Source organism: Pelmatolapia mariae, linkage group LG10_11 (assembly GCF_036321145.2).
Source record: "Pelmatolapia mariae isolate MD_Pm_ZW linkage group LG10_11, Pm_UMD_F_2, whole genome shotgun sequence".
Lineage (NCBI taxonomy): Eukaryota > Metazoa > Chordata > Actinopteri > Cichliformes > Cichlidae > Pelmatolapia > Pelmatolapia mariae.
In genome coordinates this window covers 25,316,617-25,388,705 of record NC_086236.1, presented here as the reverse complement: position 1 = coordinate 25,388,705, position 72,089 = coordinate 25,316,617, and the positions used below count along the sequence as shown (strand labels likewise).

Below are 72,089 nucleotides of genomic sequence, written 5' to 3'. Positions count from 1 at the left end.
AAGGACCTGAGACGGACTTGTACCTGGCTATGAGAAACTACTATAGCTATATGATTAATAATAAATATAACCTTTCAGGTTCCAAACCATGATAAGAGCCATCCCTCACTCTTTCATGAACAACAATCCCACTTTTTAAATATACCTTACAAGCTGCATCACATAGATGATGAATTTTAATGGTGGATACTTCATGATTTCCTCCTCATGTAAAATTTGTAATGTGTTTTATTGTGTTATGGCTGCTGAAAAGTTATGATTGTACGATTGTGTTTTATAATGCTATACAAAGATTGCCTTCTTATTGTTGTGCATCTTGTCTTCTTGCAGTAAGCTGTTGTCCTACTGATGATAAGTTGCATTTAACAAATGGATATTTCATATGAGAAAGATCTGAGTGATAGTGTATACTGTACTGTAACATTTCTTTATATGTGCTCTGTGTTGTATTACAAAATGACTATCCCGCAACATAACTATGATATGTGGTTGATGTATTAATAATAGATGTTTACATCGATGTGAGTTATCACTCTTTGTTTGAAAAGGAGACAACAGAAAGGCAGGGAGTAAAAGTGAGCTAACCCCCCTTACCGGCTTTAACACCGATGTCTCTGTTGTAGTGTCCAATCAGGGTAAGTGCTTTATATCGATTCAGCAGTCTGTTTCAGCCCTTGCTTTTGATTTCCCTTATTAGGTCAACAAAGACGGTGAGCCTATTATCAGCATGCTTCATCTTGATAACTACAATTGGTTTCTTCTTTGGTTTTGATGCAGGTTGCTCTTAAAATGGACCATCGTGTGTGTTTGCAAGAAAAAGAAGCAGCGATTGCCTCTGCCTCTCCAAATGTGACATTTAGATCTGCACTTGATGTACGAAAGTATGCTTTTTACTCATTCATCATTGATATTTAGTTTAAAGTCCCCAAGTGCTGAAAACAGGATGAAATAAGAGTGAGTAATGTGGAATGAGAACTGCTACGGAGAAGTTGAATTATAATCTCATCAAGAGCCTGTAGATAATCCTCTATACGTCAGTTCATGAAAAATCGAACGCGCTGGGTTTCTAGTTTCTGTCACATCACAGAAACTTTTTTTTTCTTTTTCACAACTTAAGATGTGTAATAGTTCCAGCATATAGCCATGACATATGAAGTGGTATTTTATAAACAACACATTCATTATGCACCAGTATGAATAACAGCAGATGCCACCATCAAACAAGTCTGTAAATGGGCGTACAGCCAGTAAATGCCATATAGTGCTTTCAGTAAGCCTGGATAAGCTAATATTGCAAATATAAATCTACATATAAATACAATAATGGGCATTATTGTTTCCAGAAAACATATTTATGCCCAGTACATCTACTGGTTGAAAAAATACTTACTTATGCTTGGGTGGTATTTGGGTGGTATGTGCAAGCAGTATATTCAAAAACATGTATGTGTGCTTCTGTTTTTATTAACTACACAGAGATTTACTGTATTAATATAATGTGGAATCCAATGATACATCATTTCAGCTGGCCAAAACAAATAATGCTACATAGCTTTCGTCTGCTACAAGATGTTTACTGTTATTTAAATCAAATATGGCATGCAAAATACTGTGAACCTTCACTTAAACAACAGCATTTGAAATATTAATTTAACATTCATATAGCACATATAATTCTGCCTCTTATAGTCTAGTTTGTTATACATTTATAAATTACAGCTATTGATCTTTTCAAGTACATTTCCTATTAGATTTAGCAAAGCATAGGCTGGTGTCTCTAGAATATAGTCTTCTAACTGTCCATGAAGTATGTAGTTCACATGTTAGTGTTATTTTTTTTTTCAACTGTGACAGAACAAAACCAAGCAGGCCTTGTTCAGCTCATTGTAAGATCTACATGGTGGCTGCTCAACAAACTCCTACAGTGTGCAGGGAAGTCACAGATTCCCACCTAGAACTTTTGCTCTAAAAGCTCATAAATTTGGACTGTAACTGTTTGGCTCTCAGGGCATATCCAGCCAGCAAATTCTTACGCCAAAATGCATTCAAAATAATTATGGATGAATAAATGTGCTATTCTGTGAACAGTATTTATGATAACCTGCTAATAAGAAAATGACAGTAGCTACGCAAAACCTGAAAATCAAAGACTGCATATTTTAATATTTGTCACACTTCAATGTTTCAAACAAATTTCACTATTAAACAAAGATAACCCGAGTAAATAGAAAATGCAGTTCTTAAATGATGCATGATCATTTCATTTGTTATCCAAAAAGTAATTCACCCCTATTAACATGAAATAACAGTAATTAACCACATATTTTTGGAAAACTCGGTTCACTTTCATTAGACACACCCAGGCCTGATTACTCCCAGACCTGTTGAATCAAGAAATCACTTAAACAGAATCTGTCTGGCAAAGTGAAGTAGGTGAAAGGATCTGAAAAGACATCATGCCACAATCTAAGTAACTGACAGCTATGGGTCTATAAAAAGCTACAAAGCCATTGCTAAGGCCTTGGTACTCCAGTGAACCACGGTGAGAGCTATTATCCACAAATGGAGAAAACTTTAAAGAGTGGCGACCCTTCCCAGGAGTGGCTAGGCAACCCAGATTAATCTAATAACACATTAATGACTCATTCAGGTGGTCACAAACAAACCCAGAAAAATGTCTAAAAAACTGCAGGCCTGACTTGTCACAGTTAAGGTCAGAGTCCATAATTCAACAATAAAAAACAGGCTGGGCAAAAATGGCATCCAAGGGAGAGTTCCAAGAAGAAAATCCTGCTGACCAAAAAGAACACAAAGATTCTCACACATACTAAAGAACATTTTGATGATCTCCAAGACTTTCGAAGTTATTCTGAGGACTGACAAGAGAAAAGATGATCTGGTGCATTGCTGCTTCATGACCTGGACTATTTGCCATGTTTCATGGAACCATGAATTCTGCTCTCTACCAGAAAATCTAGAGACCGTCTGGCCATCATTTCATGACCTGGAGCTTAAGTGCACATTTAAAACCTTTAATCAAAAGGTTTAACCTTTAATTAAACTTGAATATGTGGAATGGAATTCAAACTTCCTTTTCAGTAAGCCTAACCAAGCTGTTTTTAGTGTCAACAACTAACAAGTCAAAGCGAAAATAAAAAACAAAAAATTAAATGAATCAGTGAGACTTGTAAAATGAAAAACATACAGATGCTGGGATGCTGAAACAAAAATAGCGTATTACTGTTTTTTGGTTTTTTGGGGGTTTTTTTTAAGTGAAATCAAGCAATGCATTAGGAACTATGTAAAGATGTAAAGCCTTTTCTATGGCCAAAGCATTCAGCGAGTTATGCTACAAGACACACAGACTTCATGGGTCTTTAAAATGGGATCATTTCCCTCTGTAGCCAATATTTCATTTGCCTTTGTCACAGCTAAAGGTCAGCTAAAGGTTCAGTATCCCAAAAAGTTGATTCTGTTCATCTGGATGTTGCATTTTCAGTGGGAGCAATGTTTCATCACTAATCCAAGTGACTTCTTCAGTCTCAGCTGACAGCAGGTTCCCCCACTCTTATAAACAGTACATTTGCACAATGAGTGACACTAGCACCACTGACTAACAATGGGGCTGTGAGGTCAGTTTCATGATCATTAATATGCTAATTGTCATAACAGTGGCCATGAGTATTATTCACAGAGGTTTATTCAGTATATTCAGTTTTGAATATGATGAAACAGTGACTAAATTTCTTCATCAGTAGTACAACACTAGTGACTAGTATTAGTTTGGACAATATATGCATTCCATAGTGCTCTGTATTTTTTACTTGGGAATGCTCCTTCCCTGCTGGCTTATTCATAATTCCACTTCACAAAGCTACATCATATGCTATATTATTACAAATCTAAGACACAAGATGACACCAGAGCCTCTGTAACATCAGTTTTCATTCAATATATTCAGATGCACTCTGAAAAAACAAAAACAAAACAAAAAATGGCCATATAGCAGCCTTGCCTGCTTTGTAAGAAACCTCATAAAATACATTACTGTTAATATTAAAATAGTATACACACTAGATAGTGATCTAATTTTCTACATTAGAAAGGTGCCTTACCTCAAGAATCACCGAGTTACCTTTATTAACTTTGCTTGCTTATGCAATTATTATTGCCTTGGTAATTCCATGCTTTTACTTTAATATTACACCACTATTTCCAGATTTTTAACTAGGTGCAATACAAAGCGTGATTGAAAACTTGTGAGTTTTGCAGATTTAGACACTCACTGTCTTTCTGTACTCCCAGGCCAATCCCATGACAGTGCACAATTCTGCTTTTCATTTGAATAAACAATTTTTCATCACCAACATGGGACCAATCAGACACCTCCAGTATTGATGACAATACTGAGGAATGTTGCAAATTACAGAACAATGAAAGAACAGGAAACAGTTACACATTAATGTATATTTGGGTCATTACTTTTTGGGGTATAATCAAGCATAGATTTTAATTGTGTAGTTCTGTTTTTCTATCTTTTTCTGCCAAGAGTCCCACAAGATTAACTCTAACTGAATATGATATACACCTGCCCAAAGAGGAATACCTATTACCATTTTTATTTCATTCATTCCACTTAGAACAGACTATTTTAAAACAGAAAATGTTATAATCCCAGGCTAATTCCATGACAATGCAGGACTCTGCTCTTCGTGTGAATAAACAGATTTTTCATCACCAACATGGGGCCAATAAGACACCTGTATGACATTACTGAGGAATGACGAGAATCACAGAACAATGAAAGATCAGAACATCAGAAGATTGTGTATTTGCCAAACAAAAAGATTTCCACTACTTTTTGGATGTAATTAAGGTTATTTTTTAATTGTATAGTTCTATTTTTCTCTCATAGTCTGCCATGAGTACCACAAGATGAACTAACTGACCACAGGGGAATACCTAATACCATACATTCCAAATACAACAGATTATTTTGGAACAGAAAAAATGCTGGTCATTTCATGCTCTGAATTACTTTCATTGTTCATTTTATTTACAGTGCTTCAGTGTAGTAGCCAGCAAGCTTTATTCAAGCAAAAGCTATTAGATGCTATAACAGGCAGCACCAGTGTTATACATGTCATAGCATCAAATTCTATTTCTAAAATGAATTTAATTCATGGTATAATGTTAGGATGGAATAGAGAAGTGTAAAAAGATCAACGAAGCCTCTTCCCGTCTTATTTGCCTGTAGCATTATTGCCTTAGAAATGTTCAATGAAAAACAATTCTGCTACTATCGTTCAAGCTTGCACCAAAATCTGAGCAGCTTTCCATTAAAAAAAGAAAGGCATATTTTTCTTTGTGACAAATAATGAGGATAAACATATCAGAACATATCCTGTCTTCGGATAAAGATCGGCAATCAAGACTGTCCTGATATCCTCTGCAGTCTGCCACAGCTCCATTTCTTCTTGCTCTAGGGGAAAAGCTGCAGTGTGTCATCCAGCTGAGAGGGTCATTGCTTGCCAGTTGCTCTCCACTGAGCAGTCGCCTAATGCCAGAGCAAAGAGGAGGGCAGGGAGGATTGCCTCCGACACTGCCCACCCAGGCAATCAACTGTTGGAGGATTTGTGGGAGGTGGAATTAGTCCATCTCCACTGACTCTGCCTGCCGCTTCTACAGGCTCTTCCCAATACCTGTCCGCCTACTCAGCTAGCCTTCCAACCTGAACTACATCTCTCATCTGACTGCCTCCATGCAAACCCTACATTGTAAATGATCTTTTGCTGTTTATCCACCTAAAGCAGTCACCCTAGCACAATTGCCTCATATGATTGTCACCTTTTGAGAAGTTTTCTCTGCTGAATGTTTAGGGATCAAATTCAACATGCTCCGTTTCTAATGTCAGCAGTATTACATATTAAACTCTTTTTTTTTTTGTATTTTTGTGGCCCTGTGGGTGTTTTTATCATCTTGTCTGATATACTCCCACCCACAGCTCTGTCAGATGAGCTCGAGTATCCCTTCAGTGACACCACCTGTCAAGTTCCAGTGTGTTCATTTCATTCGGTTTTAAATTGTGTGCTGGAGTATTTAGAGAGTGACATTACAAGAGTGACGTTAGTGATATTATGCTGACTTTACACAGAATATAGTCCTTTATAATATAGTCCTTGAGATGATGCAGTAGTCAGAAGTGATATTACATTCCATATGCAATCCTGTTGACAGTTTTGCTCCGTGACATTTCCAATTAAGTGTACACATGAAATAGATTATTAGGGTATGTATCTATGAGGGATGTTCTTATTAATGTGAGTAGAGTAGAAAATGTAATGTTCATCAAGGCTATAATGCAAAAAACATACTAGCCTGACATTCAGAAAGGGGTTGTGCCAAGTGTGCTGTGCAAATTAAATAGCAAAGTGGTGTAATTGAGTTATAGATTACAGGCTACACCTTAGGCAGTCACCATCTAAAAATTTAGATATTAATTTATTCTACCATATTTTGACACTAAGTAATTCCAGTTCATCAAATTTTCTTAGAAGAAACAGAAGAGGAAATAGAAATGTTTGAGTGAGTGAAGTTATATTTGAAATGTGATAAGAATTTATGACACTGTGTCTCTCAAAAGTAAAAACCACTGATTTAAGTTTGACCTCTATTAAGGTATAAGGTAATCTCTTAGGACATTTACCCCTACTTGTGATCCTATTACCCCGAGATGGCTCCCTGAACATCCTGTTTTCAACAAGTCCCTTGTACTCTTGCCCAACATGGAATTCAAGTTTAAGGGTCAACATTTTGACAAAGTGGATGAAATGTAGAGTTTGTTACAAATACTGTATATGCCTGCAAGTGGTAAGAACAGGACTACCAAGGAATGATCCAAATGAGTGGTGAGTGAGTGGTGAAAAGCTGCCAAGGAGACTAACTTGAAGAGTGCAATCTTTTGTTTTTTACAGGTGTGATCCCTCTTGCGTTTTGATTACATCCCATATATATACTTTGTACATATACTGTGTTTCAAACTGTGTTTTAAATAGGTAAATGGCACACATAATTATGGTTCATCATTATTAAAGAATTGTATATTGACAAATGTCTGTTGCTAGAGGGCTTCTATTTTTTTTTTTTTTTTTTGCCTTGTAACTTTCAGGCTTTTCACTCTGCTGAGAAATGACAAATAGAATGACATGAGCACTAACAGGAACTGATGCAATTAATTATTATTTGTCTCGAAACAAAAATGTGTTTGGCTTGTTTGAGAATTGTGATCGTCTGTTCAACAGTTGTCTAAATTGCCTATATTAAACGAGTCATCTTATGCCTATTAAAAAAAGAGAATTTAAATAGTTGCATGTCAACTTTATTATTTTGCGCCAAATAAACAGTTCATTTTCATAAACAATTACTCAAAACAAGATTGCTGAATTATAAGTCCATCTGTTTGACAAGATACCAAATTATTATTTCCTGAAATGATTACTATGCATCAAATTCTACTGTTACAGCTTACTTATTTATTTTACCAGATAGGTTTTAAGGTATATTGCAAGCAGAAAAGTCTACACTTGTTTTTGAATTTAAAGACAAAAGAAGAAGGAAATTGTTTGTTTTAATTTTTTTTCTCTAAAACTATGAATATGACTAGACCACATCCGATTGTTATTGTGGTCGAAAGTACTGGTTTAGAAATTTAAGGAAAAGGCTGTTAAAACTGAATACAATATCCATATTCCATGGGAAAAAGATTAGACAGATGCTGACCTCTACAGGTGTGTTGCTGCCTTGCATTGTTGATGGATATCGCTTCATATTGTGAGACTCGTAATGTTGCTTTCATCAAAACAAACTAGGATGCACTGACATTGCTTGCAAAGTGCATATCTCCTGTTACTAAGCAAAGTTTATAGGCATACATGGCTGTATGATCTGTATAGTTGTAGAAAAGGTAACATATCTCATTAAAGGGAACAAAATGATGAGCATGAGGTACTGTAAGAAATGCGGTCTTGCTGAGGCACTGATAGATAATGAAATGTCTCACTGGAGACAAAATGTAGTGGCAGAGCAACAGGGAGGCAGACAGCTAAGCCAAATAACTGGGCAATCAGCCTCTACTGACAAACAGCCACAAGCCTGACTGAACTGGGAAAAATAGAGCAGTGGAGAAGACATGGCGGCAATGGAGCACAAAGTGGAGATGACAGCCTTTAGGACACAAGTGACAGCAATTGAGGGTAGACTGAGTACAACTGAGTGTCAGGCAGAAGGAAAAGCCATGCTGGTGCAACAAGCATTAATGGTGACTGGCACATGGTTTAAAGACAGACACAGGGGTCTCATTCAGAAGGTTCACTTGGGCTGTAACTTGCTGCTTACCGGTCAGCTGGTCAGCTGTTTATAATGATTTTTCACACCACTGACCTTTAAGTCTTATTTAGAATGGTAAAGTTAGCAGAGTTTCTTTGTACTGTTGCCAGTCCTCTACAGTGAGGAGAAGCCAAGTAAAGGAAATCATATGTGATTGCAAGAGTAGCACTCACCAGTTTTAATTTTAGAGACTAACATGTGACATTCTACAAGACCTAAATCAAATGGTGAATCTTCTGAGCAGAAAAAGCAATCAATCAAAGATTTATAATAGTACTGCATAACCTCTACATGTTACAATTCAGAATTTTTAATACATCTCATCAACCATCATCAAGCTTTTTATTTATTTTTTTATTCTGTATGTTGGTGTTTTGATGGGACTTAACTGCTTTCCCAAACAACACCTTTTGTTTTTCACCCCACAAGTTTGCTAAAATTACTTTTGTTGTTTTATCCACATGCCTGTCTGCCTCCTGGGGCCTCCACTACAGTACAAAGCAAGTTCAAATTACCCAATATCGTTCCCTTATCTGGCTGCGCTTACACCAACATTGGCAATCCTGCTAAGCAGTCACAGACATAGACAGGCCTACTAACAGCAGAGCAGAGCACTATATTTTAAAAATAAAGATCAAAATATTGGCTAAAGAAAAGTAGAAGCTGAAAGCAACAGTATTGATAAAAGAAAAAGAGAAAAGCTTTGACGGGATTGTAGTATGATTATAGCTATACACTTAAATGTCCATAGAAAGATTTCACTTTAGTTACAGTGTTCATAAATTGCTTTCATAGGCCTGAAAACTTAAGGTTAAGGTTACCTCACTAAGCCCCTAATCCTGCGTCATAGGACAAACCTCTGGTGTCTGCACTCAGGCTCGGTTTTGAAATAATAATGACAGCTCTTCCAGCATATCAGCAGCTTTTCTCACCAAATCCCCACACAACATCTCACTTTCCCAAATCTTAAAGTAAAAGCTACTATCTATTTGAACCAATTCATTAGTTAATGGGGACGGACCATTTGGTATTTGATCACACTGATTTTCCTTACTTGAGTGACAATATCGGGACAAAATAGTAACAAAATAATCACTTGGTATAAACATTAAAATGAGTGTCTGTTGTGTGTGTGTGTGTGTGTGTGTGTGTGTGTGTGTGTGTGTGTGTGTGTGTGTGTGTGTGTGTGTGTGTGTGTGTGTGTGTGCATCATTCCTAAGCACAACTCTGTTCAGTCTAAAAGAGGATATTTGTGAAAGACGAACAAAAAGTAAGAAAAAAACTAATGAAAAAATAGATATAAAGCTAAGTAAATAGCTAAGCGTGATTGTGTACTTACAGAGATATAAGGAGATGTATTGGGAGTACTGGGGAAGGCACTGGCAAATTATCGATCAGTCATGAGCTATGGACAGGGGGGTGACTCAGGATGAAGTCCTCATCGAGACCTGCTTTGGTGGTTCAATAGGACAGTGTCTGCCAGCTTTTTATGATGTTCAATAAATTGTACTTTTATCTGTTATTAAATTATGCAGTTTTAAATTGCCCCCAGACCCAACAGAAGGGAGCCTACTAAACGCTTTTCTCTTCTTCAAAGAAAAAAGAGTAAAAAAAAAAGCATGTTTACTTTTGTTATGTATTGTATTTAAATTGTGCCACTTTGCAGCTGAGGTTCGCTACAAATGTGAACTTGAACTGTTCTTCTTGTAATGCTTTAAGATATGGTTTATCAGCTTGTTTTTTCCTGTGGTATGAATATAGTTTTTTTTTTTTTATCAGAGCTAGAGTGCTCACAGAAAGCAATTTTCTTCAAAGCTTACAGATGTTTGCCCCTCTTATCATAAGTGCTAACTGGATCATTGATGAAATCAAGTGTCAAAACCACATTGTTTTGCTGATTGTCTGAGGTTGGCTGCCCAAGGCCTTGTTTAACATAAAAACACAAACAGAATACAAAAGAAGATTTTTGGCTCTTTCTTTATTCCATAGAGTTTAGCAGGATAGAGGAGAGTGCTTACAGTGCAGGGTATAGAAGTAGCATTACGCTTGCAAATGCTATGAACATGCTGTGTTAAGACATGATCAAAACTGATACTGAACGAACACGTGCAGCTTTAGCTATCTGGAAACAAAAGCATGCCATTAGTTTGAGATCTTTAATAAAATACGTCCTCTGATCACTACTATAGCGATGATTCTAATCATATAAAGTTCATTTCAGTTATTGCAGTTATATTGCATAAGAATTAAGGCTTTATTGTAAATTTGTGTGTATTTTTGTCTGAGCAGTCCAAGCTGCAACCCTGTATTGACTATGAGTATGCTTATGTACTTTGAAGCACTGTCATGAATGAGCATAAGTGGCAAATCATATTCAGAGACATGAAAGATGTATTGCCGAAGAAATGATAACACTCAGCAAAACCAAAAGTAAGCTACGGAGAGAAAGAATTAAAAATAGGCATGCTCAGTAATTGTCAGATATATATAGATTATCTGCCATGAGAGGTGTGCATATTGCAGAGGGATAGCATAATAGGTTTGAGTTGATAAGAGGATGACAGAGATGTGGTGTCAGTGAAACACAGACAGTTGCTAAAATTAGCTAAATTAATATTTATGTGTGGTGTACAAGCTATACTGGTACACCAAAATGGTGCATTTCCACTCAGGAATTAAATTAAATATATAAAATTTTTTGTATTCATTTTTGACTAAAGTGCACTCTTCAATCAAGACTACTGTGATGAAACTAAACTTAAAAAAAATTATATTGTAGTGTAGAATGAAAAGCATAATTTTCCATTTCCATTTTCATTTATTTTCCTGAAAATAAATAATGGGGGCAGCATGGACTATCTCTGCGTAATATCTTAATAACCTTCCACTCATTAGTGTGCTTGGATTACAGCTGCTCTGGAGGGTCAGCAGCACAAAATAGGTCATGCATGTGTGAAGCATTATGGCTTACATTTCATTATGTTTTCAGAAAAAGAAATATTCACATGTGGCAACTCGGGTACAGAATCTCAGTGCATGTTTGAATAAAATTCACTCATATGCATGTGTAGGCCCATTACTGCGACTAGAGACGCAGACCGTGGAGAGGCAGGAGAGGAGTTAACCGGGGTGTCTGACCTGGTTTATCATAGCTGAAATGTTAGCTTCTCTGGTTTTATCTCTAAAGTCAGATGCTTTTCCTCATTTTCTCTGTCCCCCTCAGGTTCTGCTGCATTTCACTGCCAAACTTTTGGTGTGAAGTTTGTGTTACAAAAAAAAACAAATTTTAGAATCCAATTCTAAGTGAGTGTCTGGTTCTAATTCAGTGTATTTTCAACAAAACTTAATTTCAGCAACTTAGTCACCTGAGTGAACACCTTAACTGCATTCCACTCAACATAAGGTCCAAAACATGACAAAATCCAGAGACTTTTAAACAGTGATTTCACACAGTGTGACATCACTCAATCCAACAGCAATTACTACCCAGCTAAACTATTTTTCTGATAAAGGTTTTGAAATGCAGATCATGCTGTGGGGCTAGAAGTAGTTAGCACTGTCAACTCACAGCAAGAAGGTCCTGAGTTTTAATCCTCCAGTTTGGAATTGTTATGTTCTACCTGTTCTGCCCGGATACTCGAGCTGCCCAGCACAGTCCAAAGACATGCTTGTTAGGTTGACTGGTGATTCTAGATTCCAGTGAATGTGAGTATACATATTTGTCTGACTCTATGTGTTGGCCCTGCAATAAACTGTGGGCCTGTCCTGGGTGAACCCCACTTCTTGCCCTATGACAACTGGTATAGGCTCCAGCCAATCCAAGATCCTGAATTGGATAACCAATTATGAAATATGGCTTGATGGGTGGATGGATCATGCTGCAGTCCTGACACCACCTCACAGATGTACATTAGAACTACAGATCAGAGGTTTGTCAGCATGCAGCTATTCTTCACTTGCTTTGAAATACGACTGTGTGTCAAGTCTATGGCTGAGCATTACTTACTAAACATTAGTATGAAAATAGGAAACATCAGGGCTAGGTTAAAGAGATTCAAACAGTAAAATTGTTTTTCTAAGCCAAGAGGGACTTTCTGAACATCAAAACATGGCTAAAGGTCTCTTTGTTTTTTCCTCGTCATTTCACTGGTAAATAATTCAGAAGCATTATATTTAAATTGATCTGACTAATTTGTTTACAGCAAGTTCCTGTTCTGTGGCACATGAAAGGCAGACCACAGGACAAAATAAAACAAAACAGAGAGAGGAGGAATGGAGAAGTATGCTGCAGCAGGATAATGAGCCCCAAAACACCTCAAAGTTTTGCAAGAACTACTAGAAGACCAAAGAGTACTGACAGATATGGATATTTCTCTACAGTCATCTAACCTCCACCCCTCTCAATATTCATGAATTGAGAGAGCAAAGCATTCTTGAAGTCACAAGAATTTTTTTTTGAAACTCTCGGATCGTGCTGACAGGAGGTTTCGCGCAAACTTGTTCATGCGGCTCAAGTGCGTGCTGCTTGGCCCAATGCCACAATTGCCACAATTCCAGTGAGTAAATAACTAGTGAGAAAAGTTTTGTATACCATGACAGTGAAACAGTGAGCCAACATGCATAGTTCCTGAAAGCAGCTTAATGGTATTCATTCATTTAATAATGAATAAAAATGAGAAAAAAAATTCCCAGGAAAATTAAAAAAGTATCTTTTCATCAAGCTTGAACACAACCATGTGGCAACCTCTGGGACTTAAAAAATGAAGTCAGTGCCAATGACCAGTTGAAGCTGGCTTCAAAAGTCAATCACTCCCCACAGACTCCTGTGCTAAAATTCCCAACTTGCCACATAATTGAGATGTTTACTTTGTGTTCATTTTTGGCCAAATCTCTTACAAAATCATTGATGCCTAGATCCAGTGTTTACAGGTTACAGCAATAACACCATGTGACTCAAGCTCTGGGTTTTAAGAACAAAAATCGGTTTAACCTGCCATATTATTTACATCCAGCAGTGTGAGTTTACTTCTTTGGGCAAGCCAGTGAATTGGCATGTAATTGCAGTAGGTATTGATACATGTGTGTTTTGCTAAAAAAAAAAAAAAAAAAAAGATAAAATGGCAACTGAAAATGAAAATGAAAATTACTAAACCCCAAGCAGAAATACATAGACATACTGATTACTGAATAGACATGTCCAGTGTGAGGAAATGCCACTTTAGCTGATTGGTATGATTGCAAATATGCTCGGTCCAGATTGTTGGTTGAACAAAACAAACAGGGAACAAAGATCTTGCAGCTTTTGCAACACATCCAAAGACACAATTAATATTTCACTCAGTGCCTTTGAAGACAGTGTCATATGCCTATTATATATCATCAGTAATACAAAAATCTTCAGTCATAAGCTATGAGACCCTCATTTTCACCAAAGTGTCTTTTTTCACACATCCTGTTTCAAATTATTATAGTGACAAAATAAGAATGCCATTGACAACATTTTCAACAACCTACAGATACCAAGCTATCATGATAAATCAACAATGCAGGTCAAAGACGTTGAAGAAAAGTCCCAACTCCTGTCTCCAGTCTGATTCTTCATCCCTGCTAGTTATGAATACAGCAAGAAAGGAGAAACTTCTCAAAATGCTATCTAACAGACTGTCCTATGAGTGAAGAATACTATTCTACACAGAGTGAGCAGTCTATGAGTTGAAGCATGCTGGAGAGCTGTAGCACAGAAACATCTGCTTGTTTGGCGGGGGCAATTGTTTAGGCTGTCTGTATCCGGCAGTGACCTGAATTATTCCATAATCTCTGAGCCTGAACGGTTAAGACGAACTTTCTTCTTTAGAGGCAAAGGCATTTCCTGCTGTTAGTGTGTGTATGTTTCTCACCTGTGATGACTACTACTATTATTATTTACTGCAAAGTCAGAAAATGTTGTGACTTTGCAGTGGCAATAATAGACCTGTGTAGTCATTAGTAAAGGTTAGTAAGAAATATTAATAAACGGTCTAGTCATGGGTTACGTGTTTCATAGTTTTAGTCATCTGCAAATAAAATCTTAATGAAAAAATGAATAAAGTTTAAATTTGTCTAATTAAGCTTGAGGTTTAGTGTGAATTGGTTTGGGGGGGGAGTCAAAATGGTGCGTGAACTATTTGAATCTAGCTGGAATTGCAGATCTGCATCCATTTTTTGCACCTTGCCATGTTTTTACTCTTATTTGGTTTTAAGACATATAGAAATAAGATGCTGAAAGAATACTAATTACTATAATATTACACTCAATCTGTATATCGCCAAACAGTCCAATTAAGAGGTCCTTCTAATAGAGCTAGCCTTATATCCACTAATTGGATCATATGTTGACTTCTGACTTCTCATTTTTTCCAATGGAGGGTGTCCTATTAGTACAAGATTTCTTTTTGACTTATTTTGTTTTGTTTTGTGTTTTTTAGTTAGGGGAAATGCAAAATAAAGATAAAGCAAGACATAATGTTATCATGTAAAAAAAAAAAATTCTGCTTTATTGGTCCAGGGAGGAAAGGGGTTTTATGTAAAACCTTGAGGAGACTTTAGACAGCACAGGCACAATGTGATTTTACTGCTGTGTTATGTTAAAAAAGTACCTGTCATTGTGCTAGTTTTATGATGAATAGTATGCCGATTCTTGCTGCACAGCAATTTCTGTAAAAATCGAATGAAGACAAAGGCCTTAACATCTAATTTCCTCTCCATTCTTTCATTAACTGATTTTTTTGTTACTCTGTGGGGTAAAGAACAACAGTTTTGCAGTGCAACAAAGACTTTAATAAAAAACACAATCAAATGCACGCATGAGGTAATATCCAAATGGATTTTTTCAAGACTGTTCAATTACTTTTAATGAAAATCTGTGTTTACAGATGGATTACACAAATTGAAGTAACCCCTCTTTTTTCTCCAGTAGTGCTATTTCTTTTACTGGGTGCATTTGATGGACTCAAATCATCACTTACTTTCTTATCTATCCATATGTGAATGTATGCACACTAGACTGGCATATTATTAGCAACCTTTTCCTGTTTACCAGACTGTGGAAATTTATGCTGTTTATAGCAATTTACAAACCATGCAATGTTTGTGTTTAGCACCCCTTCCCATTCAGTGACTGTCCCTGAAATAACAAGAACACAAGAGGGGGATCTAAACACTTTGTGGCAAGAAAAACAGGATGGGTAGCTATGAATGTTCCTTGGAACCATGACAGTCGATCATGTGAAAAGACATTGTTGTCAGTTGGCAGTCGGCGTTTCATGCCAGGTGATGCGTAACATCTGCAATAGTTTTGTAAGGGGTTAAATGGAATTCAAAATGATTAGTTGCACTCAGAGCATGTTACATGATGGGCAGACCATTTAAGCAGAATGCAAAACACTGTTTCCAACGTTTTTCTGTTTTTTTTTAAGGCAAAAGTAGGATAACCTTTTCTAATCCTGCAGTTTTGAAGCTGAAAAGTGGTTAAAGACAAAGGGATTGATAGTCTACTTTAGCCCTTTAGTGAGGGAAAGAGGAAGGTAAAGAGAGACAGTGTGTGTGTGTGTGTGTGTGTGTGTGTGTGTGTGTGTGTGTGTGTGTGTGAGAGAGAGAGAGAGAGAGAGAGAGAGAGAGAGAGAGAGAGAGAAAGAGTCGGGGGTGACAGTAAGATAATCTCTTTTGTGTTTTTGATCCCTAAATGTGGTGGTTGTGTCCCCTTATCCCAGCTACTTAGTTTCTGCTATGCGTAAGTGATGCCATGTACTTAGGCTGTGAAAAGCAGGTCAGTATGACCACTGAGAGAAAACCACATGTGCATCGCATGGATAGCCGTGGGATTATTCCTCACAAAATGTCTTAATTCCACTGTTCACTAATGATCCAGGGAAAATGCCCTCTAATCTCCATTCCATTAATTAAAAAGAGCATGAGCCAGTAGAAAACCTCACCATCTGCTGCAGTTTCATTCCTGCGGACAGATTGTGTTTTCAGTTTTAAACAGGGGAATGGGGATTTTTTTTTCTTTTTTTCTGAGCAAATGGGTGAAGTAAGCATTGAGGTGGGTAGTAAACATAATGCAACTGCTCTATTTAAGTACTAATACACTGAAATATTCTGGGGAAAAGATGTTTTAAACAGTAACAGTGCCTGCCAGGGTACTTTGATGGGGTTTGCGCTTATTCATAACATTTTTACAGCTTACAGACTTTGCAAGGATATTGGAGTCAGAATGACATTAACCTTTCGAAACTTCATTGATGTTTTGCCATAAATGAATATATTCTGATTGGTTTTCCTTTTTATTTTCCTCTAACCTGACAAAGATTAAAACGAGATTCTTACACCGATGTTATCCTAATAAATCGTTATCACAGTTCCATTTTTTTTTATAAGATAACAAGTTTATGAGTTTCTACACGTGTTATTAATTTCTCAGTCATTTGTAGCAGGATCATTTTTGTTTCCTTTTTATTTCCTTATTCTGATATAGTAAAGGCATTTTTTGAAAATCTGAAAGTAGTTTGATTACATTACACAATTATAACTTTTTGCCAGTTTTGTGAGTTAGCGTGACTACACTGCAGTAAGGTGTGCTTATGTCCGATTTTATTTCACCGTTATACTCTGTTATAAGAAATTGAATGTTGTACTTTTGACCTGCGGTCAAAGTCTAGAGGCTGTGACATATATTTGATCAGGCTAGTAGGCGAAAGATTATCCCACCAGATGTCGTTTCTCCTCTATTGGAACAGTGGGGCCAATAATAAACACACACACACAGACACAGTAATCTGAGGCAGGCGAGTAGCCCTTGCGCGTCCCTTTCTCTCTTCTCTTCTCTTTTCTCTCGGGCAGGCAGTGGCTGTTCCAGTCCAGCCAGTGTCAAGTTTTATCCCGGCTGTATGTTGGACAGTTCAGATTCAATCATCTTTTATGAGTACACTACAGACATAGTCCTTGTGAGTTGCCGAATTGCTTCTGCCTACAGATGGACATACGGGGCGCGATGAAAAGACTGAGTGGGAAATGGCATGTAGTCTACTATTTGGTGTTGTTCATTTGTTTCTTGGATGCAGTCTGGGGACAGATACGTTACTCGATCCCAGAGGAACTAGAGCACGGAGCTTTTGTTGGCAATATTGCAGAAGACCTGGGTTTGGATTTGGATAAGCTCTCCGCGCGCAGATTCCGGATAGTCTCTGGCACTAAGAAGCAGTATGTGGAGGTAAATCTGGAAAATGGAGTTTTGTTCGTCAATGAAAGAATTGATCGCGAAGAACTGTGCGAGCAGAGTTTGTCCTGCTCTTTTCACTTGCAAGTGGTTATAGAAAATCCTCTGGAACTCTACAGGGTAGAGATGGAAATTTTGGACGTGAATGACAACTCCCCTAATTTCCCGTGGACCGAATTTAATCTGGACATATCAGAGTCCTCTGCGCCAGGTTCCCGTTTCCCACTTGAGAGCGCACAAGACTTGGACGTGGGATCCAACTCCCTCCGCACCTACTTGTTAAGTGTAAACGAACACTTCTTCTTGGATATACAGACGCGCAGTGACGGCAGTAAATTTGCAGAGCTAGTTCTGCAAAACCCGCTGGACAGAGAGCAGCAGAGTGCGCATCAGATGGTGCTCACGGCCGTGGATGGAGGCGCACCGGAGAGATCAGGCACTGTGCAAATTGACATCACTGTTCTGGACGCAAACGATAACGCGCCTGTGTTTGATCAGTCGTTTTACAGAGTGAGGCTGGCCGAAAACGCGCCCAAAGGTACAGTTGTTATAAAACTTAACGCTTCCGATCTTGACGAGGGTTCCAACGCTGATATCACCTATTCATTCAGTGGCCACGCTCCCATCAAGGTGCGCCAGCTTTTCAGCGTGGATTCAGAAACGGGGGAGATCAAAGTCAAAGGAGTGATAGATTATGAAAAGACCAGGATGCATGAAATTTATGTCCAGGCTAAAGATAAAGGCCCATCTGCCGTAGCAGTTCACTGTAAAGTGCTGGTCAACGTTTTGGATAAAAATGACAACCTCCCAGAAGTGATCTTAACATCTGTATCCACACCTGTGCAGGAGGACGCGCCTCCCGGGACGGTAATAGCCGTCATCAGCGTGATGGACAAAGACTCAGGTGAAAACGGGAACGTGGACTGCGAGATCCCCCATCACGTCCCATTTCAGCTCCACTCGTCATTTAAGAATTACTACACTTTGGTTACCTGCGATTTTTTGGATAGGGAGGCAGTCGCGGAGTACAACATCACTCTCACTGCCCGAGATATGGGTTCCCCTCCTTTATTCACCAGGAAAACAATTTTAGTGCAAGTGTCTGATGTGAACGACAACACGCCGAACTTTAAACAGCCTTCGTACACTGTGTATCTGACAGAGAATAACGCGCCGGGGGCGTCTATTTGTGCGGTGACTGCACTGGATCCCGATTCTGGTCAAAATGCGTACTTGTCATATTCAGTCCTAGAAGGTGACATACACGGAATGCCCGTGTCCACGTATGTGTCCGTAAACTCAGACAACGGTAACATTTACGCGCTGCGATCCTTTGATCACGAGCAACTCAAAAACTTTCAGATCACGGTTCAAGCTCAAGACGCGGGATTCCCGCCTCTGAGCAGCAACGTTACAATGAACATCTTCATTTTGGACCAAAACGACAATGCACCTGTTATAGTTTCACATGTTCCGCAAAACGGCACTGCCCCCAGCGAAACTGTGCCCAGATCAGTTGACGCCGGCTATCTTGTCACCAAAATCAGCGCGGAGGACGCAGATGCGGGTCAGAACTCGAGGCTTTTCTATGAGATGCTCCAAGCAACAGACCCGAGTTTGTTCAGCATTGCTCTTTACACGGGCGAAATCAGGACGATACGCCAGTTAGTGGAGAAAGACCCCACGAGGCATAGACTGGTCATTCTGGTGAAGGACAATGGTCAGCCACCCCTCTCGGCCACAGTTTCCATCATTCTGTCAGTGGTTGACAGCCTGCCAGATTCCCCGCCCGATCTGGGTGACCTGTCACTAAGCCCACATCACAGCACCAACTTTACACTGTACTTAATCGTGTCTCTCGGCGCAGTGTCCTTCACATTTCTAGTGGCTATTATCGTCCTCGTTGCGGTGAGGAGACTGAAAGGCAGACCTTCCAACAAAGAGTCCAAGTTCCCCTCCATCAGCTGCTGCTGCTGCTGCTCTCGTTCAGAAATATCCACTACCACAGAGGTGTTCAAAAAGTCCAACTTAAATGTCCGCATGTCCACGGGCGCGTCAGAGGTAAACAGCAATGGCGCACTCCCCCAGGTCTATTGCTACAAAATGTGCCTGACACCCGAATCATCCAAAAGCGACTTCATGTTCCTAAAACCGTGCAGCCCGGTAATGTCAGTTCAGCAGAATAATGCCAAGAGCACAGACTACCTGACTTCTGGATGGAGCGCGCTGGACCACAATGAGCTGTCCAACAAAAGAGCAGCAACCCCAAACGAGGTAATGTGCTGAAATGAAGTGAATGAATAGACTAAGACAGTGCTTTTCCTTCTCTGTCTTACTATCCACTTTAAGGCATCACAAACTATATCCACTCTGTCATGTCTCATCCCAGCCATCTTCCTGCCATGCTGCAATTTATAGGCCTTCTACAGGCATAACTGCCATAAAACATCTAATATGCTGGGAGAAGATGGAGTAAATCATTTACTTTACTTTACTGATGGTTTCCGAACACATGTATGCTAATCTGTAAAATCCTAAAGTCAGATTAGATGCTATTATGTATGCTGTGTACACGCATACACACACACACATATAGATACATTTACATATAAAGATACATACATACATATATTATATACTTTACTACTTTATTTTATTCATCCTTTTTTTTTGGAATAAAACAAATGAGGTCGACTCTACACCTAGTAACTAATGAAATAGAAAATACAGCCTCAACCCTGTACCTTGTAGCAGTAAGCTACCCTGCTGTTTGGAAGATCACAGTGTGACAAGGTGTGTAACACGGGCATAAAAGGTGCTGCAGGGATAAAAGAGATACACGTTTTTATCACCAACTTGAAGCTATCTTTTGATGTTAACACAACTCCTGGCGCATTTGTGCTCTAGTCAACAGCATTAGTGTCTGCACCTCACATTAGCCACATATTCTCAGATTAAGCAGTAACTCCTTTATCACTTTTCAAAGCCTTACTTTTATGTTTGACAGTCGCAAAAGATATGTAAGAAAAAAAAAATGTGTCACAAGTTTAAAGCTTTAAACTGACTTTCTGTTGGCTTTCTCTTAACTTCAAACCTATCCACCGCTGACAGCCAACAAGACTACACCTACACAGCAGTGTTCTCCCTGAAGTTCTCACTGATATTCAAAGTTTCTTTATGTTTTAAACTGGCAGCTCAAGTATTCAAACAAGGACTGGACGTGGACCAACAACCAGCGCAACTCGGCATACAAGAGGTGAGTACATAGCTGACTCAGTTGGGCAAACACTCACACACACACTTGAATTTACACTTCTGTTATTTCTCTTATCTTTCCAGGTATAGCTCAGCAAATATGGAGGGCACGCTTTCACGCCAACCAAAATTTGACTCTGATGGGTTTTCCTGCTCTGTGGCACCACAGTACTGGACTTGGGGGAACCACATGAATGGTGGGTGGTAAATGTGCAATTTTGGCACATTATTGTTCATGTAAACGAGGGTGGCGGTGTGGCTGGGATTTCTGTGCCTGAGGATTTAGTGCGACATTAAAAATGGGGAAACCAAAAGGGAGATAATACCAGGCCCCTAAACCGGGGGAATTTTAATGCATCAACATGAGGATTATAAGTCCCTGCAAGAAGTGTTATTTGCACAAAAAAAATTAAGAAAATGCCTTTAAAACCGCCTTATTCAAATCAAAAAGACTGTATTTAAATATGAAGAAATAATCTCCAAAAGCAAATTTTAATGCATGCATATTTTTACAGACTGCAAGATGCCTCTTCAAGAGGGAGCAGCTCCAAACTATTCATGGACTAACAAGTCCACAAAGCCTCATCCTGAAACACCGGACTACCAGCACAATGTGTACATTCCGGGCACCACAACTGGATACAGCACTCTGAAGCTGGCACCAAGAGGAGAACTGGACGTATACAACACCTTCTCCACTTTTGGAAAGAAAAAGAAATTCATCTCAAACTATGAACAATCTTTTGACAAAGATGGCAGTCATATAAGTAATTCTATATTTAAGTAATCCAAAACGTCAGCGAGGACATGCCAAACATTTGTTGTCAATGTACTGGTCATGTTTCCGTAGCTTCTCTGTGTGTCAAAGCTGTGAATAAACTACTGTAACTGTGCTAGCAGTACCTTTCATAGGTTTATATTAATAGCCAGCATTTAACAAATGTACTTTTAAGGTGTGATTTTTTTTTCTAAAATATAAAACTACAACTGTTTTACTACAACAATAAAAGGTTTGTTTGATTAGTATCCTGCATGTCTTTATCCATTTACTGTCCATAATGCACAGGCAATGCAAAACAGTATGGAAATGTACCGAAAGAGAAGTCGAGAAAAGCAATGTAACATCTTTTTTTTTTTTAATTAAAGCAATTAATCTGTCAAATATATAAAAAAAAGAGGATTAAGTTGAAGAGTGTAGGCATTGAAGCTGTACATCTTACACTGAGGGATTTTGTTACAGGGAATAACATCACAGCTATAATATATTTCCTCTGTCTCGTGCAGTCGACCATCACACTAACACGTCACAGTGAATTGTTGGTGACATTTTGAAGGGCAATAACGCCAGTGAAGTGATGCAGATCCTGTAAAGTTATGGCAAAGACTTACAGCTCCTGGACAGTAAATGGAAAGCATAAGAAGACATAATTCACTTATAGGTTGCATGTATTCATGATGTATTCATTATTAGTGGTTGGGCTTGTATATTAATGAGTGTTTACATAATTATTCTTAGTAGGAATTATTACTCTGTATATATGCTATGTACAGAATAAATGAATAAACTTGAGACCAGCTCTAAAACTTCATTTGTTTTTGTTAAGTTTTTTTTTTGTTCTTATTTTTTGGGTTTTTTTGGGAGGGGGGGGGGGGGGGGGTCTTTCAACAAAGCTGCTACATTTTTATGGCTATGTGAAGAACCAAAGTTAATTTTGGAAGTTAATGTGACTCCAAAGTGGTGGTCACTTTCACCATGAATAACTACGCACATGGGGTAGCTCAGGTAGTAGAGCAGGTCACCTACTAATCTGAAGGTTGGTGGTTTGAACCACGTCTGCTCCAGTATGCATCCTAAATGTCTTTGGGGACGATACTAACCCCAAGTTGCTCTCCAGTGCCTCAGTGAGAGTGTGAATGAGGTAAAGCGCTTTGAGTGTTCAGATAGAGTACAAAAGTCTTATATAAGATCCAGTGCACTGTGGTGTAAGAGTGAAACAAATAGATGGGTTTTTTTTGCTACCTATTAAAAGAGACCACTTCAATGTGGTCTTCCATTAAAACGCTTTTAGAAAACGATGAGTAAAAATCTAATCTTCATGCTAAATCAGTTGTTCTTTGCCAGCTGCTAAAACTAATGCTGGGCTCCACTGGTTCCAGAGGTGAAGCATCCAGTCATATTTTAAAGATAAAACTATGATGTGTTTGGGCATATGGCTTTGAATGCCTTTTAACCTTTTTCATGAAGCTTTCCTCAGTAAAGACACGGCTTTTAAACTGCACTGTGGGAATTATCCACAGGATCCATTGTCTTTAACTGAGCTATTACAGGCTAGTGGGTTAATCATGGGCTAGGGCCTGACTGCCTCAGTGAACTGCTTCAAGCTGAGTGCCAAGGGCCATTTTGGACTCTGAAAATCAAGTCATGAGGATAAAAACCTGGAAAAAAAAGAACATTTTACTCTGTTATACAGAGACTATTAGGAATTTAGAAAACAAGTCCAATTATGCCCGCAACAACATCCTGCCAGAAATTACAGATAACGAAGCCAAGATTTATCTTTGACTGTATCATAACCAAAAACGGCCGAGCTTAGCAGTCCCATGTGCTATAAGCAGGGACAGACAGCATATGTCCAGCTTCTGCTCTGTGTAAAATCTATTCACAGCCAAATCTGTGCTGCTTTATTTTCCTTTATCTCCAGTGACTATTCCCCCCACCAATCCATAGCTCCCACATCTCTGGCCAAGTGCAGGAATTTCATCTAATCTCCACCAGAGGGCGCGTTTACTTTACTTCACACATCTCTGGTGTGTTTTGGTGTGTCTTAAATACGTTCCTGTTTCCATTAATTGGTAAGTTAGTTGTTATGTTTAATTTGTGGTTTGATATATATATATATATATATATATATATATATATATATATATGTATATGTATATATATATATATATATATATATATATATATATATATATATATATATATATATATATATATATATATATATATATATATATGTCAGAGTATTCTGTTCTAAGAGCACTGATTAGGTTATCAGAAGATATCCTGCTAACCTGCTTTTAGTGAATAAACTTGGTAGAAAACCTTACAAGGTTTAGGAGTGGAATAAATTCATGTTAAGGCTATTATTTCCTGTTACATATAAAATAACAAAAATGAGGAAATTTCCTTAAAATTTCCTTAATATTTGAAATACATTTTTATGAAAGCCTAATAATATATTGATATAATATATTATATAATTATTGATCAGTGTAGTGTTCAATCTGTGTTAGATGTACATATTGGGAAGTCAGCACTGATTCATTGATAGTGCAGCTTTTTAATTCAATTGTGTAAAACAGACTCAAATGAAATTTTGAATGCATGTTCCCTGAAGCACATCTCCTTTCATTTGAAAGTTTTTCCATTATTTTAAAAAATGAAAACCTGAATTGTGTTATATTGTGAGAAATTTATGCCTTATTGTTTTTGTTTCTTTTTCCAAATGTTTTAAAAGTATATATTTGAAGACTTTGCCAGGAGAAACCAGAATAAGTTGGGGTTTTTTTAGGCAAGATCCTGAAAACAGGGTGAAACATCTGAAAACAGAAATCCAGTATATAAGGCAAAAACAGAGGTTGTACCACTCTGAGTTGGAAAGTCAGTATTTGTTATGACTACCTTTATTCTTCAACATAGCCTGAAATTTCTTAAACAAGCTCTATTGTAATTTCTTTAAGCAGTCTTCAGGACTGGTTCTCCAGGCTTCTTGAAGGACATTCAAAGCTCTTTTTTGGACGTGAGTAGTCTCTTGTTCTGTCCTCTGTCAAGGTGATTTCACACTGTTTGAGATTACTGAACATTAAGCTGTTGCTATGGAAGCCTGTTTCCGCCACTAAAGAAAAAAAAAGGACCCATAACTTATTAACTCGAAATTTCGACTTATTAACTCAAAATTTTGAGAAAAGTAACTCGAAATTTCGAGTTAGCGCTGCCAATCAGTAATCTACGTGAATGACGTCATTTCCTTGTTACCCGGAAGCTGAAGCCCTCAGGTACAAATGCTACAGCTAAGCTACCGGTATTACATCCAGTCATGAATGCACAGATTGCTGAGTATTTTCAGCGTGGCTTCAAAAATGATGAAATCCTTGTGTTATTAGCTGAATCACATGGCATTACTATCAGCAAATGTACTCGCGAAAGCGCCAATGTGTTGCGATCCGGTTTTGAGTGTGCATTACTCTGCGCCATGCTTCCGGGTAACAGGAAAGTGACCTCATTCACATAGATTACTGATTGGCAGAGCTAACTCGAAATTTCGAGTTATTAACTCGAAATTTTGAGAAAAGTAACTTGAAATTTTGAGTTATGTTTCTCCAAATTACGAGTTATGTTTCTCCAAATTTCGAGTTAATAAGTCAAAATTTCGAGTTAGGGATACTTGTTTTGTTTTTTTGGGGGGGGGTTTTAGTGGCAGAAACGGGCTTCCATATGTTGCTAATCAGACGCTTCAGATGGTCAGATAGTATTTGCACAGCAGGTCATTATTTGATGGTTCTTTTCTCCCTTCATATTTCGCCAGTTTTCACAAGTTCTCCAAGACCACTGAATGAAACACATCATCAAACCATGACAGAACCTCTGTCATGGTTTACAGATGGCTACTGTTGTACCTGGCCTCCTTCTTACATATTGATGAGTATATAAACAAAAAATTAAAATTTTCCGTTTCCAGTCCTTAAGAATGGCCTTTTCTGGATTTGTTCCCATTTCTTAGATATATAAAGTCAGAATTTAATTAAATTAAATTAAATTAAATTAAATTAAATTTAATTTAATTTAATTTAATTTAATTTAATTTAATTTAATTTAATTTAATTTAATTTAATTTAATTTTTAAGCTTGCCACTTGCAAGAAATGGGAACAAATTGGTTATTTGCTAAATTGTCTGTTATGTGTAGACACAACACTGGTTAATCGGTTGAAGAGGATGCTTTTGTTATGCTTGAATGATCCATAGGTAGTGTTTAACAAACAAACAAAAAATGCTTAGGTACAAGGACTGCAATGAAAACGCAAAATGAAATGAAAAAAGTATCCAGTTACCATGGATATATACATAATTAAATAATAAATTTAATGTGGATGGGAGGATGGGGTGTGAGGGGGGCACTTTTCAAAAAGAAATTAGGGTTGGTTCAAGACTTTTGCACAGTGCTGTAGTTGTAATCTTTCTAGTAAATGATTAAACAAGCTGAAACAAACTGATTCAGTAAATCTCTCTTCCTAATTAAGGCTCAGATGGTGTATCTGGTACTTCTTGTTACGCTTGGTGAGGAGCTTGATCTCTTCCTCCTCTTGAGTAAAAGGTTAGAATGAGTTAACGTGTGTCATAATTAATTAAAATTAATTAAAAAGCAAAAACAGTGGGCTATGTAAAGCTACTGCCCTGGCAATCACGGTTATAAGTTGAGGAAAACAGCCAACAACAGAGTGTATGTAATGAACTATATTTTACTTTCTGCACAGACTCAAAGTCAACTCATGGAAAGATTGAAAGAATTCATGATAGTAATAAAAACTTATAACAGTGTTTACATATATGGCACAGGAGCAAAGTGTTTGAGCAGTTATTTCAAATGCATTAAAGACAACATGGTGTGTGCTTTGCATATACAGTGTTTTCTGTAATTTTCTGTGTTGTCACTGGATGGAGCCAAAGGAAAAGAGAGAGATTAAGCATCACCCTCATCTTGTCATCTGCCATGTCAACACAAAATGGTTTAAGCTTGCAGAAAAAGCTGACAAGTAAAAATATGACAGCTAGGAGAAATAATGAGAAGCACTGTATGCTGCATGGGCTGTATTAAAGGGAGAGACTGAAGCTTCTTTGCAGTAGCTTAGCTCAAAAGGAAAAGTAAACTTTTCATCACAGGATTAGTAGAAGACTCAGGCTGCATGAAGACATGGAGGTAAAAAAAAAAAAAAAAACTAAACTAAAGGGTGACAGGTTGCCTTCACTGACGCCTCATCAGTAAAGTTAGTTAAAAAAGAAAGAAAGACTGCACCTCCAGTTTAAAATAACACTTTTATATGGTTTTAAAATATACATGAAACAAAATTTGACCATTTAAAATGATTTACATTAAAGCTTTTATGACATTTTTTATATCCCTGGATTTTCAAGTTGGACTCTTTGTCCTTTTTGCAAACAATCTTCTGTTTTTCCCCTTGCTTTTGGAACTTTAACCTTTGACTGAGCATTACCTCCATTTAGCAAATCTCTTCATATTTTTTAAGAGCTTGACTCTTTTTGGCCATTAATAACAGAATAACCCTTTAAAAATCTTTCTTGTTGCAAATGCAAGTTACCTCAAGCAAACTGAAAAAGTTTGCATGGGCCTCTAGGGAGCAGTATCTCATTCTTTTCACTGGAAATGCATGCATTAAGTGGTCAGAAGGATACTCTGTCATGTTTGAATGTTTCGTGGATCCAAATGATTGATTAAGTGATTAGCTTTTTTCACTCCAAGTGGCAGCCAAAAACAAAGTCCACAAAACCATGGGGCGACAGCAGAGGGCTGTCTTCAGAGAACAGCCTGGAAAAGAGTGAATAGGGACAATGAACTAAAGCAAACTGAAAACAGACACAGGAGGAGGGGATATGGGAAACACCAGGGTAATGAGATACTGCTGAAACTAATCCAAGAAGACAAGAAACCAAACTGGGAACAAGACACAAGAGACTGAAGCTGCCCAAATAAAACAGGATGTAACAAAATGAAGGCACACCTAACACAGAAACTGAGACTAAACCACAGACACATAGAACACAATAGGGCAGGAAAAGAGGAAAAGTGAAACAGTAACTATATTTAATGATTAAAAAAGTAATCATATCTAAAACTAAGAAAACCTGAAAATAGAATCAAAAGCAGAACACGAACAATGCACATGATGCACACTGATCCAAAGATCGTTTGTCCCTTACACATACATTGGAAAAAGAACTCTTGTAAGATGATGGATACTTTTTTTTTCAGAGCATCCAAAATCTAGGAAATTATTGTTTTTTTCAAACTGTTTAATTCATTTAATTTGGCTCTGGAGAGTCTGTAACAGCTGCATGATTATCTTATCAGAGGCCATTCATGTGTGCTGGGAGCCAACAGAAAGTCAACCAGTTCAGCAAATGAGGGTCTTGGTTGCACATGTCCTAAATGAGAGCTAATGTGCATGCTCACGGGCCCAAAAATGTGGAAGCAGATGTAAGTACCTCATGGAGGACCTTTGGTATATGCACTAATAAGCAACTTTCATTCAAATGAATGAGGCACTGTCCTGAACTGCAGTATCCACTTTTCCTCAGCTCACCCCAATTGAAGCCCATTCTTCATTCAAAGTCACTTTATTGTGTTTTCTTGTTGTTGTTTGGGTACTTACAAAAAAACGTCACATGTCATACATACTCTATTCATTTGGGTACTTTGGTACATTTTTCTTCTTCGTGTGGGTGCCTTAGGTTGCACTGTATCGTGTTTACCGCTGAGCTCCTTTGAGGGTCATAAAAAGCGTCTCCTTCATTTCTTTGTCAAGTAACAGTGAGAGCTACAGCAGATAAATTTGGCAACACCTCCATGACGTCTGTTTCTGACATCCATTCCTTTTCTTCTGCTTATCCACTTCAGAGGGGGCCTGGAGTCTATTCCAGCTGTCATAGGGTGAAAGGTGGAGTACACCGGGGTACACCGATATACTGGACAGGTCACCAGTCTGACACAGGGCAAACACAGAGAAAGAGAGCAACAACATTCATACTCACATTGATGCCAAATTTTAGAATCACCAGTTAACCTAACCCCAGTAATTGCCAGTCCCTGACAGAACCCACGCAAACATGGCAGCACAGAGCGACGGTGATGAAATGAACATCATTTCCAAAATGAGACATAAAGGGATATGATTCTGTTAACTCTTCTGACTCAATTGATTATATTGTTTGACTTTCATAACAGGCTGGACGGTGGTTAGCACTGTTGCCGCACAGCAAGAAGGTCCTGAGTTCAATTCCACCATCAGGCCAGGGTCTTTCTGTGTGGAGTTTGCATATTTTCCCGTGTTTGCGTGGGTTCCCCAAAGACATGTAGTTTGTGGGGATAGGTTAATTGATTAATCCAAATTGCCCATAGGTGTGAATGCGGGAGTGAATGTGAGCGTGAATGGTTGTCTGTCTCTGTGTGTTAGCCCTGCGACCAGTAGCGGTTTTAGATACGGGCGACACGGGCGGTTGCCCGGGGCGGCATCGTGGTGGGGGCGGCATCACGGGCATCGGCAAAAAAAATAAAATAAATTTGCTCGTACTCATGCTGCCCCGACATCATGCCAGCGCATATTAGGGACGGCATAGGCACCGATCGGTTAAAGGGCGCCCTCCGTTTGCCAGGTGCGCCTGCTGCTTGCTGCACGGTAAGGAGAGGGCGGGGCGGCGGGGGATTCTCTGGCTGGCTGGAGCAGCATCCAGACAGCCAGAGAACCAACTCGCAAAATAAAACAAAATAAAAACAAACCAACAACACGAAAACACCAGATATTATGATACAGACTTATAATTTGCACCGATGTTTTTTTTGAAATTCTATAAAGTGAGCGCGAGAGCCCTCGGTGCACCTGCTTGCTGCTGAAGTCAAAGTAAACTTTATTGTCATCTCCGCTACATACAGTCCAGTATATAGAGAGACGAGACGACGAAGCTCCAGTTACAGCAGTGCAAGTAAACAATCAATAAATATTTAAGAGTAAAAAAATAAATACACAATTTAGGACTCGGGGTAAATGGACCAATAACAATTTAAAATGTATATTTTATATTTTGTTGATTTAAAGTCTCACACACAACCCGTGGAAAGGGGAGGGAGACCTGCTGCTCCCAAATAGAGCACATTTCATTCATAATGTTGTAAATCCAAGCCCATTCATGATCTGAATCCTGGGTTGTGCGAAATCCCAGAAATACACCTTAGACAAAGCGAATCTGTGAACTAAGGTGTAGGTCTATTAGGTTATGTTGTGGTGATCCTCGGGTTGGGGGATGGGTGTTCATACTGGAGTGCAAAATTAAAATCAAGATGCACAAGAAAAGTTCAAAGCCATCAGGTGCTCAGTTTAAAAAAAGAGAGAAAAGAAGAGGAGGAGTGTAGCGACTTCCACAGTCGCTAGAGGCCGGGGATTGAGCCTGCCTATTTGCCTGACGCGCTGGCAACTTCACGCAATAATGTGAGAGGTGGAATTGCTTGCTTGTTTATTAAAGTGCTTGAAAACTTGACAGAGCAATGTGAATGATTCAAACTCTTAAAACATCACAGGCTCTAATGCAACAAGGGGAAACTCGTTGTGCTGCGGTCAACAAAAACTACGGCTACCCAGCCCTCCTCTCTGTCAAAATCAAACCAGTGAAAGACAGACTGACTCTTAATGTCACCGCTAGCACCCACGTGACTCCCGTTACACATCACCATAGCAAGCGAACAAATGAAAACCCAGTGATCATTAAAATTCAATACATTTAATTATGGCTCCTACAAGGAAAAACGAGCAAAGATACAGGTAAGCAGATGTGTCATTGGATAATGGCAGGTCATGTATCCTAAAACATTCAGAATCAGAATACTTTATTAATCCCTAAGGAAGTTATGTGGGTTACAGTTGCTCCAAGAAGAAATGGTAAAAATAGTAACAGTAGCAGACTAAACTCCAAACAATATATACAATAATATAATATAAATTAGTCAGTGTCAATTGTTGATTTGTCCTGTTCTCATTGTATGACGAATTATGATGTCTGCTTAGTAGCCGTTTGCATACTATGCATACTCTCTCTCTCTTCATATGTGTGTGTGTGTGTGTGGGGGGGGGGGCGCGCCAAAGGGAGGCCCTATGACAGCTGGGATAGGCTCCTGCGACCCTGAAAAGGATAAGCGGAAGTGAATGAATGGATGGACTTTCATAACATCAGAGAACCAGAGATGAGCAAACACATGCTCACGAAGTTTACGATTTTTCTAAAGCCTATGATGTGCTCTTAATCAAAGATGCTGCTATTATGCAAAGAATGAGTTAATTATCAAATATTAATTTTAAAAAAATACATTAACCAGAACTAGTTATTATTGGTGTTGTTGCTGTTTTTTCTTTGTTTTTTTGTTTCTTAATTCAGTCAGCCATTTGTCAGCCAGCCATCCATTTCTTTTTTTTAAATTTTTTATTTTTTTGCTCTATTAGACAAAACATGATGCAAGCTGTTGCACAAAATGCCAAAAATTGTTCTTTAAAAAAACACAAAGAAATAAAGAAGGGTGCCATATGGGCACCCTTTAATTTCACTGAGGAGACCTCGCCAGTCTGCTCGGGCCCTGCTCAGACGTTGCATACGCCCCTGCAGAGCAGAGCTGTGAGAGCCCCCCCTCTCCTCCTCCAGCGGCACTGTGCTGTAAATGGCCTGCTGCAGCTACAGCTACAAGTCGTGGAGGCAAGAATGACACCGGCGCTCCCCTACAACAAGACAACTTGAGCGTAAGAACGGATTTGTTTCATTAATTCCTTTAAAATAATAATAAGATATATACCAAAACACGATGGCGCTTATCCCTGCATCTTTACGGACACGGTTAGTGGTGGGTGGTTTTTCGTTCATTGCAATGTGGGGATTTGCGCTCTCCATCACTCGGTACTCTATTCCGGAGGAAATGGAAGAGGGTTCCTTTGTTGCTAATCTGGCCACAGATTTGGGTCTGGATGTTCGCAGTTTGGAGGAGCGCAAAGCAAAACTCGATGTCATCCATAGTAAAAATTACCTCGACATCAACAAAGATACGGGGGAGCTGGTTATCCGCGAGAAGATAGACCGGGAAAGCATATGCATGACTAAAACAACCTCGTGTTTTCTGAAAATGGATGTCATACTTTCAAGCCCGGTTCGCATTTTTAACATCGAGCTGGAAATTATGGACATAAATGACAACGCGCCGGTGTTTCGCAGAAGGACAATGCACTTAGACATTTCGGAGGCAACCCTTCCCGGTGAGAGATTCTCACTGACAAACGCCGTGGATGCGGATGTGGGGGCGAATTCAATCAAGACCTACTATCTCAGTGAAAGCAAATACTTCAGTATCGACATCCAGACCGGCAGCGATGGCTCCAAATATGTCGATTTAGTGCTTAGTGGTAATTTGGACCGTGAGGAGCATGCTGTTCACGATTTAATTCTAACCGCTGTGGATGGAGGTGTGCCTCCTCGCTCCGGCACAGCCAGCATCATTATTAACGTTCTGGATATCAACGACAACGCCCCCATATTCAGTCAGCCGGTATATGCAGTCAATGTCTCGGAGAACTCGGCAGCAGGAACAGTGGTCATGACCTTAAATGCAACAGACTTAGACGAAGGCACAAACGCCCAGCTGGTATACTCACACACACTGTACACATCGGAGAAGACACAAGAGCTATTCTCACTTGATCCAAATTCAGGTGAGATCAAGGTGAAGGGGGTGATCGATTATGAAGAGAGTCAGAGTTTTGAGATGCACATACAGGCACAGGACAGAGGGACGAACCCTCTGTCCGGACACTGTAAAGTCACAGTGTTTGTGACAGATCTCAATGATAATTACCCTGAAGTGACCATCAAGTCTCTGAAAAGTTCGCTGACTGAGGATGTCTCTGTAGGGACGCTGATTGCAGTGGTCAGTGTGAGCGACAGGGACTCTGGAGCCAACGGACAAGTGGAGCTCTCTCTAAATAGGCAAGAAACGTTACCGTTTCTCTTAAACAAGTCCTCTGAGGGTTACTTTGAAATGCTAGTGTCAAAACCACTGGACAGAGAAGTAATAAGTAAATATGACATCATACTGAGAGTGACAGACAAAGGTGTGCCACCCTTATCTGAAAATGAAACCATCACTTTGGAGATACTGGATATCAACGACAATGCACCTACATTCTCCCAGTCATTCTACACAATCCATGTCATGGAGAATAATCCACCGGGGGCATTATTGACATCTCTGAGTGCATTTGACCCAGATCTGAATGAGAACCAGTACTTGGTTTATTTCATAATGGAAAAAGAAATCGTTAACACTTCTATGTCGATGTTGTTTTCCATCAATCCTGAGAATGGTGATCTTTATGCCCTGAAGACCTTTGATTATGAGAGAGAAAGGGAGTTTCTTTTCCACATTGAGGCAAGAGACTCTGGTGTTCCCCCGCTGAGCACCAATTGTACCGTGCATATTATTATTCTGGACCAAAATGACAACACCCCTCTCATAGTGTCACCTTGGCGCGCACAGGGCTCTGTTGTAGAGGAGGTGATACCGAGGTCGACTGATAAGGGACATTTGGTGGCCAAAGTGATTGCCATTGATGCAGACTCTGAGCAGAACGCCAGAGTCACATATCAGCTACTTCAGATCAGTGATTCAACCCTCTTTAGCCTGGATCAGTACAACGGTGAGATCCGGACTACAAGGATGTTTAGTTACAGAGATCCAAGACAACAGAGGCTGGTAATTGTTGCCAAAGACAATGGTCAACCTTCGCTTTCTGCTACTGTCACCATCAAGATATCAACAGTGGAACATGCAATGGCCTTTTCAGAGACTACAGAGCTTCCACTAGACTATGACATGTTCACTGACCTAAACCTCTATTTAGTGATCGGTTTAGGAGCCGTGTCCTTTCTGCTACTGATAACCATCTTAGTTATTATTGTGCTCAAGTGTCAAAAACCAAAACCAAAGGCCATCAAGATCCCTCCAGCCAATAGAAATAGCGTGATCAGCAGGAACAGCGTGATCAGCCAGAGAAGCTCCACTATCGCAGATTCCACGCTGATCTCCAGCGATGCCTACTGGTACAGCTTGTTCCTCGCAGAGACCAGGAAGGGCAAAGTGGTCGTGAGACAGCCCATAATTCCCAAAGGAGCTGGGTATTTTGTTTCCAGCATACCCAGGAGCATAGGGCCAAGTGAGATCACAGATTCCAGAGCATCAACACTGGAGGTATGTTGAAATATCGGATGGGTTTGGTAAAAAGCTTAAAAACGTTGAAATTGCCCATATGGAAAAGATATATATAAATCTTATAAAGTTTGTATCTGTCTTGTGTGAAACTTGTATGAAAAGCATACAAGAGTGAAAACAGATATAAGATCCCTTGAAAAATTATATAAATGAAACTTGTATGTTTTGGATACTTCCTAAAACAATATATGAAAGTAATGAGAAAGTGGCCACTTTCATGAGTAAATCATATAAGCCTTATATGATTTACTATATGAAGCAAGCTAAAGCTGATGCAAGTCTTTTATAAGTTTTTCCTATTTCTTTTCCATATGGGTGAGCTTTTGATAGAGCTGACTTCCTGTAGTATAAAAAGTGCACACATATACTTTTTTCTCCTGGAGAGCAGAGGAATATTTTCTTTGTAATACCCCAGGTACAAACACAACATAATGCATTGCATGTTCAATAGGCCACTAACAATTTTCTCAGTATCAGCATTTCACATTTCTGGTAAATATTTTGTTAAAAATTAAGCTTTAGATTAATTTCGAGTTAAAGTTTCCTTCAACCTGCATTCAAGTATAAATCAGAAATACTATACTTATACTCAACAACATTTCAGAAGTAAATATTGCAGGTTTGAGGTTATTCCTGAAGTGAAGATTTTACCAAGTCTTGGGATCCCCTGAAGGAGGCCAACCCCTAGCTTAGTTTAAACAATTGAACTGTATATAAATCAAATGACATACTACACAATGCAACATGGTTTCACCTGGCTCCACTTCAACAATGAAAATCCAACATTGATCAGTATTAAGGATGTAATAATGTGTAATAATGTGTAATTTTTTTCCACTTTTGATACTTTCAGTGTGTTTAATAATAATATTTATGGAGGATTTTGAATGTTAATTCGGGCTGTTTAAAAGTGTAGGACTGGTACTTTTACTTGGGCAAAGGATCTTAGTACTTCTTCCACTGCGGTGACTCTTCGCTTGTACTTTGAAATGCATTCAGGGTGACACGACTGACTGAAAAATCAAAGCGCTTTCTATTATTTAGCTTGGGTCTGTGTCATGAGTCTGATGGGCTAGTTTTCTCTGCAGTCTGAAATCTGATACGAGTTGAAAATAAAAGTGGGGCTAAAGTTTTATTTAGAATGGATGAATTTGATAATAACTATAAGTAATTTCATTGACATTAACCAAGTGAAATGTATATTGTAATGAATAATAATGCACCTATTTTCAAAATTATTGGAATTAAGTTACAACTAAGAGGACAGCTGAATTTAGTTTTTGTTTTGTTTTTTTATCAAGCATGTGTTTCTAGAGCAAATCATCAGCGCTGCTATTGCATAATTAGGCCAAACAAGGCCACCCCACAAAAAATTGCCACTTTTTGATGTCTTATGTAGTATGTAGGTCATGTACTGCAGATGCATAGCACAGAATCATAGCATAACTGGTAGGTGCAAGAGGGGGAGTACTACAAAGAAGATCAGACGTGGGAGGGTTGTCTTCAAGGACAAGCGAGATGCCTCATGAATCTCTAGCAGTGTTCTGGCACACTGTAGACTATCAACAATGCATGGATGCTAAAAAAAGATCCAGATGTTGTTTATGTTTGTACAGCTGGACCTGCAGAGTAAACTGAATCGAGTGATCCGCTGAATGATCAACATGAATATGCATGTTGTACGGGGGCATATGGAGGGAAAGAGACAAACACCCATGTATGATGTGGATGTATTGTGAGCGTGAGTTCGAGTGTCTGCATTACCACTGAATTTGTCTCTTTTTTTCTATTCTTAAGTACTCAAAATGAAAGGAAGTCCATTCTACAACTGGAGGTATGCTGGTTGCTAACTACATCTGTAGAGCCACTATAATTGTGTAGAAAGTTTCTATCTCTTTCTATTTGGTGTTCGTTCTTCATTTGGCTGCAAAATTTGGATTTTATACAAATTTCTTTCTGATTCTTCCTTTTTTTTGCTGAAATCCTTTCCCAAGATATTTTCCTGATTAAATAGAACAGGTTACACTAGCCCACAAAAAACAACACTCCCCTCTAATTCACTGCTACTGTGAGCACTAAAATCTAAATTGGCTGGTCTCTGAAGTGAGAAAACCATGTATCAGCTTATAACAAGAGCTGAGATTAGAATAAAATTGGCTGCTTGTCAGATCTGTGTTAACACATCTGGCTAGCTTGGTAGAGATTCAGGGCAAAAATGATGGCGCAGACAGGAAAAAAGGATTAAAGAATGAATTGCCCTGAGTGGATTCTCAGCATACCTGAGAGCAGTGACTATATAAACTCAGATCTCCACATATAAACTCTGTTAGGTGACGTTTTAAATGTCGCAAATGTATTATGCCCTATTCTTTTTTTCCCCACGTCAAAAAAAACATTAGATAGTTTAATATTGGCATACCAAAATACCAAATAGCACATTGTGATGCTTGCTTGTGCATGCTTTAGTCACACCTTCTGCTTCCCTTATTTCAGTTAATGACTTTGATATTTTATTTTAGTCATGTTAGTCAAACCTTTTTTTTTGTATTTTTAAATTTGTAGATTGATTTTTTTTAAACAAATTAAAAAAACAATCCTGATTATGATTGATTTAGTGACTTATCTTTCAATTTAAATGTCCCTAGCGTCTATTGACATGTCAATGATGGTGGCAGTAACCAGTCACGATCCACTGTTGCATGAGTGAGGACTTTCTCTAAGTTTATATTAAGACTTACTTCCTGTGTTGACTAATTCTATGTTCTTTCTCTCAGCAGGGGCCCAGAAGAGAACTGCCATGATATAATCATCTCTTCTTGGGAGTCTTTGGCTAAAAATCTTCCCTGTGACTCACAAAGAAGATGTTAAAAAAAAACCCCCAACAGAAACAAAAAAAAAACATCTGCTAGTCCCTCTGCTCCAGCTGTTATTTCTCTCTGCTTCCTCCATTGACCACTAACCACCTCAGCCTTCCAGCTTTGTTAATCTTTTAAGCATGAATCTGCATGATTCTACAACTAAGTATTCAGACAACAATTTGAAATAGTTTCTGGCAGGATATGTGGACATTACTGAGCAGACCTCATGTCATAAATCATTCCCTTCATGATGTTCTGAAACTTTTAAATAGACAATTTTGCCTTTTTTCTCCAGAGTTTAAGCTGAGTGTTGTAGTTGTAGAAACCTTCAGTACTTTGCAATATTCTTAAGTTCAAGTCAGGCAGCATTTCATATAAGCAAGAGTTCAAAATATGCCTAAACCTAAATATACAAGTGAATCAGGGTGAATATGCTTCTTCCATAATTCTGATATAACATAACTGTAGCTGGTTATGTCACTGATTCAGCCTTTTTGTCTTGTTTCTTTCTTGGTTTTTAATAAAACGTTTCTACTCTATTATGGGTCTTGCTGGTTAGTAAGATTCATATACTTTTAGTTAAGCTGTTTTCACACATGTGCTCCAGAAAATATTGAGACAGTTACCGAAAGACATTGTCTACAATTGCCCTTTTCACATGTAGCATGCAAAAGGGGAATAGTCGGTGTCAGATGCGTTCTCATTACCGGATAGACGAGAGTGCTGCCTTGGCGGAGTGTGCAGAAAGCATACTTGCTGTGAATTCACTGGGCAATTACCTGCTCTAGTCTCAAATGGGTGCATTCAGATGTTACATGGTGTTTTTACTACTAAAGAGTTGTCAGGGTAAAGACGTCCAGAATGACATTTGCTTTCTCACGTAGAAAGCAAATGTCTGCTGGTTAATGCTGAGGAAAGTTTTGGCCCACAGTGCAAGTGTGAAAACAGCTGTAGTAAGTTTCTAAGAAAAAGAGCAAAAAAAAGGATTTTATTCAATTTTAAATTTTTTAAACAATATTTGTTGTACTAGAGAAGTTATGAATGTGTCAAAGTGATGAAAAAGAATGAAAGACAAGAAAACTCGAAAAAAAAAAACCCGCACATTATAGGTGATACATTGTTTCTCTTTTCATTTGATTGTAGATAGATTAGTCGTATAGGGACAATAACAAGATTACAAAAGTAAACTTACAACAGATTTACATTTTCTATCTGACGTGTATGAGCTACACAAAAATATCGAACTTCCTCAATTTTCATTTTCACACTATAGTTTGAGCCTGTCTCCTTACGTTGTACTAAACAAGGGGGTCTGGAGGAGGTGTATACTCACACCTCTTTTTTTTTAACTGAGGTAATCACAGAGTGGGGTGAGGCCAGAGTGGGGGACATGTACAACTCTCAGACACAATGAACCTTATTTTTAAAAACACAATCAAATATCAAATGTCAGTTTAACTGTCTGTAAGAAGATTTGCTTATTACAAGCTATCATCTCTTCGGGCTAATTTCCTTAAAAGTTGACAGTTCAAATAATAACTGTGTTCACTCATTGCACAAAGTGCAAATTGATTAAGTTAATATGAAAACAAAGGAATAATATAGAGCAAGTATATCCAAATGTATTTATCTTTGCCAGGGTACAAAGGGATATCAGGTACAGGCAAGGCAATTTAGGAATATTATTGTTTTTATATATTTTTTGGTAGTAACTTTTAATGCTGCTTTTGTGAGCTTCTTTGAGGGCATTTTTTGTTGCATATTTGTAGTTTAGTGTACGTGATGTTGTTTTGATGGTGTACATATTAATATATAAATAATAAAACTAGAATACTTCTCTTGACCTCAAAAGTAGCGCTGTTGCACTACGAATAAGCCCAGGACTTTCATGACTCAGAAACAAGGAGCTTATTAACACCACTTATTAGGGTGCTAATTGATCAAATGTAACTGTATGTGGTAAAAGTATTGGATTATGAGAAGAAGAGTGCAGTGTTAATTATGCTCACAGCATTAAAGTGCAGACTCTGCAAGTTCAGAAATCTGCTGAACCCATACGTGGAGCATGAAAAGCATTAAGCAGATGCCAGCACTTTGAATCTGAATCTAAATGTGATCGGAGCACTCCCTTCAGTAATGCAGTGAAGGTAGAAGATTTCAGGAAGTATCAGTCTTCACATTTAGAGTCAGTGAAATTGAACCTCTCTTCCTCTCTTTTACTGTTGCACCAGGCTTCCCAGACATAAACACATCTTTCTGGCTGTCTGTCAGGCTAACGATGTCACGTAATAAGCGATTTCTTGCTGTGAAGAACGTTTTATATGTTTAATTCATGCCTGAACCAATTCGAACAGTTTTTAAAATGATTTTTTTTTAAATTGCACATACGATGAGCTCTTTGTGTGCCTTCTGCATTGTAAAAGATAAACATGACTGTTGATGAATGAAATAATGGCATTCCACTAGTATTACAAATTACACTGACACCCATGATACAATACCTTGAATTTCTTGTTGGGTGGGGCTCAGCCTTTTGGTTTCAGAGCAGGTTTTCAGTTAAAAACAAAGAAACAAACAAAAAAAAGCAACAAAAAAACATGCATTTACTGTAAAATGAACTGCTTTATACTTTGTGTTTTTTCTACAGTAGACTTTTTTGATATTTTCTGTATTCACTGTGACTGAATGGCACAGGAGGTGCTTGTGCTCAGTATTGTAAACGTGAGTAATTCTCATGCGTACACAGCTCAGTTTTTTTTACTTTTCTCTTTCTCGCTTATTTGCCAGTCAGATTGTACAGTATGCTTTGAGAGTTGCATCAAATGTTAGCCAGTTCCATCCCATTTAATGGATCAAAGACAGTATGGGTGAGAATGGTCTTGCTTTGTTTTCAAGTCTAGTCAATTGTCAGATTTTGATGTTGCTTATTTGGCTTAAATGTTCTGCCTGATCATGCTAGTTTGAATAAAGCTTTTTAATCTGTCTTTCTATTGTTTCTCTAATGAAGAATGAAGCTGAAGTGATCAGAAGTGACTTCTTGAATATGATGTTCTCTCTTCCCCCTCTTCCTTGCTCTCTCAAATTCCCTCACATACACACATTTTGACCCAGTTTCTCTTTATAACGCTCTGTACTAATTCTTGGAAATTGAAAACTAAATAAAGGAGATGCGCCTGCAGTTCAAATCACAGAAGCAGACAAATAATAGCTTTGTCAGGATTAGTAAAAGCCATGAGCCAAATTGCAGTAGTCTGCTCTTCGCTGTGGCCACACAGGGCTTTTAGTTTGTAGTCCTATGGCAGACTCGTGTATGAGAGTCCTGTGAATTTGTATCACTAGCTATTGCCACTGTTATCAATAACAGCAAATTTCTATCTGTTATCTGGCTAAATAATAACAACTTCCATACCTGGATTGATGTGATTTACAGTGTCTTTCACAGTAATGATCTGGCTTGCTTTTCAAACACAATCAATACCCGTATATAATAAAACTATTAAGAATAGCATTGACTGAAATCTAGTAGATTTGGATAATAAAATTGAGAAGCAGTCCTGTGTCTCAGCTGTATGCCGGTCAGTTCAGAAATACAGCGCCTTGTAAAATTACACAATACTATAGAGAAGGCCCAAAAGTTCTTAAGTAACTTGTGCTTTAAAAGACCCTGAAGTAGGTCAGTGCAAATGAGCAGGGCAACTGTGGCTACATCCCTTGTGCTGAGTGCTGTTCCCGCCAACTCTTCCCTCAGGAGAGCTACGTTTTTTAAACCAACACAGTCCATGTTACTGAAATTGTTGTGCAACCCACCAGTGATAAACATGAGCAAAGTGCAACTACGGTTCAAAAGGGTACTTTTAATCACACTGGTTCCTAGAATGTTTAACTGTTTTACAATGTTTATAAGTACTGTACTGCACAAGGTCATCATACTGTAATTAAAAGGTAAACCAAAATGTAAAATGTAAATACAAATTAAAAAGTAGATTTCAGGAGGAAAGAAAAGAATTGTTTTGTATCCTTAGAACGTAAATGTAAATTGTCAGAAAGACTAAACTAAAATGGTTCCCACCAATAAAAAATAAACTGTCATGATTCACTCTGGAAGCCAAAACCTCTAATATCTGTGCTGCAGTATTTAGGGCAGTACTGTCTAGCCACCCAGCTCTGATCTGTTTAGGGATCCACACAGTTTCAATGCAATAAAACTGGTGACCTGCCCAGGGTGCTTTGTTCAGTGATTCTTGTCCCACCGTGAACCCAAACAGAGCAGGCAAATGTGGAAAATCAAACCAATGTTAGGTTAGGTTAAGTGTTTCCAGAGTGCACTTATAGTGAAGCAGCAGCACTTAAAAAAATACACTCCTCTCTGCTGTAATCTGTAATGTAGTAGAAGTTGTTGGGTTTTTTTTCAGACAACTTTGTGGTCTGAAGAGGTATGCAATTAAGCACCCCATTACACATCATCACAACTTTTTCTGCAATGCTGCAGTGCTTCCATATCTAATGTGTGGACTTCATTATAAATCATTTTAAAATCTATCTGCCTCACAGTAAAAAGAAATGCTTTTGTTTGCAGCTAGCTCATCACACAGCAATATATTGATCCGTTAAGTGTGTTTCATTCCTGAATTCATTGTGGCAGTGTGTTTTACTCTTCAGTACTGAGATACAATATTCAAAACAGAGCTTTGGGGAAGCTGCTTAAGCATATTTTTACCAGATTATCTGGACTGACTCAAGTCTATATTTTGGCCACTATAAAAGCTTCTTTTAGATCAGCTTCAGTGTGTGGATTTGCATTAACTATAATCAACCTAAAAAAAATTTTATGAATCAATGTGATTTCGATTTAGTTGCTTTAAACACATGTTTAAGCAGGGAATTTGTCTCCAATAAACGAAGTTCAAAAAAGGAGTCAATGACCAAATATTATACCCAAAATATAAAGTAGACATCTGGTGCCTACATTGTGGATGGCAGCAGTCACTCTGGTCCACTCTAGATAACTCTATATAAGCCCATATTATATTCCCAAAAAGTATTCACTCACCCATCCAAATTATTGAATTTAGATGTTCCAATCACTTCCACAGGCACAGTTGTATAAAATCAAGCATGTAGGCATGCAGACGGCTTCTACAAACATTTCTAAAAGAATTGGTCACTCTCAGGAGTTCAGTGAATTCCAGTGTGAAACTGCAATAGGATGCTACCTGTGCAACAAGTCCACTTGTGAATGTTCCTCACAGCTAAATATTTCACCGTCAGATGTTAGTGGTTGTGTAACAAAGTGATTGGGAACGACAGCAACTCAGGGCACATAAAATTACAGATCGGGGTTAGTGCACAAGGTCGACAACTTTCTGCAGTCAATCACTACAGACCTCCAAACTTCTGCAATGCAAAGTGTCCGATGCAGTGATGTAAAGCACACCGCCACTGGACTCTAGAGACGTGTTCTCTGGACTGACAAATCACGCTTTTCTGTCTGGCAATCCAATGGACAGATCTAGGTTTGGCAGTTGCCACGAGAGCAGAACTTGTCTGAAGTTTGGTGGAGAGGGGGATTATGGTGTGGAGGTGTGTGGAGGCCCCCTTAGTTCCCCCCTTAGTTGACCCCCTTAGTTCCAGTGAAAAGAACTCTTAATGCTTCAGCATATCAAGATATTTTGGACAATTTCATGTTCCCAACTTTGTGGGAACAATTTGGGGATGGCCTCTTTTCTTCCAACATGACTGCACACCAGTGCACAAAGCAAGGTCCATAAAGACATGAATGGTGTGGAAGAACTTGCCTGGGCTGCACAAAGTTCTGACCTCAACCCGATAGAGCATATTTGGGATGAATTAGAGCGGAGACTGCAAGCCAGGCTTCCCATTCAACATCAGTGTCTGACTTCACAAATTTGCTTCTGGAAAAATGGTCAAAGATCCCCATAAACATACTCCCAATCCTTGCGGAAAGCCTATCTCAGAAGAGTTGACGCTGTTATACCTGCAAAGGGTGGACCCACATCATATTGAACCCTAAAGAATGGGATGTCACACAAGTTTATATGTGTGTGAAGGCAGACAATCAAATACTTTTGGCAATATTGTGTATAGAAAACCTGTGAGGTCGACGCTTACACTACCAGAACACCCAGGCAAAGTCAGATAACCTTTGCAAAAATATTATTTAGAAACTCTTAATCAATGTGAACAATGGTAAAATGTGTGTACTCTTCAGACTTATTGTATTTGCAATATTAAGATTATCCTTTAGCAGGGAATCTTTACTCCAACTTAGCATTACAGTTTTTTCTAAACTACAGGGTGGGCCATTTATATGGATACACCGTAATAAAATGGGAATGTTTGGTGATATTAAAGTCCTGTTTGTGGCACATTAGTATATGTGAGGGGGCAAACTCCTCAAGATGGGTGGTGACCATGGTGGCCATTTAGAAGTCGGCCATCTTGGATACAACTTTTGTTTTTTCAATAGGAAGAGGGCCATGTGACACATCAAACTTATTGGTAATGTCACAAGAAAAACAATGGTGTGCTTGGTTTCAACGTAACTGTATTCTTTCATGAGTTATTTACAAGTTTCTATTTGTTCACAGCCATTGACATGTCGAAGAGGTTAACACGTGAGGAGCGGATCGAAATTGTGTTGATATCTGGTGAACGCAGTAACTGGGTCATTGCAGCAGTTTTCAATGCAAGACACCCTACGAGACCACCCATCTCCCATGCTACAGTTAGCAAACTGCTTGCTAAGTTTCGTGAAACTGGTTCAGTGTTGGATTTGGCAAAATGTGGACGCAAGAAAACTGTCACTGATGAAGAAACATCAGTGGCTGTCCTAGCTTCATTCAGCAAGAGCCCACAGCGTAGCAAGAGCCCACAGCGTAGCAAGAGCCCACAGCGTAGCACTCGCCGCATGTCACTGGAGAGTGGCATTAGTCGAACATCCCTTCGGCGGATATTAGCTACTCACAAATGGCACCCTTACAAACTCCAGCTACTGCAGCATCTCAGCGAGGATGACCCAGATCGGCGCACAGAATTTGCAGAATGGGCAAAACAAAAATTGGAACAGGACTCTCAGTTCATGCAGAAGATTTTGTTCAGTGATGAGGCAAACTTTTATGTGAATGGTGAAGTTAACAAACAAAACCACCGCTATTGGTTTGACACTAACCCACATTGGATGGATCCCTCCAAGACTGCTGGAACAACAAAAGTGATGGTTTGGTGTGGTATATGGGGTACAACGATAGTGGGTCCATTCTTCATCAATGGAAACCTCAAGGCCACTGGATATTTGCAATTGCTACATGATGATGTGTTTCCCTCTTTATGCACTGAAGCTGGCACGTTCCCTGAGTTTTTCCAGCAAGATGGTGCACCACCACATTATGGGTGCCAGGTCCGAGCATTCCTAGATGAACAGTTTCCTGGAAAGTGGATTGGTCGTCATGGGCCAGTTGAATGGCCCCCAAGGTCTCTCGATCTGACCCCCTTAGACTTTTATCTTTGGGGTCATCTGAAGGCAATTGTCTATGGTGTGAAGATACGAGATGTGCAGCACCTGAAACTACGGATACTGGATGCCTGTGCTGGCATTTCTCCTGCGGTGTTGCTATCAGTGTGTGAAGAGTGGGAGAAGAGGGTTGCATTGACAATCCAACACAATGGGCAGCACATTGAACACATTTTATAAGTGGTCAGAAACTTGTAAATAACTCATGAAAAAATAAAGTTATGTTGAAACCAAGCACACCATTGTTTTTCTTGTGACATTACCAATAAGTTTGATGTGTCACATGGCCCTCTTCCTATTGAAAAAACAAAAGTTGTATCCAAGATGGCCGACTTCTAAATGGCCACCATGGTCACCACCCATCTTGAGGAGTTTGCCCCCTCACATATACTAATGTGCCACAAACAGAACTTTAATATCACCAACCATTCCCATTTTATTACAGTGTATCCATATAAATGGCCCACCCTGTAGGTTTCTACTACTACTACCCGTCACCACTCCCAGGGTATGGGCCACCAAAGTTAGATCTCCAGAGTGGTTCTCCTGGTCGAAAGGAGAATCGGTTCGGTGGCTTCCTTTCGGCTTTCACCACCTAGCGTCATTCGTCCCTGTCGGGGGTCCTCCATCTTCCAGAAAGTTAGTCTCTGTTTTTCTTATTGGCATTTCCTGTAGTGGTTGAGATTTTTTCTGGGGTGGGGTTGCTAACCCCAGGCCCAACCCTCCTCCTTTAACTCCTCCAACGGCGGAGTTAAACAAGGTTTACCTGACCCATATTTGTTAAAAGCGGATAATAAAGACATCACTCAGATTTGGCAAGAAGCTACTGGGTCAGTCTGACTTCTGAGGATGGAAGAGGAGCAACGCTGGATCGTCCAGTATAAAATAGTTATCACACTTGTCATCTGGATGTGATGTTCAGAAAAAAACTATTTTAAACGTTTGATTTAATCAGGTCAGATCAGAGCAGCTTTACCTGCTACACAAGCTTACCCTTGTTGTTTCATTTAGGAACCCATGTTGCTATTAGATTGGCAGCATTATCGGTCAAAGTGTCAGACAGCATGTGAGAACTTGACCCATTTATGCATGAGTCAGATGAGCAGCAAAGATACCCTGGCTGGAGCCCATGCACAATGGGGTCATGAGTCTTATCACCTAGAGCTTTGATCTGGACTACAGCTAAAAGAAAACTAAAGAGGTTTCCTGCAAAGTATCCCTGTCATTTGTTTGATTTTGTGAGGAGGCTGTGTGACAAAGATAAAACAGTTATTACATTATTGCAGAAAAGGACATGACCAGGCTGTCACTCTGATTTAGAGAGACACACTGGACAAGACACTGATACAAATCTGTTGCAGAATCTACAAAATTTACCATTTATTTCACTAGATCTCCACAGACAACATCTGTCTTTTTTTTGTATGTTTGTTGTAATTTGTTGTATGTATTGAATATTAAAGATGTGGATATGCAAACATGAATAACCAGGATACCAATAAGCAAGCTTCCCACTCGCAGGGAGACCAGTGATGGAAATAGTGAATGTTGAACTGGAGGGTAATCTTCTGAATGTACTATGATGGAGTGAAGTGCAGTGTGACTTATGCTCCATCTTGAGTGATGCCTGTGGCCGGTTATCTATGTGCATGGTTGCCCTTGCCATGGGGTTACTGCTGCACTCATTTATGATGCGTCTGCTGGTTGTTTTAGATGCAAGCAGGAGTCCATTAAATACTGTGCAGTTTGGCAAAATGGCCATGTCTGTCACAGAAGTCACAAAAGGCTTGTGTTAAATCGAACATTAACATGAACAGGCACAGACTTTCCCCAGCAGGCAAAGTTAAGATCAGTTCAAAAATCTCTGTGGTGAAAGGTGTACCTCACACTTCTTTCTTTGTTGGTAAGCGTAACACGGACCTTTCATTATGTTGGAATATAAATAAGCATAGATCTGTGTGAGGACAGCACATCCAATTTAGCTCACATATTCATCAAATTGCTGTTGCTATGGAAACAGAAGCCTTATGCAACAAATGCAAAATGGTTCCTATAACCAGATGAACAGGTGAACAGCAAGGAGAATAACTGAATGAAAAATGTGTCTATCTATAACATGCACATACATATATATATATATATGGCGATATTCAATAATTACTCAATTACATTTTTTATTATATTATTATATTGTTTCATAACTGTATGGAGTTCACACATTAGGAGGTCTGAGACTTAATATTGTAAACATTCAATTCTTTTGTGCCTGTTGTTTTTCACTATCACAACCCTGCACTAGCACCAAGATGAAATTTAATAGCTTGTAAAAATCCAAATTAGGGACGAAAGGCATGCTAATTCTAGGGCAGGATGGGAAACAGCTTAGTGCAAGTAGCAAAATATCTTCTGTGTACTAAATAAAAACACATCGATGGCTGTTTTAACCTATTTTCTCCTTATTTTTTCTTTACTTCAGCTATGTGGTGATTCATGATATCTCAGTAGCATATGGCATTGACATTAAAGTGATGTTTTGTTGCAGAAATACTGATAAAACCTTGATTATTATTGCAACACATTCTAGTGGTCCAGCTAACTGTGCATATACTGTGTAATAGCCAAAGGAGCCGTTATGGCTTTCCTCCATTGGATGCATTCATCCAGTGATCTATTCTGCTTAAGGCTATCAGGACAGCCTTGCCAGCTGTTGTGACCGACTTTGCTTGTCTGATTTGGAACGATTTCCCAGACCTTAGCTTAATCAGAAACAAAATGCTGCCCTTTTACATTGAAATGATACAAGTCACTCTTTTTTTCCAGTGGTTTGCTAGCTTTCACCTCAAATTGCTATTACTCTTCCTTGTTATTCACCATAAAGCTCTGAGCTTCATAATGTGTAACATCAGTAGAGCTTCCTTTGTATTCATAGTGGTGATAGGTGTTATGTTCAGGCTCTACCCCAAGCCATGGTTACTGACCTAGCAAACCTCTGTCATGGTTTTCTGTGATTTGTGATCATTTCCTATGATTCTGTTGCTCCTTTAGTACCCCCCCCCCCCTTCCTTCACACACACACACACACACACACACACACATATATATATATATTATATTTTGTCATCATTTTGTCATCATTCACCCGTATATGGTATATCATGTTTCATACAGGGAATGAGACTTCTGCTTTATGGGGTCCTTTATGGGACTTCTTTAATACGATTATGTGACCTGACAGTCTGAGGTCTGCCTCTGACAGTGATCCATGTGGAGAGGAGCTTGTGATTGTCAGTACAATGTTTTCTTGCTGCTGTGCCTTGCCTAAATGATCGCCATGCGGTAGGCTGCGCTGCAGAATCGCCACTGGCAAATTAACCATCCTTGCGACTTCGGAGCAGACAAAGGACGACAAACATGAGCCAGTTCCCGGACATGTGTCTGTGTTTGTGAACACGTTTCCCCACATTTGTATTTTATTACGCTGAGAGTTTCGGCGGATCCATTCATTACCACCGCCCCTCACTTCTTGCGCAATAGTGAATCCAAGAGAATCTGCCAAATAAAACATTTTAACTAAATATCCGCGTTATATCATCAATTCCCTTTAAGTCTACGATTAATATTTTGCCACATGCTGCACAGCTAATTTTAATTACGGGATGAAAGTCTGGTGAGACTGGATGCATACGCCAAATATTTATGTGGTCTTTTTGTGTGGTCGCCATTCTTTTTTTTTCTGGAGGTGCTTTAATATGTGGTTAGCTCACAGACCTTACACCGACATCGCAATGGGGGGATGAGAGGAGAGAAATGGGTGGAGGGGGAAGCGGGGAGCTGCGCCACAGCGGAGAGGAGAGAGCTGAAATCTGAGTGCGCGCTAGGGCGGGATAGTGTCCTTCCAAGGTCAAGTCACCTACATTGAATTTTATGAGTTCCGGTTATCCATTCAAAATAAACCTAATATGAAAAGACTGGTACTGCTTTATTTTTTGCACAGAACATACTGTGTAAATATTTGACTCGTAGAGCTTGGTTCATAATTCCATTTATTAAACTAAATTAAATACATAAACATAATACTTTTTAATCATGTCATACAACATGAGGCACAAAAAATGTAATACAGTTCAAGCATCACGTCTCACATAAAAGTCTTTAATCAATACTAAAATAACTATTTAAAAAGGTGATAGTTAAGTGACGTATCACTAATTTTTATGTGATTATGAACAAATTATTATTCATAATGGTTCAAAATTTTACAAAATATTTTTTGTAAGCAAGGAATTACTGAAATCCTTGACAAGCTGTGACCTTTTTCCTTTTATTTCAGCGCCTAACATAATCCCACACATTGGATTGGTTAAGTAATTTTTTCTCCTCTTCTAGTGCAAGCAAACTTAGGCACAGACCGCTTATAATTTTATTTTGAAAGGGACAGCGGTCTTTTCCGATTCCATAAGGTAAAACTTCGCCTGCCTTGATTATCTAACAGCTCCAGCGACAGGGAAACACACCCGTCAGCAGCGCGCATTGGAGACAAAAAAGCGCATCACGGACAAAGGTAATATGGATGCGCTGGAGAGGATTCGCTTCAGCCGGGTATCACAGTGGATGAGCCGCTTCTGTTTCATTTACCGGGAGACCAATTAGCCCACCTTAATGAGGTGCTGGGATGCGAGATACTGCAAGCTAAAAAGGCGGAAGGCTGCATTTAATCCGTCTGCGGATCCTGTGAGCTTGCAATGGCTGTGGCTGGGCTGTGCAACCGGATAGGGAATAATGTGCCTTTTTATTTTGTGATATTTTCATTATTTTGTGGCCTTTCATTTGGACAGTTACGATATTCGATTACAGAAGAACTAGAAAATGGGGCACTGGTCGGTGATCTGGCGCATGACTTGGGGCTGGATATTCGAAAGCTCGCCACCCGAAAAATCAAGGTAACCTCCAACAGCGGCAAACGCTATGTGATTGTCAACCCCAAAAATGGGAAATTGCTTGTCAATGAAAGGATTGACAGGGAGGCACTGTGCGATTTATCCAGCACCTGCCTCATTAATCTAGAGGTGCTGATTGAAAACCCCACTGAAGTGCACCACGTCGAGGTGGAGATTGTAGATGCCAACGACAATGCGCCGCAGTTCCCCAGAGACGAGTATCAATTGGAAATAATAGAGTCTGCTTTACCGGGGTCTCGTTACCCAATTGAAAACGCTCAAGATCCAGATACTGGGTCAAATTCTGTTCGCATGTATCAGCTTAGCACAAACGACCATTTCGCGCTGGTTTCTAACAAACCCTCTCTAAATACAAAGCACATCGAGCTTGTGCTCAAAAAGCCCCTTGATCGCGAGCAGACGCCTTACCATCAATTAATTCTAAGTGCTGTGGACGGTGGGACGCCGGAAAAAACAGGGACGACTAAAATCAGTGTCCGGGTACTGGACTCAAATGACAATATTCCCTCATTTGACAGCTCAGTGTACAAAGTGAAAGTCTTAGAAAACTCCCCCAAAGACACCCTGGTGATCAAACTGAATGCAACTGACCTGGATGAGGGCACAAATGGGGAGATTTATTACTCCTTCAGCAGCTACACCCCGGAGAGAGTGAGGCAGATGTTCAGCATGGACACTAATACAGGAGAGATAAGAGTGAGAAACAATGTTGATTATGAAGAGACTAACTCCTATGAGATGTACATTCAGGCAATGGACAGGGGCCCCGGTGCTGTGGCAGCACACTGTAAGGTGGTAGTAGAGGTTGTGGATGTGAATGACAACGTCCCTCAGATAGTGTTGTCATCTCTGTCGAGCCCCGTGAGGGAGGATGCCCGTGCAGACACAGTTGTGGCCCTTATTAGTGTTACTGATCGAGACTCTGGAGCTAACAAGCAGGTGAACTTGGAGATCCCAGCAGGCCTTCCATTCAAGATCAAGTCATTCAGAAACTATTACACTCTGGTTACCTCAGCCTTTCTGGACCGTGAGACCACTGATGCCTACAATGTCACTCTGAGTGCCACAGATGGAGGAAATCCTCCCCTATCCTCCCAGAAGACTATACAGGTGGATGTGGCAGATGTTAATGACAACCCACCACGATTTGAACAGACCTCATATACAGTCTATGTGGCTGAGAACAATGCCCCCGGGGCCTCTTTGTGTACTGTGAAAGCTCGAGATGCCGACATCAAAGAGAACGCACGCATCACCTACACAGTGCTCAATGACAACAACCACGGCATTCCTGTCACCTCATATGTGTCTGTGAAGGCCGATACAGGGGAGGCTTATGCCCTGCGAGCCTTTGACTATGAGTCACTGAGAGAGTTTCACTTCCAGGTCAAAGCCCAAGATGGGGGCATTCCTCCACTCAGCCGCGTCGCCACAGTCTACATCTATATAATGGATCAGAATGACCATGCACCACTGATAGTCAACCCCCCTGGCAATGGCACGCGCTCCTTGGAGACGGTACAAAAGAATGCCGAACCTGGTGTCCTGGTGACCAAAGTGGTGGCATACGATGCAGACGCTGGTCCAAATGCTTGGCTGGGGTATGTGCTGGAGACAGCCACTGACCCGGACTTGTTCAAGGTGCACGAACACAATGGAGAGATCAGGACCACTCGGAGGATCTTGGAAGACAACTCCACCTCCTTCACTCTAACTGTTCTTGTAAAGGATCATGGCCAGCCTGCTCTTTCCTCCACCGCTACTATTAACGTGGCAGTCATGGAGGTGCCACCAAAAGTGGTGTCTGATCCCAAGAGGATAATTCGACCTCAAGGCCCAATCCCTTTGTCCAAAGTGACCGTCTACTTGACCGTGGCTTTGAGTGCCACGACCTTTGTTTTCCTGGTCACTGTGGTGGTGCTGGCTATCGTCCGCTGCCACGCCTACTGCACCCAGCCTGGGTCCTGCTCCCCATGCTGTGTGTCACAGAAACCCCCTCCAGATGGTGGGAACAGCAGTGTGAGTGCTGGCGGAGGTGGCAGTGGTGGAGCTCCAGGCCAGCCTAATAACAATGTGGTGCTTCGGAGAGACCTTAAAGTGGAGCCTCACTACATCGAAGTACGTGGGAATGGCTCCCTAACGAAGACTTACTGCTACAAGACCTGCCTGACTGCCACGTCTGGCAGTGACACTTTCATGTTCTACAACACAGGACGACCCATCAGTGGCACCTGGGGCAGTGGTGCCGACCGCTTTTTCACCAGTGGAAGTGGATTTGTACGCAGACTGAGCATGCCCGATGCCTCCCTCCAAATCTGCCCAGAGGTGGGTCATGAATTTTTTATTTTTACCTTTTGTCCACATAGCCGCAAGGTCATGAACCTTCAAGTTTAAAAAAGTGTCTTGAATTTGACCAAGGTGTAAGTAGTATTAGGCACTTTTAAACATGCCAAACCTGACTTTTCATTCCAATATTGTCCCAGTGTGCAGTGTTACCATATTCTCTGTCACTGCCACTTTGTTGCTGCAGGGAGATGACATGTTGCACGTCAGGTTTTTACCCTCTCCTGCGATGAACTGAATCCCTGCAACCTTCAGTCTCTTTGTTTAGTTCCCACTTGCACTGCAAACTTACTCAGTGTAGCCTAGCTCAGCACTCACACCGAATTAGTGTCAGTTGTGATGCTTTTCAAGGGTCCTATGTTATTTCTGATGATTCAGAGATTTGTGTTTCACTTTGAGATTGTCATCACGTCTACACCAGGAACAGGTCATGTATCATTCCTACTACTTGCTCACCCTCTTTGCATGCAGTTTTGATTTGTCTGTGTTTTTGTTGTGTGTGACTGAGTAAAGCAGTGACAAAGAGCAGTTGGGGTTTCCTGACTTGATGTCTGCTTATGGTTAGTTTTGAGGTTTATTTTTATGGCTGTATTGCATTTATGACTTCTGGGTGATTTTTTTTTAGAAAGAGAGAATCATTAATGAGTTAACCTCATTTAATAATAGAGCTTTTTAACTGGCAATATTAAAATCAAGGGTTTGGCTTATGCGATTTCCTGAGCACCTTATTTCCATTTGTGTTTATGTTAAAGTTATTCTAAAGTCATTTAGATTATGTCTTAAATGACTCTTGCAAAAAAGTTTGGGGTGACATATTCTGCTTTTATCGCTAATGCTTGCTGATGATGCAAATATTCATTTTTTAGTTATTTTTAGTTTTTTGCTTTTTTGTTGTTGTTGTTGTTTTTTTTTAAATTTATATGATGTTGAAGGTTTGGATTTTCCACGAGTTCCCTGTCTTAATTAGCAGGTGGCAGTCTCTGGTAAATTAGTTATTTTAAAAAGAAATCTGATCAAGACAAGTGTAGCAGTGTAAATGAAATTAACCTCCACACTGTGTTCATCAGCCTCGCAAATTAAATTTACTCAAATGGGCTGGGTCTACCAGCAAAAAATACTCCCCCCTGATATGAACTAAGGAACATGATGTGCTTTCTTTATCTGGGACACTTGCTGCTGCCAGAGCAGGTTTGTTTCTTAAACACAGCTTTTTTTTTTCCTTTCTTTTTTTGTGCTTTTTTTTTTTTTTTTTTTTAAATTCAGCGTTGTGCATGTGCCTACTCATGAAGAACGTGATTATGAAAGAGTCCGGCATAATTAATGGCTATAAAGCATTAGCTCATTAAAACAATGACTTGCCCCTTCTATGCCATTTATATTGCAAAGAGGGGGACGTTCTTTGAACTTAAATGTAGAATCATCAGTGAAATCTACAATGACCAAAGTCCTATTGGGACTTCCACTTATTTCTGGGAGTCCTAGCAGGCTTTCAATGGTGAATAGCCCCAAGCCCCAGATCTGAACTTCACCAATACTTTTTAAATTTCTGTGCTCATGTGGAATGTTGTTTATCAGGTTTTCAGTGCAAGTATAGAATGTGCTATGTACTATTAAAATGTGCCCATACAGGTACCATTGATTTATGATAATTTAATGTTTTAGATGAGATATTCAGAAAAGGAACACAAGTAAAGAGGAAATACTTTTATAAATACTATGTGTTGATAGCTGAGATAGCCGTATCTTAATATAGCAAGGACCAATGCAGGCCAGAGATATTGGATGTGGTTGGCCTGGTGATGAGCTCTCTTTTTTTATTGGAGTTTAAAGGCAATTATTTACCAGAGGGCTGCTGGGAATTTGAAGCACTCAGCTAGGTTCATCAGGAGCAGACAGATTTACTCCAGTGACACACAAACACATACGCATCAGTCTGTACTGTCATAGTATTCCTTTAAAGGGCATTACTCTCCCAGCTCACACATTTACAGAGCAGTGGAATGAGAGACTGTCCAGAAGCTGTCAATATGGCTTGCAGTTATTGTCCTTTTTAAAGTCCTTTCGTGTGTGTGTGTGTTTGTGTGTGTGCGCGCGTGCGTGCATAAGCGTGTGTGTGTGTTTGTGCTTGCAATCAGTGACACAACTGCAGTGTTCCTATCACGTCCAGAGCTGGGATGCGTATCATGATTAATTGATGAGGCCATGGCTCTGCACAGTATGAGATCAAGCTAAACTTACTCTCTTCATCCTCCCTCTCTGTCTCTACCTCTCTCTCCTTCATTTTCTTTTCTCTCTCTACCTCTCTCTCCCTCTTGCTCGCTCAGCCCAAAGCCCCGAATGCTGACTGGAGATATTCTGCATCTTTGAGGGCAGGGGTGCAGAGGTAAGCATTTTCTATGTTAAAGTCTTGTGCAACTTTTCATCATCTCAAAAAAGGTTCCACCTTTCCACTCTACTCATCCTGCCGCCATCTAGTCTGCACCATTAGAGAGACCCCTTATTTTGCTATTGCAGCTATAACATATACGATTCCCCAAGCAAATGATTTATTCACATGTTACAGTTACATTTATCCCTACACCTCTATGGAAATGATTCAAAAAGCTACTGCAACACTAATGCTGTAGCTTTTCAGAAATGACTGTGAGTGGCACCTAAGCATTTGTTTGAACCTTTAACCTCAACCTCTCCCTTTGGGAAAAGGCCTTTGCGTTTCGGTCACTGGATTCATAGCCTTGGTCCTCTGCAGTGAAATACTATATAGGTCATCTACATTCTGAGCATCACTCCCTCACTTGCAGTCTTTAAGCTGTAAGCATGAAGGACAAACAGGCAGATGATGACATTTCCTAGATTATCACATGCACATGTGCTTCAGTGTCTGCATGTACAACTGCCCCTCACCACCACCCCATGCATGCATTTGCATTTCTCTGTTTATCACATATTATTGTGCAAAGATGATGTTTTCTTATTGCTAGACCAAATCCACACAAAACAACACCTCCAAAGACATATTAAACTAAAACATTTTAATTGTTTTAAGTCTACAAACACTGTAGTACTCTAGCTATGATTATCCTCTCCTAAAATCATGATTTCTAAGGTATTGTGTCAACAATAGCTTGCTGTGATTTTAGTGTGCTTGCTCTTTCATAAATATTCGCGTATTCCCACCTACATATATCTAATTAATGAAGCACTACACTTTAAGCAGTGTCATTAGCTGCAAATCAGAGAATACTGAAATGAAGAAGATCATAGAAAAAAGCAGCACCAACGATTAGAAAAAATTCTACCCAAAACAAAACTTAACAGTTTCCCCATGATTATGTCAGAAAATGTCATTTATTTCCCCATAAGTTGATCTAAAAACAGCAGGGACATCAGGAAATGTGTTTACTATTCACACGCCTATGCTTTCTGCAAAATTCTTCCAAATTTCATGGTACCAGTGCTTACAGCTCATTTGTGAAGTCATCTTCTTAGTCTAAGTTGATTTAATTGGATATTAGTGTTAATTTGTATGGATCATGTGCACTCTGTCATCAAGTCACTGTTACATGACATGGATTCAGATAAATCATCACTGCAATTTGCCGCTGCCACTTCTTAAATGACAGTGACTGTAAAACACACAGAGACACAGAGATGGCTCACATCAACACTTAGCCACAACACAGGCGTGCTGTAATTTATCACACAGCATGTAACACCGGCACTGTTGACCCATATTCTGAGTGTAGACAGAAGTGCAGTACATCAGTACTTTCTGTGTCATATTCGTATACATCAAACTGCTTAGAATACACCTGGTCATTTTTTCTTCATGGGAAAATCAAGATAATGCAGGTTGCAGATGATAGTATTAATGTGCTGCAGAAAACCTAGTCAACAACAATTAACTATATATTTATAACAAATGGATGAGGGAAAAGATTTTTTGCTAGGGTGGGTGTGTCAGTTTTATATAAGCTCATACACTCATATTTAGTCAAATATTTTGACTTTCTGCCAAATGCATTTCCTCAAATGTGATTGTTTTCACACCACGGTGTCAGCATGGCAAAGATAAAGCTATACAGCAAGCTGTCAGTTGGCTTCCCTTAGCATAAAAACTGGAGACCAGAATGGAAAGGGGCAGGTTTGCTCACTCACTCAGAAAATTGGACAAACTAAAATAATTGTTTTTCTTTCTCAGAACTGAGTTAAATTCCTATTTTTGCCCTTAATTGTACCCTTGTTAGTTTTTCTCTCTAGCAGCCATTGTAGGTGAAAGCCAGATCTCTTCCTCTTGTTTGGGGGTTGCTAGGGCACTGGCCAGAACTAGCTTTCCTACTATCAGAAGGAGAACTTCTAGCAACCTTGTTACCGCTGGCAGATTCAGGTTGGCTGATTTAGAAAATGCTGATATTTTGGCCTGATTTTCAGACATCTGGGGTCGACATCTGTTCATCCTTGGTTGCAAACGGATTAACATTTGTTGGGAGGCTTATTGCACTCGTAGAAAAGTAGCAAGTGCTCTTTAACTTAAATAGTTTTGCTGTCTTCACTTCACCTGTCTCTCCCCTACTGTGCTTCTTATAGCTCAGCCCCTGCTAACACACACAAGGTGAAACAAAGATCACAGGGAAGATGAAAAGCTAGCACACCCAAAAATGTTGGCAAAACAAAGTAGAAAATCTCACACTGTACTAAATCTGTAATTAGTAAAAAAATTTGATTGATAGACTGTTAAATGAATTTTTCACTGGTTTAACTGATCTTTTTAAAAAGTTTTATATTTAAAAAGCTCTATATATACTATTGTCATCAGTAGTATTCTTATGTATTTGTATAAACATGTAACAACTACATTAACCTACATTATGCTATTATTTCAAAGTGACTATGAAAGTATTTGTCACTTAAAGTGTTGAATTTCTTTTTTTAAAGGCACACAATGAAACATATGCATTTTATGCATTATTCTATTGTGATATCAAAGTCATTTAGACATATTCAATTACTATTCAAAACACTGAGCATGGATCATGATAGTTCATTATGCTTATAAATTTCAAAAGCTATGGAACGATTACAAGTGCAGAAATCCGTCAAGTCATATTTTACATAGAAGCTCCAAAATTAATGAAAATGAAGACTTGCAGTGCACCTTTGTTATTCTTTGCAAGTGGCACTGTTTTCATGTAGCAAGGTGTTTGGGCATAGTTATAGTATTTTAGTGTAGTTATAGTGTATACTGGTGCGCACTGTTTTAGCGGTTCTTAATCCTGGTCAACTTCAACCACAAACACAACCACATAAAACAGCTGGTTGTCTGGGACAGAACAGCTATTTTCAGTTTTCATTATAAGCAGCAAAGTTTAAAGAGCACTTCATGTAGTCCTACAGTAGTCGTCAGTATGCATATTTCTATTCTGTGAAAAGTTGCTCATTCTTTTATGTGCTCCGTCTTTCTTCATAGCTATTCCTAGACCAATTTAAATGCATTACAAAAGCCCTGAGTCTTTAGATATTCTGTCATAGGAGGCAAAGCACAGGTATTCAGCCTGAAGGGTGGGATGGTTTGGGTTTGGTTTTTTTTTTAAAGTGGGGGTGGGGTGGGGGGGGGGGGGGCTGTACCCACTTGCAACAAGACCACATGAATTTATCCACAACTTCTCTTTCTGGAGAGCCAGAAAGCCACTGTCAAGGTCTAAAATTATTGCTGTTTAAAAGTTTTTAAGCTATTTGAATACCACTTAATTTGGCTCATATTAAACAGAAATGTCATCTTATTAGACTATTATTTTAAATTGCTCAGTTGTGGATGGATTCCAGGGTCTGCACCAACAATCATTTGAATTTCATAACAAAATCTCCGAATGTTAAGGAAAATGTGTCCTAGTTTTAAATATTTGAATGTTTGCAAATTTTTCACTGACTTTGCTAAATGTGATTGCCTTTCAGTTCCGTCCACATGGAGGAGTCCTCTGTGATGCAGGGAGCCCAGGGCATGCTGGTTCAGAACTGGCCCACTGTATCTAGTGCTGCAGGTGAGTGGAAATGTAGGAATCAGGATACAGGATGAAGATTTTTTAAAACTGATTTTGTGTTAGCTAGATGTAGTTCTGAATATTTAGCTAGAAATAGTTCAGATACCCAAAATATAATTTGGGTTAAACCATCTAGGTCAAGGTCAAGTTGATTTATATAACACATTTAAAACAACAGTGTTGACCAAAGTACTGTACATTAGAAAAAAGTGCCCCAAGAAAAAGTAGACAAAAAATCCAAAACACAATATAACAAAATAAAATAAAATGAAATAAAATACAAAACAATAAAATAAAGCAAAGGAAAAAGTTCTACTTTTTGATGGATGAGAAGCTGTTTTTGTCCTTAAATCATGCATAGTCAGATAGCCACCAGAGCCGTTGGACCCTTATGCAGAGCACTTTCATGCCTAGAATATTGTCACTTTCCACAACAGCAGCAAGCAAGAGCTAGAAATCAGAAAAGGCAGCTGTCTCTTATAAGAATGAGTTAGTGAGTGGGTGACAGTGCTGAAAAATGTTGCAACACAACTGATGTGTAAAGAAAGCTGGACTCGTAGACCCGTGCTTTACAGAAAGTGTGTCTTAGAGCTAATGCTTAAAAGTTTGTGTGTGGAACTTTACAAGGGCACAGAGACTGGAAGACTTTGGTAAGCAAGATTTCAAAACCATGTTTCAGCATTGTGAACCGTCCCCCTATTCTTCCACCCCCGCTTCCATTCATTGATTTTCTGTCTGGCTTCAGGAATTAGGACATACGTAGACACTTGAGGGTGAAGAGTAGCATCACAGTAAATCACTTGGCAAACCAGGGACAGAATATGATTTTACTGCCTGTCAGTAAACATGTATAAATAAAGATTTCTTTTTCTCTCTGTATAAAAGGAAGTTGGGAAATTGTTTGAGATACCAGCTGCATCATTTCCCAGTTCTAGTGTATTCCCCTCTGCCAGAGTGCAGCAAAAAAATGTGCATTTTTTTACTTACAGCAGATGGAAACCATCTGGCCAACTCTGGCCCTGTAAAGACTCAAATATTGTCTTTAAGCGGAGTGCTCAGCATACTGCGGTCCTTCCAGTTGTTGCTGATGCATTAGAAAATACATTTTTAGGAGTGGCTTAGTGCAATGGCACAGACAGGTTTATCCTCTCTGTTACACGTCATCCTTTATTGTGACACATTTTCACATCTGTAGCAAACTGTTATCACAATGAAGTCTTCCGACATGCTGTGATGCATCTAAATGTGGCACCTTCAAAACTGTGTTTATGTAAGTGACCCTTGGTGCAGATGAGGAGACATTTGTCTGATGCCAGAGGGGGAGATGTGCTGTTATCACAAACAAGAAAGTGCCATAAAAAAAGAAAGATGTGGCAACATTTAAAGAAACTGTGATTAGAAGATGAACAGAGGAGACGTACAGGGGGATGGAGGAAAAAAAGCGAGGTGTGGGGGGATGGAGAAACAGAGAGAGAAAGGTTAAGAGGATTGGCAGGTTCCTGCAGTAGTGGTGTTGCTAGGGAACACCATGTGACCTGTTGCCTGGCAACACTGTCTAACTGAGAGATTGCTGCAGCAGCCGCACCCTCCATCAGCAGGGAGTGGGCGAAGGCAGTTTCCATAGCAACCGGTCAATCTCTGAATGGAATATTTAGAGACAAAAAAACAGAGGAGTAAAGGGGAAGGGGACTTGGCAAAACCATGGTTTTAAGAAAGAAAAAAAAGGCATTTTAGAGGATATCAGGTGGAAAAGCAAGGTTTATGCATCCTATGCAGAATACATGTGGTACATGTCACATATATGTACGAGCACTGTGACTGTCGCATTTCAGTGTGCCACAAACCATCAGAGGGATTCATTTCAGATGGAACCGTGTCTCGGAGTAGCCTATTTTAAATGTAGGTTACACCAAATGAGGCTTCCGACACCCTTATATTTTCACATCAGGTGCCACAACGTGCTCCTCGCTATACTGCCCTGCTCACTAGCAGTTACAGTGTAATCCATTTGCTGTGAAGTATAGGCTGTTAAAAAGAAACACTGGCTGGGGCATGTTAGATAAACAGCAGCACAAAGGCAGCAAAGCTCTTTAAAATGTTGCACTCTGTGACATGAAGAGCTTATATACACCTAAACAGGAAATGTCTGAATTAAAACATGGGTTGTTTTTTAAATTAACAATGCCAGAGGTCTGGATTTTTTCAAGCAGCGCATGAAGCCCTAGAATGTTCCAAGACACTAAGGCGATACCCATTTGTTTCGGTGTGCTGTGTCAGTGGATATTGTACTTCTCTGTACATCATGCAGAGAAATACAAACTTTTTGACCTCTGCTCTGTGTATACTGTATCCACACACATTTGGTACTCTAAGCAGGTAATGGTAACATGGTTACAAATCAAAATTAAAATTGTAGAAAATCTAAAGATCATCCAAACATTTATTTACTACTGATTATAGATCCAGATGTTTCCACCAACTCAAGTAGCAACCTTTCAGGATGAAAAATTAAGCAGCCCTGGCTCAAAGGTTAAGCCAGTCCCTCTAGGCTCCCAATGGTAAATTGCCAGACAGCAGAAATAAATGTTTTTACAGCCTCTATGGAGACCAGAATGTTTTGGCCTTTATGGGAACTCTAGAGTGAGTTTTAATATATTGAGATCACCTGTTTAAATTGCTTAAAGGCTTAACACTATGTATTATTAGGCCCATGGCCCCTTTGACTGATAGGTAGACGCTAAGCTTTACCTCAGCTAATTTGAGTCACTGAACTGGAAGTCTCTCTGGTACCTTCTGGAGTATTTTTAGTGTAGTTATCTAACAGATAATATGGTTTGCTGTGAGGTATAGACCTTCTAAGAGTTTCTGCTTGAGTTTTGATATTTGACAAGTGATATCTTTCTATCCATTGATCCAAATATGCTCACTGCTTGTTCAAAAAAAAAGCAACCCCCCCCCCCCCCCCCCACACACACACACACACAAAAACCCAAGCCATGCAGGCATCAGGCCTTCAGAACAGGAATTCACAAACAGTGTGACATCACATATCACATGGATAAGTCTGTCTTTTATATACAGTCTATAGGTGAACTTCAGGATTTTCCCTTGGCACCTGAAATGTATTTAAATAAACTTGATATTCCATGAAGATGAATTCCTAATTTGACCTTTCACCACCAGAATATAAACTTAAAGTAGACAAAATGTTTCTAACTCGTATGGTAATCATCGAATTACACCGACTACATTATACATAATACATGAGGTTGAAATTTTAATGACCTTTTAATGGCTTGTTCTCAACTACTGTGTCACCACTACTGTCCAAACTACTGTGTCACGTGTAATTTTATGGTGAAAAGTAAACTGCAGGTTATAACGCTTGCCCCAAATTAATTTTAATACTGTGTTTTCACATTGCATGCTTACATACATTAACCTGTAAAAATGAAATGTAAAATGTGGAAAGACCCTTTGTGAACATTTAACTATTAGATAAGACAATATTACTTAGAACTCCCAAAATTTAAGCAAAAAAATCACCTTCCTTTAAGAAGACTTATCAGGTAACAGAAAATGGTGTGTCTGTTACATAAAAATGAACTGTATACTATGTATAGACTAGTAAAGTGCACTATATTTTCTCCCGCAGTTTGTCGTGCATCTGAGCAGCTATCTTTTCATATTTTATTACTTAAAGTATGTTCTTTCTTCTCCACATGAGAAGTGGACTTTCTCACTTTAGCAATGAAATCAGTTAAATCGGACTTTGTTGAGCACAGATTAAACATACGCTAACAGACCGTCAAATGGTATAATCCTAATCCTAAAACGACTGGCATTAGAGTTTATTAGTAGTAAGTCCACTAATGTTAATGTGAGATAATAACATCTGTCACTAAATAATTACTAAGAAGCTGATTATTTAAGCAAAGAAACAAAAAAAATGCAGAAAGTTGGGTGAATTTTAAGGAAAAAGGTCAACCAGATTACTCTGCATGCCTTCAGTAGCGATACCTAGGTGTTAATGTGACCTGGAAGGATCTAGAACAGCAGTCCAGCTCCCACAGTTGGCGACTTATAAAATCTGATAGGCAGGTTAATGCTTATTACTATTGAATGAGTTCATTTCCATGCGATGCAGACTAGCATTGCTTTCAGTGACAGCCTGGAGGTATTTGCTCAGTGGTAAGAAAATAATGACATCCCACAGCGCGCTTACACTTTCAACACATCCCTTTTTCCTTTCTCTTCCCTGTGATGCGTTCACAGCGCAGACGTAAAGTTGTGGTAGAGGTGCTTAACTAGCTGCTGAACAGGAGGGAGCATAAACTCGAATGTATCTTTTCAAACAGCTCAACAAATATCAGCAAACAAACAAACTCTTTCTGCACAGTTTGTCACAAAATGCATCCATCAGATAAACGCACGGTTGCGGTATTTCCCATGGAGAGAAAATAAAACGTTAATGTGTGACACTATCAGAGATGGAGAAAGATGTAAGAAAGAGAGGAAAGGAGATAATTTTCAAAGGACTGCTCAGCAAGTTAAATTTTATAGACTAGAAACTTGAATCTTACATGTTATACCCTCATTCATTTTAAACATTGGTAAAACATATAGTTGATATAGTGATGCACTATGCTGGGCTGGTTACGTCTAGGGTACTATTACTAGCTTATACTACAATAAGGGTAGCACACAGAAATGTATATTTAAGATGATGATGCCGATTAGATTCACTCAGTGAATCTACCTTTTATAATTCCTCATTACCCCATTAAATATCACCTTAAATCTTGCTCAATTCATTTGGCTAAAGCAGTGAATATTGGACTAGCAGCACAGGTCAGCTGATCGCAGTCTACATGCAAAGAAAATTCTACTGAGCTTGCTAAACAAATTATTACTTGACTTATTTCTAAGTAATTCTTTCCCCCACGTTGCACTGCGACACCCAAGCTTCCAGTTCCCCCATCTGCCAAATCCCAATTTGACCCCTGGCTATACCCCATTGTTTCTGTTTTATTTTGGCTTTTTTTTTTCCATCACCTTGTCTTCTATGTGCTAATTATAAAATGTTAAACACGTGTAATAATTAAATGATCACTTCTGCAAGCAGAAACTAATTCGAACTAATAATTTATTCGTCTGTTATCTGACTACTCCTTCTATATTAAAAACAATGACCCTTTCTGGCATTGTAGTTTCTTTATTTAATATCTAATGTACTTGCAATGAGTCAATGATAAATCATATATGAAGCATGCCTATACACTTTATATGCTCACTGAGGTTAAACAGCACAATAATGCAGAGCGACTGACTGACCAGTTCAGTAGAGACCATTACATTTGCTGTCATTATAGCCTGTACGTGTTATATATTTTTATACTCAATGGACTCGTTGTGGGGACTCTGTGGGACACTGTGCGTCTGAAGAGCACACATTTTCAAAATAGTGTACTTCCCAGTGGGGCAGTGGTTGAAATCATTTCAGCACTCCAGCAATGTCATAAATAGCCTACAAAGAAAAATAAAACAGAATCTTTTTGTAGGGGCCCGTTTTTGATCTAAATAAAATCCAGACTGAAAGTAGGTCAGCGCAGAGGGAACTGGTGTGGGCCTGAGAGCGCCGTGTCTGCAAAACCCGCCCACCCCCATCTTTCTTACTGCCTCTCTCTCATTCACGCTCTCTCTCCCTTCTCTCTCCGTCTTCATCTCATCTAGCATCCGCTTTCTTTTTGCATTACGAAATGTATGACCCTTTGACCTCAATAGATGGGTCCTTTTCTCACGTTTCAAAATAATTATTCAATATAGGCTATAGATCCCTTCTTCATTTTTTATTTTTTTGTCAATTTGCAATCTGGGTTTCTTTATCTTTCACATCCATGCACTGAATGTTGAATCCTTGTCTCTGGCTTCCAATGAGAGTAGGATTATGCTGCAGCCATCATCCAAATACAAATCACACTGCCAAGTTAAACATCCCTGTGGTTTAAAGGTTAGTCCCCTCCTGTGTTCCCTTCAGTGAACTGGGTTGCATTGCTCTCCTTAAAGTATATGAATCTTGGCTATTGTCAGGCCAACATTTAACCCTGTAATGCCAAATGTATCATATCATGCTTCTACCACTTACAAGCAAAACGATCAAAATATCGCTGCGTGTTAAGGCCGCAGTGAAAGAGTATACAACGCGTATGTGTAAATGTACCAACAAAATGCACCTCATTGATAAAAGATTAATGGAAAATTGATATCAGTCAATATCAGTCAAGTTACACATCTTTACCACTTCTTTCGACAATTGATGCTTTCATTTGAGATTTTACTTCCTTAATATATCTTATATAGCTTTGATTTCAGCTCTTTTCTCCTTTTTTGTCATTTCAATTTAACTTTAAATTTTAAACAGTTCCTTTAACAAATAAATAAAATGTAATGAATTGTTCTCTTTTCTTTGTTTTTCTTTTTCCTTTTTGTTCTTTTCCATTTTTTAATCACGCTTGTGTAGACGGAGAAGGTGGTGGAGAGCTATCACCTCCAGTGGGCGCTGGAGTTAACAGCAACAGCTGGCACTTCAGATACGGCGCTGGACAAGGCTATGGCCTTCCTCAGCCCCTGAAACCAGGAGAGATTCCGCCTGAAGCCTTCATCATTCCTGGATCTCCAGCCATCATCTCTATCCGCCACGACCCAGGTCCTGTGGATGACAAGGGTGAATTCATAAGCTTTGGCAAGAAGGAGGACGCCAAGAAGAAGAAAAAGAAGAAGAAGGACAAGAAAGATAAGAAGGAGAAAGGAAAAGATGAAAGCGGTGATGACTAGAGAAGTGGTGATATGAAAGCAAAGCTATTAACAAACTACCCAATTTCAGAGCCAGAAAAATAAGCCAAATGCATATTGTAGAACCAAGGGATCCTCCTTGCGCCATATTTGCATAGACATTGTACAGTGGCCAAATCCTCATTAGACCAGGCCTGGCTCCAAACGTCATGCGAACTTGTTAAACAAATGCTCTTTATCGAAAGAATGGACCAAATTACACCAGAAAATGATTTATTGGCTTAGATTAGCCTTTGTGATTTGCTGCCCACCCCCACTTCCCCAACCCCTTCCCCCACCCCCAGTTTGTATAACAACAACAAAAATAGCACCCAAAAAAGGTGTACTATTTGTAACGACCATTGTCAACTGAGGCTGCCTGTGATGACATCTCTGGCCCTCCTCCTTTTTGACTAGTTCAAGGGTAAGTAAAAAGTAAAAGAAATAACTTTAAAATTAAAAAAAAATAAACGGGGCTATTGTCTTCAGTATTATGGAGGCGTTGTAGAAAATCTAAAAATGTGGGCTTTTATAAAAAATAAATACATAAAAAATATAATAAAATGAGCAAAGACAGCATACAGTATGCGTAGCATAGGATTAGCACCTTTGAGACAACAAGGTGCCTGAAAGAAGTTAGACCATGCTCAAATAAAGAGCTCTGTTTCAGTGTAACATAGCACATTGTGGAGGCTGAGGACCTGGACTGGGTTGCACCAACTATGCGCAAGTTTGTTCCCAGGTTAGGGTATAAAGTAGTGGCCTCATAACTGCTAATTCCTTTGCAATTAGCATGTCGCTAAATTCAATGATAGAGTAGGTATTAAGGCGCGAGTTCAAAGGTGAGATCTTTCGATATTATTAAAAGTTAGAATGAGTAGCAAATAAGTAATAGCAATATACTGGATGGTTTTGAGACTAGATTGGCATAAAACATGGCCGATTCTCATTTGACTTTTAAAGAAAAATGCTAGTATTTGAATGTTTTAGTCCACTTTCTACCAATCATTTTTTAAGGCTAATCATTTTCTAAAGCACATCATTTTGTTTTTGAAAATTCTATTGGGTTTCTTTTTTTTCACCTACCATGCAGGAAAGTATTGTTTTTTTTAATGGACTATAGCACAAAAATGCATTAGCTGAGACTCGGAACTGTTTCACACCGTTCATCAAAGTGAACACATCGAATTTTGTCCTTGTTTTAAGCCGTATTTTCATCACACTATAGTGTAGCTACTGCACTGACACAATTAACCAGATTAGGTACAGTACCTAAGGCGAGTCTCAGCGTATTATTTTTCACATTCCATGGAATCTAATGCCAAGAGAAAAGGAATGACACACTAAATAGTTGAAAATAGCCCACAGTGTTTGTGCAATGTGTAGACAATGGACAGAAACATTCAAAATCATGGCTGTGGCCCTTCAAGTTGCAAAACAGCAGGGAACTGCTAAAGAAAAAAAAATGCTGTGTGCAGAAAACTAGATGCTTTATTGTCAGTGAGTGCATTTGTGTGACTTGTATCATTTGCACCTGCTTTATTGCTTGCTTAATATTTTTAGCGTTTACTTAAGGTTATGTTCGGACAGATTTCTGTAGTGGTACCGCTTGTAATTTTAGCAATGCCTGAAATGGGTTTAGTGGCGACTTCGGCAATAACTAGGGAACCTACGTGCAGCTGATGCAACCAGCCCCTGACATGGCTTCTTCTCTTGGGATATGACACAGGTTAATGGGGTCTGAATTAGCACACCCAGTCTGAAACACACATTACTGTACACAAACACTGATTTTCTCTCCGCCGCTTACACACAATCCAACAAATCAAACATAACATGAACACATAAATTCAAAATACACGAAAAGAATACGCAGCCCTTTGTGGAAACTCCAAAAACTGAAGGCCAATGCCACCCTTAACATGGGAGTGTATTATATGGCTAGGAAGCAGGAACGCTGCTTGTCGCTTCATTTCTGTTCCGATCCGTCCTCTTCTGTCTTTGAATGTTAAATAGTTGTTCTTTAAGCCTTGCGCCACTGCCTCGGCTGCTTCAGTGCTTGTAGGATTTGCTTGCCCGCCGCCTGTTTCCTCGCTCTACTCCTGTTTCCTCAAATCAACATGGTTGGACATCTTTCCACTTTGCTTCAATGAACTGTACAACAGTAACATGTGTGTATTTGCATATTTACACAGATACAGACACATAGACATATAGACACATGTCACACTCTCACAGACATTTTTTTTGTCTCAACTTCAGCTGAGTTTAGGCGCTTCTGCCAGAATGTCTCCTCTGATTGCTCATTGTTGACAGCTCTGTCATCTCTCGCATGACTTGTATGCACTGAATTGCGAAGACGCCTGAGAGCTTAGCAGAAACTGAGATTATGCTGTGCTAGATATGAGGCAAGATGGAGTGCGAGTCAGAAAATAGTAGTCATAGTAGTCCATTGTGTAGATACAGTGTAGGAGACAAAGAAACTATTGGGCAAGTCATTTCTCCTTTGCACAAGCACATGTATTGCAGTTAACACTGACTGGGAAGTACAGTTCAGCTGCAGTACAAAGAGGCTGGAGGCTGAATTCAAATTATGATAATTACTATTATTATAAAAATTGTGACTGAAAGGTAACAAAATGCAAGGTTCATTGGCTTCACCTGGCATCACCTTAAAATTTCCCTTTTTTTGCTTTATGGCTCCACATGAATATGGGGGGAAAAAGGTTGCTGGGAAATTTTGGCCCTGATATTGTGTAAACATAGTGTGGTAGAAATGGGAACAGCATCAACATGACTGAAAGTGTCATAAAATCTCACCTCACTGTTCCTTTTATTAGACCATCATATTACCGATCACTATAGGGGTATATAGGTGCTGCTCAGTCCTTCCCATGCACACTATTCCCTCCCCACCTGCCCTGTTCTTCAGGTGTACTTCTGTGCTGTCAGATCACCAAGTGGCTGTTTGCATGTTATAAGCAAAGGAAACAGATCCTATATAGATACTATATATATATACATAGATATGTTTTTCCACTGGGAAATGCGTATTGGAATATATACATATACCTCTGATACACATTCTCAAAGACAATACACACACCTCTCCATACAGACACAAACATACAGTAAATACAGACATGGCAACAGCAATTTGTGGAAAAACCTAAAAGAAACACATTTTTTTATCATGTTGAAAATAAATTTAATCTTCTAGATATACATAATGCTATTGTGTTATGCTATGAAATGCCTTTTTTTCTTTCTGTTTTTACCTATATGATTTTCATGGATAAGAAAATCAGTCCTTAAACTAACTTGTGTTCAACTTTGAAATGATGATCAAACAGACACTATTGTGAAATTATATCATTTGCTCACCTTCCGTACCTTTCCCTTGCCCAGTAGAGAAAAAGGCAAAAAAATAAGAAAAAAAAAATCAAAATACAAAAAAATGAAATTAAAAAAAATAAAGTTGATGTATTCTCTGCTTGTGTATAGTGAATGTTCCTCAGTCGTTGGGTGTGGCAGTGAGTGGCACATACCAGTCGACTGTGACAGTGCAGATCTGTTAATAACTTTTTTGTACACCTGCTCATCATTGTAAAGGTGATCATAGTGATTCTTATGATTTAATCAATCTGGTAATGTGTTTTGTTAATACGTCACAAATAAAGTTTTTTTTTTCTTAAATATCTCAAAAAGTGTTTTGAATTCAGTTGAACTAACAGCTTATTTTCTCCTTCAGTAGACTGTGACACCCTTTTTTTGCTCTCCACTTTTGCAACAGTGGAATTTTGAAATGTGGGAATGCAGGAAATGAGAAAATACAGCATTAGTATTCGATGTCAACAAGATCTCAACAATTTAAAGTTGGCAAAGCCGTGAAAAGGGGACTGGATGATGATTAACGTGGGACTTTAACATCCCTTCTATTTGAACAAAGACTTGTCTTTCTTTAGGAAAATAGGAAAAGCCTTTATCTATTCATTGTACTGGCTCCATCTGTCTGGAGAAGTAATTAATGCACACCACCCTTCCTCTGCTTTCTTGCTGCAGCCGACCCACACTGTTCATATTTAATAAGCATTTTGTTTATCTGCAGAGAAAGAAAGCATACTTTGTAATACCAGCATATGTAATAATTAAAAAGGCTTTCTTTTTGTGGAATTAATATCTAAAGACATCAAATTCTACTTTAGAGATGACTTCATTCTAACACAATTCATTCTGAAGACACTGGTACATAGGACTGCGACTTTCCTCCATTCCTGGGTAGCACAGGGGGGCAGTGGTTAACAAGAAAGTCCCTGCTTCAAACCTCATGGTCACCTTTTTCTGTATTAGCATTCTAACCAGGCCTGCTGGCTTTCTTCTGTGTAGCTAAAAGCACGTATGTTAGTCTAACTGGCGATTTTAACTCATTAGTGTGAGGTAGATAAAGTGGTTAAAGTGCATAGAACAATGTGGTGCATGAATCTATGGTTAAATGTGATTTAGGTATGTCTGAATTGCTTTGAGCGGTCAGTATGATGGGAAAAATGTTATATAAATGTCAGTCCTTTTCCAACAGAATGATGATAATTAGCAGTCATACTGACATATTGTCAGTGATGTAAAAAATAGAAGAGGAAGAAACAGTGAAGGGGCATAATTAATGTTTATCTGCCCTCTTGTGGCAGTTTTTTTAAATGCAGCTTTAAAATGAAAAACAAAATTGCTAATTTAAGTGTTTGCATTTCATAATACAGCTGTATGGAACGCTATTGAACCTCACTAAAATATGTTTTCACCATTGTGACTCAACAAGAACATAGCACTCTGGAAGCTGCTGAACTGCATACAGCTTTTCAGTAAATTCTCAAATATTTGATGGCAGCTAGACTTAAAGATAAGATAAGATAAAACGTTATTAATCCCTCGGGTGGGTTCCTCTGGAAAATTCGGTTTCCTAAAGCACAGCACCGACAGAAGTTACAGAATGTGAGCAGAATATTATATATATATATATATATATATATATATATATATATATATATATATATATATATATATATATATATATATATATATATATATACATATATATATACACACATATATAAATACAGAGACATATATAAATAAATAAAATATACGAAGGGCAACAACTTTAGACTTACAAAAAACAGCCAAACGGGTCTGCAAAGGACTTATATGATCCAGACAGAGTCACAAGCCATGTCACTTCATCACCTTTGTATAACTTCATTGGTAACCAAACTCTCAATAGTCATATTGCATTGTGACAAATGACAACAAGAGTCCAAGGATTAATAATGTCGCTGTCTCTGATTCACATGTACAGACTATTATCAGGAGTTCTCATGGTTTAAAAAGATGGGCTATAATTATTCTAATATGTCATTATATTTGCCTAAAGGAAACATGTTTGAAAAAAAGAGAAAGAGCCTTAGTAAAATGTAAATGTATGCGCATCTCTTAGACCCACATCTAATATTCTAAGCCCACTTGTCAAATTATTAGTCTATTGTCACCACTCTAACAAGGCAAAATACAAATATACACCCTCGCAAGATTTTTTTTTTTTTAAAGGAAAGCGATTTTCTTTTTCAAATGTCTTCACTAAAGCATAACCAACTGTTATGATGAATAAATGCAAACCACACAAAACTCTTACAGTGACAGTTAAACCGTTTTCACTGTAGGCATTTTCCCTGATACAATACTGTGTAGTTGCCCCGAGGCTATGAGATAATATTTTATTCACAAAGTCAGCCTCATGTTCCCTACAGCTGCAGTGATGGAATTTGAGTGCAATCTCTTGAAATCAGAAGTCAACACACAGCCTGGTTTCCATAGTCAAATTTGCTAATATCTGATGATAACAATAGTCTGATAGACAATTATATTACACATCATATTTCTCATCTTTCTAGTCTTAACGGAACTGGCTACTGACCAAATTATTAGTCAGCAGCCAGTCTATGCTATATATTAGCTATATAGAGTCACAGAATGGATACATTTTCCTTGCACAGCAGGACTTTCATTATTTTAATAGATTATTGTATGAAAATAAAACATTAAAGTATTAGAATATTCTTAGTTTGATTTCATTTGTTTTTGTATTTAAAGTTTTTTTTTAGGTTTTAACATCCATGACATAATCCGCTTCATCCTGTTTAATTTATCTTTTCTTTCCTCCTTTAATTTGCAGTGCTGTCTAATGCTGGCTGAAGATTTAATCTTGTGAAAGTAATAACACTGTAGGAGATGATCCAATGCAATAAAATCATTTCAGGTGCAAAAGAATCGTAAACATCAAAACATACAGTAACTCATTCTTATCTTTTTATTTTGGGAATATATTATTTAGAGCATTGTACAAAGATCACTTGACTATAATCAGTATTATGATGTCCATAATAGTGCATAACCTGATTGATATGACAGCAAATATAAACATTACCATACTTGATTATTCATAATTTCAATATATCCTATGAATATCATGTTGATGCAGGCATAGGAATAAATTATGTTAGAGGCTGTGGGCTGTAGTGTCCATGAACTTAAATGACATACATTAAAGGGCTTATATACGACACATTAAAATCCATAAATGAGAAACATTTTGATGTTTTATCAATTATTTGTCAGATGTAAAAAAAATACATGGTTTTAAAAATACACATTAATTGATATTAAATTAAACTTTTATTCACTTAAAACATGTACTTGAATGTTGCATGTTTGCTATGGAAAATAATCATTTTTTCCATTATCCCAAGACAATATTCAAATTGTTGTTATAATTAAAGAAATTTGCCAAAAGAAAAGAATTCCACAGGGCTTAACTGCAGTACTTGATAAAGGTAGAAACCATGCTTTAATGTCTGCAGCAGGAAAAAACCTTCAAAGCTCAGTTTTTTAAAATGTATGTATTTATTTATTTATTTGTGAAGACATCAAAAATTTTGCACAACAACATAATAAAGTTGCAAAAACAAGAAAAAATCATAATCTGAAAAGTAATTAATATTCATAAAAGTAAGATAGAATACACACGTGGTGAAGTGCTTTAAATGCCAATGTGGAGAAAAGTACACTGTACGATAGAAATACTGTATGTTAATTACAAGTACTTTTTTAAGGGTGTCCTGTCCAAGCAGAATCATGGTCTACATCCACTGTTGTGCCAAACGACCGGGGTGTGATGGTGAAATGCAAACTGTGTACAGGACAGAAACATCTGTATTATTCTGCTAACATAACTTTGGCTCCTTTTTGCGAACATTTGCACAGACAGCATGCTAATGCAAAGCTGGCAAAAAGAACCCAGAGTGATGTTAAAGCTGATTCCAAGCCCCAGACCCACAACCGGACCCTGAACTTCAACAGAGGCAGTGGCGTAACAAAAGAAGTGATAAGGAGTCAGGCTTGAAACACTGTGGCCTCCATTTCTGTCCTTACATGCTAAAGTAGAATCACTGTGACGATCACTTTGAATTTTCTTTGGACTGGTTTTCAACTTTGCT

General features: G+C 38.9%; 3 protein-coding genes across 6 annotated transcripts; all 3 read left to right on the top strand.

Annotated features, from left to right (window-relative positions):
- The first annotated feature begins 17,218 nt into the window (after positions 1-17,218).
- Positions 17,219-22,463, top strand: LOC134636341 (protocadherin beta-15-like). Its single transcript, XM_063486281.1, has 4 exons — positions 17,219-19,912; positions 20,833-20,894; positions 20,978-21,090; positions 21,409-22,463. Exons 1-4 carry the CDS (start codon positions 17,396-17,398, stop codon positions 21,678-21,680), a joined length of 2,964 nt encoding a protein of 987 aa, XP_063342351.1. The 5' UTR covers positions 17,219-17,395; the 3' UTR covers positions 21,681-22,463.
- An 8,932-nt stretch (positions 22,464-31,395) lies between these two features.
- Positions 31,396-39,828, top strand: LOC134636689 (protocadherin alpha-C2-like). Of its 4 annotated transcripts, none has more exons than XM_063486791.1 (3): positions 31,396-33,965; positions 35,784-35,820; positions 36,764-39,828. In XM_063486791.1, the coding sequence occupies exons 1-2, from the start codon at positions 31,533-31,535 to the stop codon at positions 35,793-35,795; spliced, it is 2,445 nt and encodes an 814-aa protein (XP_063342861.1). In that variant the 5' UTR covers positions 31,396-31,532; the 3' UTR covers positions 35,796-35,820; positions 36,764-39,828. The 4 variants fall into 4 exon arrangements, with proteins under 4 accessions (XP_063342861.1, XP_063342860.1, XP_063342859.1 ...); XM_063486790.1 differs by having other exon boundaries at positions 36,761-39,828; XM_063486789.1 differs by lacking the exon at positions 35,784-35,820.
- Positions 39,829-48,868: 9,040 nt separating this feature from the next.
- Positions 48,869-68,243, top strand: LOC134635716 (protocadherin alpha-C2-like). The gene is made up of 4 exons (XM_063485192.1): positions 48,869-51,658; positions 54,001-54,059; positions 57,629-57,714; positions 64,235-68,243. The coding sequence occupies exons 1-4, from the start codon at positions 49,118-49,120 to the stop codon at positions 64,546-64,548; spliced, it is 3,000 nt and encodes a 999-aa protein (XP_063341262.1). The 5' UTR covers positions 48,869-49,117; the 3' UTR covers positions 64,549-68,243.
- Positions 68,244-72,089: the final 3,846 nt, after the last annotated feature.

Excerpts from the sequence above, each read along its gene's own strand:
- LOC134636341 (XM_063486281.1), top strand. The coding sequence starts at position 17,396 with ATGGACATACGGGGCGCGATGAAAAGACTGAGTGGGAAATGGCATGTA. Across the intron at positions 19,913-20,832 it reads GAGCAGCAACCCCAAACGAG|CTCAAGTATTCAAACAAGGA; the intron begins GTAATGTGCTGA and ends TTAAACTGGCAG. Across the intron at positions 20,895-20,977 it reads CGCAACTCGGCATACAAGAG|GTATAGCTCAGCAAATATGG; the intron begins GTGAGTACATAG and ends TTATCTTTCCAG.
- LOC134636689 (XM_063486788.1), top strand. The coding sequence starts at position 31,533 with ATGGCGCTTATCCCTGCATCTTTACGGACACGGTTAGTGGTGGGTGGT. Across the intron at positions 33,966-36,760 it reads CCAGAGCATCAACACTGGAG|CAGGGGCCCAGAAGAGAACT; the intron begins GTATGTTGAAAT and ends TCTTTCTCTCAG.
- LOC134635716 (XM_063485192.1), top strand. The coding sequence starts at position 49,118 with ATGGCTGTGGCTGGGCTGTGCAACCGGATAGGGAATAATGTGCCTTTT. Across the intron at positions 51,659-54,000 it reads CCCTCCAAATCTGCCCAGAG|CCCAAAGCCCCGAATGCTGA; the intron begins GTGGGTCATGAA and ends TTGCTCGCTCAG. Across the intron at positions 57,715-64,234 it reads CACTGTATCTAGTGCTGCAG|ACGGAGAAGGTGGTGGAGAG; the intron begins GTGAGTGGAAAT and ends ACGCTTGTGTAG.